Source organism: Durio zibethinus, chromosome 11 (assembly GCF_047325235.1).
Source record: "Durio zibethinus cultivar Kanyao isolate XHJ-2024 chromosome 11, ASM4732523v1, whole genome shotgun sequence".
NCBI classification, from domain to species: domain Eukaryota; kingdom Viridiplantae; phylum Streptophyta; class Magnoliopsida; order Malvales; family Malvaceae; genus Durio; species Durio zibethinus.
This window is the reverse complement of record NC_143172.1, coordinates 25,314,134-25,386,222: the sequence shown is the minus strand read 5'-3', so window position 1 is coordinate 25,386,222 and position 72,089 is coordinate 25,314,134. Positions and strand designations below refer to the sequence as shown.

At 30.8% G+C, this 72,089-nt stretch overlaps 4 protein-coding genes and 3 pseudogenes across 12 annotated transcripts; 4 read left to right on the top strand and 3 right to left on the bottom strand.

Moving 5' to 3' along the window:
• LOC111291233 (phosphatidylinositol 4-kinase gamma 7-like) overlaps positions 1–9,071 on the bottom strand; it is a 9,365-nt pseudogene extending 294 nt beyond the window's left edge.
• Positions 9,072–9,519: 448 nt separating this feature from the next.
• Positions 9,520–11,346, bottom strand: LOC111291232 (flavonol 3-O-glucosyltransferase UGT89B1 pseudogene; annotated as a pseudogene). The gene has a single exon (XR_016346564.1). The product of XR_016346564.1 is annotated as a flavonol 3-O-glucosyltransferase UGT89B1 pseudogene (transcript).
• A 4,296-nt stretch (positions 11,347–15,642) lies between these two features.
• Positions 15,643–19,653, top strand: LOC111290298 (respiratory burst oxidase homolog protein C-like; annotated as a pseudogene).
• A 9,440-nt stretch (positions 19,654–29,093) lies between these two features.
• Positions 29,094–37,870, top strand: LOC111290599 (transcription factor BIM1-like). Of its 3 annotated transcripts, none has more exons than XM_022881976.2 (13): positions 29,094–29,398; positions 29,565–30,061; positions 30,212–30,289; positions 32,040–32,411; positions 34,272–34,377; positions 34,470–34,606; positions 34,788–34,899; positions 35,373–35,442; positions 35,537–35,632; positions 35,759–36,219; positions 37,276–37,405; positions 37,549–37,649; positions 37,763–37,870. In XM_022881976.2, the coding sequence occupies exons 2-12, from the start codon at positions 30,025–30,027 to the stop codon at positions 37,642–37,644; spliced, it is 1,695 nt and encodes a 564-aa protein (XP_022737711.2). In that variant the 5' UTR covers positions 29,094–29,398; positions 29,565–30,024; the 3' UTR covers positions 37,645–37,649; positions 37,763–37,870. The 3 variants fall into 3 exon arrangements, with proteins under 3 accessions (XP_022737711.2, XP_089624581.1, XP_022737710.2); XM_089768455.1 differs by having other exon boundaries at positions 37,747–37,870; XM_022881975.2 differs by having other exon boundaries at positions 37,549–37,870.
• A 3,005-nt stretch (positions 37,871–40,875) lies between these two features.
• Positions 40,876–45,104, bottom strand: LOC111289998 (rhamnogalacturonan I rhamnosyltransferase 1-like). Its single transcript, XM_022881386.2, has 8 exons — positions 44,216–45,104; positions 43,679–43,746; positions 43,446–43,534; positions 43,126–43,291; positions 42,664–42,953; positions 42,368–42,572; positions 42,116–42,273; positions 40,876–41,708 (listed from the first exon to the last, which is right to left on the bottom strand). The coding sequence occupies exons 1-8, from the start codon at positions 44,517–44,519 to the stop codon at positions 41,462–41,464; spliced, it is 1,527 nt and encodes a 508-aa protein (XP_022737121.1). The 5' UTR covers positions 44,520–45,104; the 3' UTR covers positions 40,876–41,461.
• Positions 45,105–49,507: 4,403 nt separating this feature from the next.
• Positions 49,508–54,056, top strand: LOC111291340 (uncharacterized). Of its 6 annotated transcripts, none has more exons than XM_089768453.1 (3): positions 49,508–50,167; positions 50,286–51,402; positions 53,150–54,056. In XM_089768453.1, the coding sequence occupies exon 2, from the start codon at positions 50,432–50,434 to the stop codon at positions 51,383–51,385; it is 954 nt and encodes a 317-aa protein (XP_089624579.1). In that variant the 5' UTR covers positions 49,508–50,167; positions 50,286–50,431; the 3' UTR covers positions 51,386–51,402; positions 53,150–54,056. The 6 variants fall into 6 exon arrangements, with proteins under 6 accessions (XP_089624579.1, XP_089624580.1, XP_089624578.1 ...); XM_089768454.1 differs by having other exon boundaries at positions 53,132–54,056; XM_089768452.1 differs by lacking the exon at positions 53,150–54,056 and having other exon boundaries at positions 49,509–50,167; positions 50,286–50,319; positions 50,402–51,559.
• Positions 54,057–67,223: 13,167 nt separating this feature from the next.
• LOC111290674 (dof zinc finger protein DOF5.4-like) lies at positions 67,224–69,997 on the top strand. Its single transcript, XM_022882082.2, has one exon. It carries the CDS (start codon positions 67,445–67,447, stop codon positions 68,414–68,416), a length of 972 nt encoding a protein of 323 aa, XP_022737817.1. The 5' UTR covers positions 67,224–67,444; the 3' UTR covers positions 68,417–69,997.
• The last annotated feature ends 2,092 nt before the right edge of the window (positions 69,998–72,089 follow it).

Here is a 72,089-nt window from a genome sequence, read left to right as displayed (position 1 = left end):
AGTAATCTGATTAATGAAACTCCCTGATACCAAGTGTATTTACAACAGACTACGCTTAAAGTCTTAACAGCTATGATTTCGTCTTGCACGGCCATATATCGTGAAAGAAACCTCCCAACCCCAAAAATTTTATTCTTCAGACCTTCAATCTACATCAATAGAATACTTAAAACCCAAAACTGGCTTGAAGTTCCAAGCCTCCGTCTCTGTCCATTTGTTGGAGTCCTTCGCTTGGTACAAACAGGGTAAAGAAGCTCTTTGAACTTTACAATAAACAGATTCCATTCCTCCTCATTCATGTCAGCGAACTTCATAAAGCTTGTCCATGTGGGAAGCTGCTCATTTGCGCTTATTATCACCCGAGATGAGCAACCAATCATATAATTCCCTTCTGGTTTCCCACCATGGTAGTGAAAGCCTTTCTCACCCAAGTTAACTTTTTTCAAGGAGAGAGCCAAACTTGAACCAGTATGAAACCAATTCTTTTCACACTTACAGCAACTCCAGTCGTAACTGCTCCGTCATCCACCTGAATATCGGACTCTTCAACATTCTCATCTACTTGAGCTAGAAAGTTTTGGTCATTCACACTTTCAGACCCATAATGAAAGGATAGTTTCCCAGACAAATCTCCTGACATCTTTGGGGCAACATTAATCTCTGCTGCCTCGCAGTCCATGTCAAACTGAAAGTCATCATGTCTTTCATCAGCTTCAAAGAATAAGATGTCCATCTCCATTATGAGTTCTTTTGCCTCAAGGCACACAACCTCAAGTTCACTTAGCTCCTGCTCTTGGCCATGAAACGCCCTACACATCATCTCACCAATTTCAGCAAGACAGTCCAAAAGCAGCTGCTTCCTGGACGAATATTGAGCAGAGTTCCAAAACACGGAGACATGCTTCTCGAATCATGGGCAACTCTGCCCGCAGCATGTCAGAATCGAGATTCTTTATATACTCAAGTTCATCCTCAGTGAAAGGATCAGATGCCTGAGGCCAATGAATCCACGCAAAATATGGGTCCTCCAAGCTGTCAGGCGAGGAAAGACCACAACGTATTGGAATAACTTAGAAAAAATAAATAAGAAAAGTGAAATGGTACAAAAGAATTGACGTAAATAATATATTTTTAAAAGTAATTATATTTTTAGGATGAAATAAATTTTTAAAAATTTTTAAGTAGAAATAATAAAAATGATTATATTAAAAGATTTATATATAATTAATGAGATGACATAAATTTTTATTTAAGTAATTATGATCTACTGTATACTCATGATCTTTTTGTAAATGATGCTATATTTATATTTAAATAGTTATTATAATTTATCATATTATAATTATTTTTGTTCAAATATAATTATTTATATATGAATAAAATCAATATAAAAATAAATTTTATTCATTAATAATTAAATCTTTCTATCCAATGTGAGATGCATCACATTTTAAATTACCAACAATGCCCTAATTAGTTTGAAATATTATTGCTTAATTTTTAACCTTTCACACAAATAAATATTATAAATACAAAAAAGTATCTTTCAATTTAAACTTTCAATTAACCTGTATATCTTAGAATTCTAAAAAAATTGATGGTATTCGCGGATTAAACATCAATTCTTAATGTTAGAATTGAAGATATAACACATATAATACTTATTTATTTTTTTGTTAGAAGTTTTATAACTGTTTTTAATACTATTATAGCTATGTACCTATTTTATTTATAAACATTTACAAAAAAGACATCAATTCTTTTTGTTGAAGTGGTACCACTTATATGTTAATATAGGTAGAGTTATAATTATGTCTCATTTGTTTTAAACATTTAAAACTCCATTAAGAGTATAAAAACTCATCATCCTCACGTAATGAATCACACTAGTTTCTAAAATTTGAATGAATTTTACTGGTGTATAACAGACACATTACAATAACTTGTTTTTACCTATTAAACTTTGTAATTAGAGGTTACTGATTAAAAGTTGGTTATTACCTCTACTTGTGATTGAATCTTTAATATAATCACTTCAAACTAATATGTTTAAACTTTTCATTTTACATATCATTTATATGCTCCCGACATTATTGTCTCATTTTTATCATTTTAAGAAATAGTTGGTTTTAGTTGTGGCTACAACTTTATACTCATTAATTTTAACCATTCTATTTTCATACTTTTATACATCTTTAATATAATTATACTTATTGCTCAATTGGATAAATTCAATGAATAAACCAAACCATTTTAGTCATTTTAAGATTTTTAATAACCTTTCATGATTTTACTTTAATAAGTGTCTAAATTTATTAATTTGTATAATTTACTCATAAAATTATACTAAAATCTTACAACAATATAAGGGTAACTTTTATTTTTTTTGATTCTTATCACCCCTACAATGTGCAAATATGCATTCTTTTATTAAATAATGTCTCATTCGATTGTCAATATATTATATATACTTAATTAAATTACCATTTTATTTATCTTTTTACTATTTGGTGATTTTATTTTATTTTTTTAAATAAAAGGCCTCCAAATCCACCCTTAATAAAATAATATCTTAACATTTTCTATAAAAGTTTCAAAACTTTTACATTTTAACTAAATATAAAAGTTTACTTCAACAATTAGATTTCAAATATAATCATGTTTCTACAGTCTCGTTTTAAGTCTTTTTATGTCAATTCCTAAATATTTCTATAAATTTATTTCATCATTGAGACTATTAATAATTTTAATTACTATGAACAAAACCATTTTCATCACCTAAATGGATCAAATAGTTTTTCTTTGCTATTATAAAAGTTTTCATATTCATAAGATTTTTGAATCACTCATGGCTTATAAAATAAATATACTTTGAAATTTTCGTTATATAAAATCATAGATGATAAATTATTTGTACAATCCATGAATTAAACCATATACATAACAAAAAATTACCACAATATGATCAACGTTATGGCATCAATTTTGACTTATGATTATTCTAAGCTAACTATAATAATCTACAGCATACCTACAAATCATGCAAATTTGGCTATTGGAGTTATCAAATTTATAGTGATGGCTTTTAGTAAAAATCAACTATCTCAAATGTTATTACGAGTTTTCAATGCATATATTAATTGCCCAATTGCCAATTCAAATTTCATGACTATTGAAACCTTTAAACTTGATTTCAAAATTTTATGAAAACTTTATTTTTTCACCATTGAACAACCTATATATCTCTGTTATTTATCACTTTTAATTAGTCATAGCATTTTCGGATATATAATAAATGTTGTAACATATAAATTTGTAGACCTGTCGCTAGACATGGATTAAAGGAGTCATTACAAATATTTTTTATTTATGTGTGATTGGCCACCTGAAACATATTCTGATTCACAAAATCAGATGTTAAATTTAATAGTATGATTACGTATGAGGAAAGTTATAGCACCCTTACAACACCCTTACAACACCCATAGTACCAGTTTGACTTTCTATTATCTAAGCCTTGATTATATTTATGATTTATCAAATAATTTAATATGAAAAATTAGTCTTAAAATTGTACCAATAGTTTAGTAGTAATTTAAGATAATTTTTTCACCTTAGGAGTATTCATAGAAACTAGTGTCCCATTCTGAAAAGGGTTCATTGTCAGATTTATTAATTTATTTTATTTCAAAAAATTAGTAAGGTCTCATAATAGTTTGATATGACTTATTTTGAAGCAGATCTTCTAATAGTTTTAGTGAGATTTTATTACAAAAAGGTATTTATAAAAATCTTATTTTAAAAAATTCATTAAGTTTTCCAATAGTTTAGCAAGACTTAATTTAAAAATCAATCCTCTAATAATTTAGAGGATAAAAATTATTATATATTATATATTATTATTATTTTTAAAAAATGATTTATGAAATTTTTTAATGGTTTGGTGATTCAATTTTAAAAAATTAAATTCATAAAAATTCTCCAATAGTTTGATAAATTTTACGAATTTATTTTGTAATGATTTTTATTTGCAAAAGATTTTTTTGTTATTTATTGAAAGAATTTTTTTTTTTGTTTTTATAAATATGTTTTTGAAAACTTAAAAATATTTTTTTTTGTTTTTATTTTATTTTGAAAGCTTATTTGAAAAAAAAAATTTTACTTATTTGAAAGGTTTTTTTATATATAATCATTTTTTCTTTTTTTTTAAACCTATTTATTTTCAAAAATAAAATAACAAAAATAATTTTTACAAAATTTCTCAAAAATAAAACCATAATAAAAAAATCTAAAAATAAAATGAGCTAAAAAATAAAATCAAAAAATAAAAATAAAATGAGAAAAAGAAATCTTGCGATCGGGTCAGGTCGGAGCGCGAATCACTGGGTCAACACGCGGATCTTGAGTTGCTCAAAATGATATTGTGCTGGGATTGTTTATAAGCCAAATCTTAGCATTTTTCTTCAAAATTCCCTTTGCTCTATTTCTCTCTCTAAACCAATAAGCTCTGATTTCTTTTTAGAATTTCCTAAGAACCCACTAGAAACTTTAACTGAAAACTGAAAAACTTATCGATTTTTGAGGAAGTCATCAATAAATTCAACTGAAAATTAGAGAACCCACCGGTTTCTAAAAAATTGGTAAGAATTTGATAGGAAAATTCAACCGATCATCAGAAAACTCATTGAAAAATTCATATTTTTTCTGAAACCCCAGTTTTTTTAAAAATCCTAAAATTTCTAAATTTTTTCAAATTTTGCTCAAATTACTCCTAGTATCCTCCAAAATCTTAATCCAACCTCCAGAAACCTAAATCTAACCCATAATCTTTCAAACGAACCAAAATCAAAAATCAAAATCCTAAAACTTCTATTCTACCCATAACTATTTCCTAGACTTGCAACAACCAAAATTTTCTTAATTTTCCATCGTTCCCTTCTAAAATCACTCATTCTTTCATATTATAAGGATTATTCAATTTATGGGCATCCTATAAACAATTTTGGGAACAGACAGAATCAATCTCAGGGTTCTAACCTGGATTGGTAGAACCCTGAGATTGATTCTGTCCGAGCATGATTCCTAGCTAGATTTTGATAAAACGAAAAACCTTTGATTTGGGTTTTGATTTAAAATCCATTGACCAAAAGAATTAAATTCAATCGATTTCCTTAATCACCGACAATTAAGAAAAAAAAGGAAGAAAATAATAATAATAATAATAATAATAATAATAATAATAATAATAATAATAATAATAATAATAATATGATATAATACCATATACTATACTAATAATAATAATAATATGATAATGATACTATCATATAGTAATAATAATACTATAATATAATATAATAAAACATGGTCCAATTGATGCTGGACACTATCCAATTGACTTTAAACACATATGGGTGTCTACAATAAATTCAAACTTTATTCATAGGACACCAATATGCCTATGTACAATAAAAGCCCATAGTATATTTAACTTCAATTTCAAATACTTTAATAATCATTTTGTGACCAATATGCTTATATCTATATTACCATATCAACTTAAATCATGAAATATGAATCCAAAGAATCATTTTCATAAAATAATATAAACAATATTGTAATATGAGTTCAACTCATATATCATGCAAAATTTCATGATAAATTTGCATTAATTAAATTATTGATTGGCTAACTCCAAGGCTTACGGGTTTCACAAACCAATATTATTATCTAAGCTCATATGTTAATATAGTGTATAACCAACCATATCCTTGCCATTGTCATGAAACTATTGAAAACCTCAAAATTTTGTTTCCTTTTGATTTTAACAACCTGCAAAGGCCAATTTTTTTCAAGTATAAGAAGTAAAAATATCTTCATTGTCTTTAACCAATAATATATTAATTAGATAATGATATTTTATCTCCATAGTCCATATCTTTCTTATATGTATAAGAAAGAAAATTCCCTCCCATTTAGTTCATTTTGGTAATATATGGCAAATTGTATCAATGTTTTTCATGCCATCACAAAATGAAATTAAACACATGTATTAGTGCCTTTGAAACATTGATTTTGCATGTTCTTTTCTAATTTATAAATATATCTAATTAGACATTGATGAGCATCTTTCAAAATATTAGTAACCAACAAATGCTTCAATATTTTTAATGATATGCCTTTTCTTTTAATCAACATTCCATATGTGAAGGGCAACAATACTTTTGTGTAACCATTAATTAACTCTTTGACTACTATTTATGATTTTCACTTTGTGATTGTTCATAACAAAATTTTATTTTTATAAAATCACTTCTAGTGTAATACACTATTAGGCAAAGTACATATTACACTGCCTATTTTTTGGATAATAATAATTATTTGATTTATTATCTATCAATTAATCCATAAAACATCATATCTTAATAATAATTATTCACATACATCAATTTAATTTTAATTGAAAAATTGAACACTAGTTAAAATTTGAACCAATAATAAATTAAAAAAATATATCAACTTTTGATTTATAAACGATCAACAAAGATAGAACCATACAAATTGTTTGACTCAACTTATTATCTCAATTTTGATGTCATGATTTAAAAATAAAACTAGTATTGCAGTCAAATCTTATTTTTTGCATATATTCTTCACTTACATCTAATTTTTCTTAGTAAATACCTTAACTATTTTTTATTGTTTTTATAGAAACCATTGGACAATTTCCTATTCTATATATAACCAAGACATGGCAATTAAACAATCAGCTATTCCATTACTCAATTTAATTTGTTATTTTATAACAAGTAATCATTTTTTTGGTCGCAGATCAATTCATGTATTTCTTTTTTTTTTTTATGTTTTCAAGGTATTTCTCATATAGTCTTTATAAGCATCAATTTTTTAAATAGATATAATACAATTCATTAAACCTTACTGTGGAGCCAATTTCAATTTATGCATAAATTTATGCAATGTAATCAATATTTTGCATATTATTTTTTGACTTTATACATTAATGAAATTAATTTTTAACATGTTTATCTCATTCAGTCAATCTTTTTACCAGCAATTATGCAAAAAAAAAAAAAAAAAACTTATAATGAAGATCTTTTTAAAATTAACATTTTGATCCATGGAAATATTAATCTTTTAAGACCTTGAGCCTTCTTTAATATTGATCTCCAAATCATGCTAATTTCTTTTCTTTGTATTTTTCTTATGTGAAATATAAATTTTTTATAATTGCCTTTAAATTGTTAAAAAAAATAAAAGACGAGAAATAATACAAAAGAATTTTGGCTTTAAGGCGTGAAGAATACTTTTTTAAAGGTAATTATATCTTTAGGATACAACAAAACATCAAAACTTTCAAGTAGAAGTAGTGAAAATGATTATACTGAAAGATTTATTTATAATAAATGAACTGATATAAACTTTTATCCAAATGGTTATAACCTTCTGTATAATCATGAATTTTATTAATAATACTTTATTTATAGTCAAATAATTATGACAATTTGTCATATGATAATTGTTTCTATTTAAATATAATTATTTAAAATATAAATAAAATCAATACAAAAATTAATTTTATTCATCAATAATTAAATCTTTTTATCTAATGTGAGATATATCACATTCTAAACTATCAACATGAGTTCCACTTGACCGACCCCGCATCCTCACCAAGCTTCCAGACCAAAAGGTTTCCTGCATGCCTGTCCGTGTTAAGGATCCTAATATCCAATATTCCTATTCTATGTATAGCATCGACTGGAAAGCTTGAGGTTCCATGTTCGCTGGCATCAAAGTCACGCGGAATGAACTGCTGCAGTGATGCAATCTTGCTGACCTTCTTGTTCTGAAGCTTGTTTCCATTCACGCCATCATTGGCATTAGAGACTGAGTGAGTAACCTTTACAAGAACATTAGGAGGCACATTGGCAAAGTGACCATAATCTAAAAGGTAGGCAACTACTTCTCAGAATCCTTTTTCTCCAACTCTCCCTGAACGTTTCAGACCAGGTTGGCGAAGAGCTTTCCCTACAAAGCCTTTCGGGTTATTTGGTGCAAAAGGTTCCTCATCTGTTCGCTTCACTATTGCCACATTCTCACCTTCGATGTTTCTGAAGTAATAAGCACCACCAAGCCCACTATTTCCAGGGATCGGATCAACACCATTTTTGACTGCCGTAATAATGTCCTTCACAAGTTCAGTTGTTCCAGCGAAACTTGTTGTGCACCCTAATATCTCAATCAGACCACTTCAATCTCTCTTCTGAAGATTTTTCACAGTAGGTGAGAGGCATGGAGTGGATGAACTCCTATGCATGGTATTTCGAGTGAGAAGACGTGGGGAATCATAACGAATGGCACTGAGATCATTGTTTAAAGTAGGATCACCAAATGTTAAAGAGCACTCTTCTGTAGGGACATTACGGGCAAGCTGTAGCCTCTTTTTAGCCGTATGAGCATCGTCATTCTGGTCCAATTCTAGTCATCACGCCAGAAAAAGATGGTCTCACCATTACCAGTCTTGTGCTTCACTAAGACTAACTCAGTTCCTCATATTTAAAAGTTCCCTCCAAACCTTATCTATCTGGCTTCGATATTATAGTTTATAGGCAAGCCAAGCCTTTTGAAAGCTTAAAAACACGTCAACTCGGGTTCAAAATTAAGTGATTGAAGCCGCAGCACCAATGCGCATATTGCATCAAGCATTTATAAGTGAGTAAGATTCAAACTCAATTACGTGAGGAATAAAGGTTTTGACTACATATTATTATACATAGATTAATTGATCAGATTATAAGAAATAATTTCATAATTTGACCTATGAAATTAGGCGTAAGTAACCCAACATTGAAATATATTAGGATTAGGATTACGTGACATGAAAAGAAAAGTCATGTAATGTCAACGAGACTTGTGTCTTGCTGTTTAGACTCTGTTTTCTGTTCACCACAATCAAATATTGTTTAGTGATTGTCAGTTCACACTTGGCTGCTGTTCTAAAACCGTGGACAGCAAAAAAAACAACACAAATGCCTTCCAGCCAAAATCATATGGGTAAATTCAAGATTGTGACAAATGGTGTTTGTTTCTGCTCAAAATGATAACTTCCCTCGTGTATTTCTTTTTCAACTTCGTTCTTCTATTCCAAAAGGGTTGATGATAATAAAATGAGTTGCAACTTTCATGGGTTTTTCAAATTTACTTTAGGTTTTTTTTTTTTTTAATCTGGGAATATATTGTTCTTCTGTAACATTGAGTAAAAGAACAGCTGTTAAATTGAAGACAGCGCATGATCCCTTCCTCATTTGAACCAAGTCTATTCTGTAGATTAATTGATCATCATTGCATTGGACACGTTTCCAATTTCCATGGGCGAGGTTTGATGCATCTGTTTTTGCAAGAAGGCCTCTAACTATGCTGCTCCAGCTGCCTCTGCCTCATCCAAAGATTTTGAGCCATGAGATTACTAAGAAATGTGTCATTGTTCGCCAGTGTGTAGAAAACCAGAATGAGTCATGATTTGTCATTATAGGTGTTAAGATAGTAAGTGGTTTTCCTGCTTTTTACAATTAAATTACACATAAATTTGCAACCTTGATGATTATATTACGAAGGATATTCATTGCTACTAGTAATGGTTGCTAGTCTTTACACTTGCATGACACTGCCGCCCTTTTTCGGTTTTAGTTCGTTAAACGCTTTGACCAACGAATCCAAGTCTTTGTCCGAGCTTCCTCCTTTAACAGCACTCAAGGCTGCTTCACTCAGCCTCTTGGCTCCAACTCTCTCCGCTCTGCTCCCATCCAGTGACTCAACCAACACTCGAGCCAACTTGCTCGACTCCGGAATATTCACAGTCGACTCACCCACTCGGATTCCAACTCCACATTCATCGACCAATAACTTGGTATTGGCAAATTGGTCTGCACCCATTGGCCATGTCAGCATGACCACCCCCGCAGCGATCCCTTCCAGTGTGGAATTCCAACCACAGTGAGTCAAAAACGCGCCCACGGCTGGATGCCTAAGAATCGCAACTTGCGGCGCCCACCCTTTGATTATAAAACCCTTGCCCGCTACGCGATCCTCAAATCCCTCCGGAATCACGCCGTGGTCGCCCGACACCTGCCAGTCCTTGGGTTCCCTCACGCACCAAACGAAGTTAACCCCGCTTTCCTCGAGCCCCGCCGCCAGCTCATTCATTTGCTTCCGTGTCAGTACCTGGCGACTCCCAAAGCACACGTAGACCACCGAATGGTCTCCGCGTGCATCCAGCCACGCCATCAACTCATGAAATGGCACCGAGCTGGACCCACCGCGATTCGTTGGGTCCAATGCATCATCTTCGACTGGCATCATTACGGGCCCAACAGCCCAAACCCGATCATGACCCATTTCTTTCTTCATGTGCTCAATGTAAATGCTTTCTAAGTCAGCGAAGGTGTTGAAGACGACTCCCCAACTCTCATGATTCTCAATCCAGTTGTTTATATAGAATTCCTTGTCTGGGTCTCCATCTTTGTAGAATCTGTAAATAGGGGTGATTTGATAACAGTGGTATTGTGGAGAATTAGGGATTCTTGGGAACGACAACGAGTGATTTACGTCATTGGGATCATCTATCCTTGGTGGTTCGCGGCACATTGAAATGTTCATGCAGTAGCTGAAAGAACCGGAGGGCGAGAAGACGACACGTCGCACGTTTAACTTGGAAGCGAGACCCTGAGTCCAACCAAGGAAGAAATCGGAGAAAATAGCGACAGGGGGCGAAGCTTGGGACTGAAACCACTGGAGCAGCGCAGGATAGTGAAGCTCACGCAAGTGGCGTATTCTAGAGACGAGGCCGGGTGTTGTTGAAGGGACGGGGTCGGGGAGAACCAGGGGCTGGAGAAGAGAGTAGACATGGCGGGACAGCAGCGGGTCGAGGAGATGGAGGTTGTTGGTGGTGACCAATACGGTGACTTTTAGGCCACGGGTGAGTAATTGGTGAGTAAGGTCAAGGAAAGGGATGATGTGGCCTGCGGTTGGAAACGGGTAGACCAGGATTTGTGCACCGGTGTTCGACATGACTTCACTCTTAGACTTTGGTTTGGAGAAGAGAACCCGACAATAGTTTAGATGTGCCTGCGAATTAGGACCCAATTTATTAGATTTACGAACAAGGTCTTCATGAAGTGTGTGGCTTTGGCAAGCTCTTCATACGTCATGTCTTACGTACGAGGCCTTTTCTGAAGTGTACTGTTCGCAATTAGCTTTATACGATAAGATTGCTTAAAGCCTTAAATATATGTCTAGTGCTCCATAATTAAATTTCTATCACTTTTTTTATTCTAACTTGTTTGGGATATCACTTCGAATAGATATTTCTATTTTTAGTTAGATCTGTTAGGTGTTAATTTAAAATATAAAATATTAAAAAAAATAAAGGCTTAAGTAATTCTTGAAAAACAATCATAATTATTTAAGTTTTTAATATTTTATTATAATTAATAAATTTATATAAATTTTATTTTAAATGAGTTAAATTTTTAAATATTTATTTTTATCTATTTGAATTTTTAAATATTTATTTTTATTCAAATTAAATCTTTGTTTAAATAAAAATAGGTATTGATGATTAATCAAATTTTATCTAATAATAATTTAATTAATAAAATAAATATTTAAAAAATTAATTGATTGTAATAAAATTATAAGTGTTTAGATGGTTATTAAATTATTTAAATTTAATATAAATTATATATAAATTTTTAAAAATAAAATATATATTTAAAAATTTTATATTAATACGAATTATAATATATAATTTTTATATAAATTATGATAAAAATAAATAACTTATTAATATTTTATACAATATTAATATACAAATTATAATAAAAAAAAAGTAGACTTATGATTTGAACAATGAATAGTTTTACACGGCTAAGGAAAAGAGGGAAGTTGAATAGATTTTCTGCCCATTTTTCTCTTACAAATTTCTGCCTAAGAAAAGGAATCCTGAAAATTATTTGGCTAAAATTCCTTCTAAAAAGCTACTAGACTCTGTGTTCGTTCAACTGGTTTGGTAGATTTTGTGGAAATGCTGTTGTTCGTATTATAGAGGTAATAAATGCATGCAACAATGTAGTTATGGGCCCAATGACCCTATGTTTTACATCGGGCCATCTCTCACCCTTTTATCCAGGGTGGTTCATTGATGCTCGAAAATCAACTGCCCCTGCTTGTACTTGAGGGCTTGTTTGGTCTCATTAAATACAGGCATACGCAACATTGTTAATGACTCAAATCATATGGCGCTCCTCTTGTTGAATTCGATCATCCCCAGGCTAGAATGGAAATTTGAGGAACAGGGCAGTAGCCCCTGTAAAGCCACTTCATCTCCTATACATATCTTGCTTTTCTCTACTCCTCCTTGACTCACCTTCTCAAATCAAGATTATCTGAAGCCAAAAGCTGGAATTCAAAATGGCTATGCACTGATGCAGGTAACAATAGCAAAAGCTTATGGGTTAGTGTTTTTAAATTCCATCTGCTGCCAATATAGTCTCCAAAACTGAAAAATTAATCAAGAAATTAACACTAATTAAGCTTTATCCATGGCATGAATATTGAATGGTCTCCTTCCAAGCAGGTTTAAAGGAAAAACAAAAAAAAAAAAGCTCGAGGGAAGAAGAAATATGATTATACATACGTAGACTGTGTGAACTTGACTCTCCTATCCTATGCACCCAAAGCTAACATGGACCGGCCACAATAGAAAACTTTGATCTCAATCAAAGGCCTGTCAAGTGTCTGGCGTCACCGAGTGGTCCATCTCCATGTCATATAGTGACCTCAAAATTTGGGTACACCACATAAGATGGAGTTTATTTTCTCCGAGAAAGGAATAGGTGGGTTGATATTCAAATATTGGGAACAGTAGATGAGACACTTTTCCTAGAAAGAGTGGGGCCACGTTTCTAGGGTTAATACCAGCCAAAAAAGGGGGGCACGCGAGCACATCACGTGAGAGAGACACGTCAGCAAGGAGAAGACCCATAAACGACAGGTGAGTTGGGAAAGAAGTCGAGCAGAGCACATGCCCCCACTAAGTGGGTTTTCTTCTTTTTTTTTTTTTAAAGAGATTGATTTGGGGGGGGGGGGGGGGGTTGGTAGGGGTAAATTGTGGGGTCCAGCTTTCCTCCCGACTCCACGTGACACCGTCACGAGAAAGACGAAAGCGAAAGGGTGACGCACCGCCTCTTCTTCCCACCACGTGCTCCCACGTAACCCTCCTTTTTGGATCCTATAAAAATCACCATTCCTTCATTGCCCATACTCCTCCTCCATTTTCTTTCTTTCTTCCCCATTTGTCCCCACTAGCTCTTCCTAATTACCATTACGACTAGTTTTTTCCAAATTTCCAATTATTAATTTTATTATTATTAAGAACTTTTTGAAATTAAAAAAAGCAAACCAAAACTATAGGAAAATAAGTACTAGCTACTACATGAAAATGAAAGGGTTCTCAATTTGTAAAATAACGCACCATAACACTTTTATACTCAAAATATGATCATTATATAGGATTAAATATTATTTAGATACGATAAAATTTTAAGAAAATTATAAATATGTTTAGATGCATAAAATACATCATCTTATTTTGGTCATAAAGAAGAAGTTTTAGAATCTTTATATTTTAAAATTTAATTTCATCAAATGTGAGTTTCATCTAATTATATATTATTTTTATTTGTTTATTTTTTATATATTAAAAATTATTTAATTATGATTATAATTTTTATTGATACACGTAATTTAATAAAAAAAATTTAATTTATATTTATAAAATATATTTAATATATCTAAATTTGTTCAAGGAACATAAATTTTAAGTATCTATTACATAATATAAAAATTGTTCCCAATTAATTTTAATGAGAACAGCTTAACAATATATTATATGATGATAGGAAATATAATTTTGGTAAAAACTCTTTCAATTGTTTCTTTGATATTCTCGATTATTCCATTATTTTTCAAACTTTCCTTTTCATTTTCAGTTTCTCTTCTTTCTTTTTTTCTTTTGTGAGTAAAGATATATGTATTTTTTTATTTTTTTAAATATGAAAGAAAAAATCAAATAAAAGTAGTGCACAGGTGAAATAAAAGGTCATGATTTTTTTTCATGTGAATATTTGTTTGTTTCTTTGTAAATTTTTTTGGTTTTGATTTTGCATGTTCTTTGCAAATACAAGATTGTTTTGATTTTCTCAAAGGTTTTATTTTGCATGTTCTTTGTAAAATTTTTTGGTTTAACCCTCTTAACTCATTAAAATTTTCAGTATTAAGTTTCATTGAAATTGTTATCACGAGTGTGAGTTGGTTAATTTGATTTTGTCTCATGCAGTTTTCACTAACAACTTTTGATTAAGTATTTCGGCGCATGATTGATTACATTAATAGATTGTTCTCAAAAGCTTTTATATATGACTATTGGTGAGTAGTATTTCTCTTAAATCGAATGATTTGTTGATATTTTTGACATGCAGATGAAATGTATTTATACTTATTTGATGATACTAACTTTTTATCTGGAAACATACGATAGATGGCATTACCCCTGGCTAAAATGAATCAACAATGATGTAAGTATTTTATAGCAACAAAAGATGCTACTGAAGTGGTATGTTATCTTATCATTGCTTGGGTTTTTTTTTTTTCTATGCTAATTTGTGAACTGGATAAAAAGGTAAGTCTTAAGGATTTTGTTGGTATTGGTATTTCATATCTCCCACACTTTAATGAAAGAAATTAACACAACAAAAGAAGCTAACTTGGTAATAATTTTATTTCTTGCATCTATCCTACAAATGCCAATTTACCTTATTTGGTATGTTCTCTACAAATCTCAGTTCTCTTTTGCTCTTTTTTTCATTAAATAAATAGTATTATTATTTTACTTGTTAAGAATTCTCAAAATTCAAGTTTTGGGCTTTTTTTTTATCTTTCATGTAAAAAAAGTAAGCAAAAATCAAAATTCAATTGGGATTTCTACAATGGCCTATCTAAGATTGAATTTTCTCTAAATGAGTAATTTTCCTTTCCTATTTTTATTTTCTTTGCATGTTTAATATACTCTTTTTATTTTGCTTTGCATGTAATTTTTTTAGAAAAAAATTCATATTTGTAAATATGATTGTAAATTTCTAATAAAATCAGAATCTATAACAATCTGTAACTTAATATAAAAATTGTCAAGATAATATAACTTAATACAATAATTTATAACTTTAAGCATATAAATGTCAAGAATAACCATCTATATATTCAATATAGTTATAAACCCTTACTATAATGGCCAAAACATTGACAGAATAGTTTACAGGAACTTCAAATTTTTTAGAAGATTAATTTTTTTTATTATGACCATTTTGATGATGGGTTTTCTTTATTATGGCCATTTTAATGTGATTTTGGAGGTTGGTGTTGTTAGATCTTAATGGTTAGGTAAGTAATTGCAAAAAAACAAAAATGAGAGAGAAATATGTGCAATCAAAGGTACCTATGGGAGTAGGAAAATGAGTAAATAACTGTAGATGTTTTAATTAAATGAGAATTGTATGAATCGATGTAATGACAAAAATGGAGCCAAAGGAGTTTGCTTAGCTGTTGTTTGATGCGCTTGCTCAAAAATGAAACATTCAAGGTGATTCAATTGATAAGGCTCACTCAAAAGAGTTTTGGGATCAGATCTCAAATCAAAGCTTCAACGCCAGGCTTCAAACTTTCTTTGACATGTAAATTTGCTCATGTTTTCCTTTCTTTTTAAAACTTTTCATAGATTTAATTATTTATCAATAAGCTGTACAACTTGTATAGCCTTCAGAGCTTGGTCTTAAATCCAATGGTTAACAAAATGTAGGGTGGATAAAGATACAAAGAAAAACTGAAGATAAAGTAAAAAAGGTATGATCAAGCATGTGCTTTGTGTTAGATTTTTTTGATAATTTTTTAGTTATAATTTATCTCACTATTGATGCATTTTTACAATTATCTCACTGTTGATGTACTTTTACAAATTACCAGCCTCAATGCCTCTGTAAACAAACTTTCCAATATTCAAAAACAAGATGAGGAATATGCAACCTTGATTATGGAAGAATTAGACCTGTACTATCGAGGATACATCATGGTAAATTGAAGCATTTCTTTCACTATTGTTGTTGGCTGTATGTTTGCATTTTGGCTTTAATTCAATGACTAGAATTCTTATGTTTTAAATAGATAAACAATCTGAAAATGCTTTTGCTACAAGCACTAAACCAATATGTAAAAGAAGAAAGTTGAGACCTGATTAAATGGTAAGCTAGAAGCTTAAGCCTACATATAACAACAACCTAATGAGGAGATTCTGTCGCAACACCACGTATTTCTTGTAGAATAACTATTAAAGAGCCTAGGTAATGGCTTTGTAGATTTGGGTTATGTGTGGCCTATGTACATACAAATATGTGGAATATCAAATAAGAGAAGACGTACTTGAAATGATGGGGCATTATGTTTGCTTTGCTAAAGATACAACTAAAACACTTAAATTGATATGGCTTTGATGTTGCTACCATTCTGCCATAACACCATCACCTAGTTAAGGAATAAAACAAAATTACGTATTGTCATTCCTTTTGATGATAACCTTAATTTCCAAAAGGTAACAAAGAACATGTGTTCATATATGTTAAGAACTATAAGCTTTTAAATTCATTAATGAGGTTTATTTGATTACTTGATTATAGGTGATAGTAGTTGGAATTTCAGTTAAGGTTGACATACATGCAATTTCCCATTTGGCATGTGATTTTCCCTACTTACTTCATGTCACTCCTGATAAGTATGAACCAATGGTAAAATATTTTGGAGAACCCCAGAGTCATTAACATTTTGTAAAGCACGCAGAATGAGTAACTGGGATTGTAATGGTGGTGTTAATGGTCATAGCTTTCACATTAGCTGCACCTTGCTTCAAGCGGGGTACGATGAACCTCCCTAAGCCTTTTAAAAAGCTAACTGGCTTTAATGCCTTTTGGTACTCTCACCATCTATTTGTCATTGTTTACATTCTACTCATTGTGCATGGAACTAGGTTCTTTTTGACCCATAAATGGTGATAAAAACAATAAGTGATGATCACGAAATCAAATTCCAACAATTCAATGCTATATATATTAAACATCCCTGTTAACTTGATTCTTTTGAAAATGACAAACATGGATGTACTTGGTAGTTCCAATTATCCTCTATTTATGGGAAAAATTGATCAGGTTGCTTAGACTAGCATTAAGGCTATCACAATATAGAAGGTAAGCAATTTTTTACTTTACATATTCCAATGCAATATTTAACTTCTTCGGTTAGAAAAATAAAATTCATTAGGATTTTTATTTCTATCCTTGAAATCTTTAGGTGGCATTTTATCCTAGAAATGTACTAGTACTTCACATGTCAAAGCCCCATAGATTCAGATACAAGAGTGGACAATACATGTTTGTCAATTGTGCTACGATGTTTCCATTCAAATGGTAAGCCTTAGCCTTTAAATTCAAAATATGGGTCCAACATATACTGTAATTGGTTTTTTTTTTTTTTTTTAACCCTAAACAAACATTGTCGAAGGGACATTTTTATTTTTAACATGACAATAATTGTTAATCACATGGGAACCAACAGGCATCCATTTTTTATTACTTCTGCCCCCATAGATGACTATCTTAGTGTTTGTGTTAGGACTCTTGATGATTTGACACAACTTAGGATCATATTATCAGAGGTGCATATTAATATAATTTTTATTTTTTCTTTTTAACTATTATAATGTCAAACTTATAGGATAGCTTAAAATTTGACTTTAATTTGATACAATTATCTTTACTATTATCTTTTATTTTAATAGTTAACAATTTTATTAATATAAGTAAAATAAACCCATAGCATCGCGTGAGTCTTCTCCCTAGTACAAGATAATAAAGATTCGATCCAATAGTTGTCATATTTTTAATGTCTATATATATATATATATATATAAATTACATGCATCTATTTAACCAATATCAATAAATATAAAAATAATAGTAAAGAATTATTTTGCAAATTATTGATTAATTGCATTATTATAACGTGTAAAATAATTTTCTTCATAAGCATCCAATCCCTGCAAGCATATCCACTAGCAAGCTAAGAAGGAAAAAAATAAAAATTTAGCATCAAAATTAAAAAACACAAGAAGAAATTTGAAAAAGAAAAAAGGAAAAGAAAAGCAAACTATATATATTACAGAAGCACCCAAGCTGGCATTTGCTTCAGTCGAGTGTTGAATAAATCTCCGGGGAAGTCAGGAAGAGAGATTGAATTTTTCTTAATTCAAATAAGAAATAAATAGTTAAAGCAAATAGATATAAAAATGTACTTTTTTATGAATACCTTTCCAAGTTCCAATTGCACCGGGCAACAAATTTATGCTGGTCATGCTTCAATTGGTTTCAGTAAATAACAAGTGGTAGTAGTAACAATCAAAGGGGGAAAGTGGGAATCTTACAGCCACAATTATGAAGACAGATTTTGTAGTATTTATCACCACCGCTAGCTTCCATTTTTTATGGACAAGGACAATTGAAGACTTGTGTCTACATAATTTGTTATTCTTTCAGATCAACAACTTATATAACAAATCACACATCTTACCCAGGGTCATCAGGGGCGGACTTACGTGGGATCTGGTAAAAGCTTTAGCTTTTAAAACTTTTAAAATAGATATAATAATTTATATATTTATATCATATAAAATATTAATAATTTATATATTTATATTATATTTTATAAAAAAAATTATATATCACAATTTATTTTGATATAAAAATATAAAATATATTTTTTTAATTTATTAAATTTGTTTATGATTTCGTTAAAATTTTAGTTCATTTTATTTTTATATTTATATTATATTATATTATATTATATTATTATATTTTAAATTATTAAATTTACTTTAAATAAATAAAAAATATTGAAATGATTTGTTTTAGATAATTCAAATATTTTTATTGGTTCAATTTATTTATTGTTGAAATTAATATTAATTTTATCAATTATTATTATCGTAATAAGTATTTTCAGTAATGAACCTCTTAAAAAGTTGTTTGCGTGATCAAATGAAAGACCAATATTTAAATTATATTTTAATTGAATATAATCAAATATATATTCACGAGTATTAATAACGAAATTATTAAATAATATTTTTAAAATATGAAACCATGACAATGACAGTTATAAACCTTTTAACAATTATAATTCTTTACTATTATTATTCTTATTATTATTTTTATAATTTAATATATTTCAATTTAATCCCTACAAAATAAAATTTCTAACAGCATATGAAGGTCATCAAATATTTTCGCATAATTTTTTTGTTACAAAGAAAGTCTCAATATCAAGAGAGTGAAAACAATTGTATGTATTACAATTTAAATTTTAAAATGTTTTAAAAAATTATATAAATTAATTAAACTAAATTATGGTTCACATTATTAGTTTGTTTCTTATAAATTTGCTACAAAATTTTTTTTTTTCCAGTTGAATACAAGTTAGAACTTTTTTAATGAAAAAAATGCTGAATTTTTTTCCAACCAATTTAGAAACTTTAACTGATTAAGCTTTTATATTTTAATAACTAACAATATATAAAGTTGTGTGTTAAAAAAAAAAAAAAGAAGGAAGGAAAAGTTAATGAACGAACGACCCATGACCACGTGCCACGAGGAGGAGCCTTTCATAGTTGTCACCCACCGTTACTGACAGACCACGACGTCTTCTAACGGCGACTGACGGCACGAAAAAATATATATTATTTAATATAAACGGGGAAAGCAGGAAGGGAGAGAAAGAAGGGGTACCCCACCGCACGCGAGGAGACAGGCAGTGTGGCAGATGAACGGCAGGGGATGGGCGCACGTGAGTGGTTGCCCCCCCCCCCCCCTTACCTTTATCACCCCTCCGCCTCACTAGCTATACGTACTACTACGCATGTAATAAATTTGCCAGTTTTACCAAATTTTACTACAAAACACCAAAAACACAAAACCCCAACTTATATCCACGTCTGTTTGGTCTCTGCGGCTCTCATCATCCAAGTATTTATGTTAGGGTGGTGTCACGTCATTGTATGTCACACCATACGTGTAAACGTCACATGCCTTAACCCTACCATCGCCCCACTTTCCCTCAAATGAATCTGTTAATTTAAAATGTGATAAAATAATATAATATTAGTATGATATAAAAACTAAATATAAAAATAATATAATTTAAAATTTTAATAATTATTATATATAAATTAAATAAAATTAAAAAATATTTTATATTTTTATATTAATATAAATTATAATATAATTTAAAATATTATAAAATAATATGATATTAATACGATATAAAATTAAATAAAAAAATAATATGATTTAAAATTTTAATAATAATTATATATAAGTTAAAAAATTAAAAATATATATTTTATATTTTATGTCAACACGAATTATGATACATAATTTTTATATAAATATGATATTAATATATAAATTTTAATATTTTATATGATATAAATATTCGAATCGTTAAATTTATCTCAATTTTTTTTATTTTTTAATTATAAAATTTTTTGTAATAAAAAATAATTATATAATATTAAATTACAAAATAAATTGAGCTAAGCAAAGCTCGAAGAGTTTTAGCCTATCTGGTATAGTATTTTATGAACAGTAATCATCTTTGTTGATTGTAAAACTTTGCATGTTAAAAGCTTTTGAATTATAAATTTAAGGAAAAAAATTATACTTCAAATATTTTTAGACAAAAGTGATAAAAGAATTTTATTATGAATTGAATTTATATAGCTTTAAATAAAAAAAAAATCCATGCGCCATAATGGTTGGTAGAAGCACCTAACAAATTGGACGGAAAAGAAAAAGAATAAAAGAGAAATATTATTTATCGTTTTTTAATTAGAAAAACCAGAGAAAAACGGGATGGCGTAATATAGTGGGTTGGGCCCCACAATTATGGTAGCGTGAGTTGGCCACGTGATTTGGGAGGCTGAGGATGTGGTAGGCAGACATTTTTAATCACGTGATGGGTTACGGATACAACAAGGCAACTGACATCTGTCCGAAATTAAAATTCCAATTGTTAATGTAAATTTAGTTATTAATTTAATTAATTAATAAGTAAGTGTTATCCTAAGACACAGTTATTATTTAAAAAGAAGATGAAAAAAACCATTGTTAACTGATCCCTAAACGGATTCCTTAGCAAAGGAATGTCCATGTTACAGGGAAAACTGTCACTAAAAACAAAGCTTTTCGTCGTTAAAAATATGTATTTGAAGACAACTAAGTATGTCGGGTTGCGTTATTTGCGCCCTTACTTTTGCTTCTTCCTTAACTCCGTTTTCTTGTCCTCTATAAAGACTTATCTCATTGTCTTTATAATCCGTTCAAGGGTATTCATGAAATCCTTATGTAAATGAAGGATCATATACACTTTTTGCCTAGGTATATTTTAGTGATAAAATATGCCATATTTTGATTATCATATAATCAATGCTTATACATGATTTTAAGATATACAAACTCTTGCTTGACAAATTTAAATATCGAAGTTTGCCTCGAAATTTTATCTCGGACATCCTTTGACTTTCTTAAAGTCAAACACATTCTCCAACTCAGCTTCTGACAACCTTCTTTCTCACCAAATCAATAATTACATTAAGCTATATCCATTCCTTGAAATAAATAACAATTAAAGGAAAGGAAAGCAAAAGTATTTGTGTACATAAACCTTGTGTGCTGGCTCTTGTAATGGGAATCTGAAATTACTTTATTTTCAAGTTGTTTAATTTAATGCAAGGTAGGGTTAGAGAAGTTATGGACTTATTTAGTAGTATTAATCCCCTATTCTCATACAAGTTATAGATTATAAGAATTTTATTTTAAATTTATTTAGTTTTATAATATTATTATGATCTTTATTTTATGCTTTAATTTCCTTCAATAATATTATATTAAGATCCAAATGGAGGGATATGTGCATAGTGAAAGTAATTTTTTTTCTTTCATTTATGAGTATGAAAAAATAAAAGAAATCTTACTCATTCTGGTTGTGATTTTTTTTTTTTTTGGGTTAAAAGAATAAAAAAAAAAGGAAAGAAAAGATGAAATGTCGTTTAGGAAAAATGCACGTGAGTATGGGGGGTCAACTCACGCGGCCCACCCTGTTTCATCTGTGACGACAACCATGAAAATGACCGCACATTACTTTTTTAACACGTATCTCCTCCTCGGGCCGGCCAATGCCCATACGCCAAAGCCAGCTCCCACTTTCCCTCGTTTATTAGTGTTGTTGCAGGATTGTTATTTTTTTTCACTGCATTTGCCTTGTCCAAACACAACAAAAATCCCCTCCTCACGTGCCTTTGCTCCCCATTACCAATAACTCAGTCACTCGTTCATCCTTTCTCTCGCCCCTTTGCGTTACTTTCGCCTTTTAATATATCTTATAATTTTAAATAAGATATAATAATATAATTTAAAAATAATATAATTTAAAATTTTAATAAAAATTATAAATTAATTTAATAAAATAAAATTTTATATTTTTATATTAACAGAAATTATAATAAATAATTTTTATATAAAATTTTAATATTTTATATGACATAAATATTAAATTATCAAAATTACATTTTAATTATATTTCGTTTTCTAAATTAGTTAATATCTTCCCTCTCAACTTATATGCCATTAAATTTTAATTTGACCGATGATCTAGCTATTTGAACAGTTTGTCAAGGAATATGAAAATATAATTTTTTATTAATTCAAGGGTATTTGAGAAAAACAATTTTTAACTGGCTTAAACAAATTAGAGCTGGTTCCCCATTTTACATTTTATAGTATTTATTATATAATATATATATATATATCCTCCTTAATTATATTTAAAAGTATGAAAGAAGATGCATGCATCTTTTAATTTTTTGATAATAATAATAATAATAAGATTGTGACATGAAATTCCAAAATTTGTTTGGCTGAGATTGCTCTACTAAAATCAAACATACATATCTACAATTTTTGCCAAAAAAAAAATGTGCTTAATTTGATCATTAAAGTACTTATTCTCTGGTTTCGGTCTAACTTTCTCTTTCTGACCAGTAGTGTATGGTAATCCATCAAAATCATTCAGTTGGAATTGATTAGAAAGTGAAGGAGAGGGGAAAGAAAAATGGTAGCAAAGAAAATGAGATGTCGAAAACGATATTGAAAGTGAAAAGACGAAGAACCAATGGAATGGTGACGAGCAAGCAAAATCTTTCTACTGTTAAAGATAATTACACTTCATTAGACGTACTAACGACTCTCCAAAACAAGTGCATTGCATGTGGGGTTTCGTTTCTCCGTTATATAACTCGACATTACCCTTTTTTTTTTTTAATAAAGCAAATCACAATCCAAAGATAAGAGTATGAATTATAAATCTATTAAATATTATTTTTTAAAATTATTATATAAATAATTTAATTAAATCTTCAATTATAAGTGCACATTAATTTACTCCATGATTTAAACGTTGGTATTGTCTTTAATTATCTTTTATCCTTACTTTGATAAGATTGTACTATTAAATTTCAAGAGGAAGATTTAATTAAAAATTAATTAATCATAGATAAAGATATTTTATTATATTTATGAATGTACCCGAGAGAGATAAATAGAAAACGGATTTAGCCCGTAGCATTTATGGATGATAGGTCTATCTCAAAATAGGAAAATCGGTTTTGATATATATAGTAAAGCTCTTGATTTTTTTTATATATATTTTAAAATTATTTTTATGATTTTTTTTTACTTTTTAATATAAAAAGTATAAACTTTAATTTTAATATTAAATATATTAAAATCAAAACCCTTTTTTAAAATTTCATAAAAATCAAAATAAAATAAAGACCGAGGTTATAACTTTTGGGTAGCATGATTTTGAAATTTTTATGCACTTTTGATGTTTTGTATTTCACCGGCTAGGTTTTGTCATAAAGTTTTTTCAACTTTACCAAACACAAACCTCATGCAATGAATTCCAAACACCTTTAGTGAAACACAGGCCATGTATATTTTTCACGTGCATGACCCAAAACAAAGAAAAACTGACAGCATAATGACAAAATATTGCACCTAATTTCAACATTTGCTAATAGAAAAACATAAGTCTATACCCTATTAATTAAACATCTAATAATTATGTTTTCAAGTTGAAAAATTAGTGTAGGGATCCTATATTCATCATGTTAGCTTCCATTGTCCTTTGACATGTAAAATTTTGTTAATCTCAATAATAAATGGTGTAAATGACATTACTGATACATAGAAACAGAAACATTTTCTAGAAAGCTCTTGGATTAATTGGCTCTCCAATTGAGTAGTTCTTTCCCAATCTGTTACCAAATTCATACATTAAACTTTTAGGTTGTGTTTATTCCTATATGGTTTTTTTCGCCTTAAATTTACATCATGAGAAAAAAAAGTTGTGGCTTTCATAGGATTTGAGCCCAAAATTGTTCAACCAAACTTTTTTTGCCACAAGGAAGGTCATAGCTTAAGGATAAACACGATTTAGATACGGAGATTTCGACCCATATCCTATTGGTTATCACTTTTTAAAAGCGATATAAATCAATTAAGTTAAACTCGATAAAAAATCACTATTATCTTGACTTTAAACTATTTATATGTTAAAATTCTCATATCATTATAAGTAAGGATTAATGTATCAATATTATACTATAATTCACTTCAAGACATAACATTATAATATTCCATATAGTTAAAAGACTATAAATATGTTTATTGAATCATAATGGAAACATGCATGTTTATATTTTTTTTTTATCCCTTTTGGCGTTTTCTTTGGCGTCGAGTGATGATGGAGGAGTGGAAGATCAATGGATGTTGGTTGAAGTTGAAAGAAAGTTTGGTTTTTCTTGGTTGTCTCAAGTTCTATTGGGAGGTCATTAAAAGATAATTTTTCATGAAATCGTTACACTCGACATATATAAATCTGCTTATACCAATTAGAAGAAAAGATACACTAGATGAAGCCTGAAAACTTCTTATCATTAAAAAAAAGTAGAACATGTGGGATTGTTCTTAAGGATGTTTGAGGCAAACAATTTAATTAAAATTCTAAGGTTTTTAAGTTCAGATCTCACTGTATGTGGGTTTAATTTAATTTAATTATAATTTATTAGTTAATTATTTAATTGATTGTACGAAATATAATAATTACAAGATTGTGACATTGAATGATAAAATAGTCAAGCCAAGCTGTTCTATTGTTTTGTACCTATGTTATGCACCAATGTTTGAATATTGCTCGCCATGATTGTCGGAGTTTAAACAATAATTAACTATACTTTTCTAATGCTAAGGTTCATTTTATATCAGAAAAGATGGTTCAGCTTGGCACAACTACAATCTCAAAGGTTTCCAAAGAGACAGCCGGAAGTTAAGACTATGAGATTCCAACTTAAAAATTTTGAGTTTGAAACATTCAACAAAAATAATGGTTAATTATTATCAATCATTTCTTAGATTAACTCGCATATCATTAAAGTTGATATTTGAAAATTATAAATTCAAAGGAGTTTACACGTGTAATATCATTTTCAGTCGAATAAACAGTGGGATAGAGGATTTAAGGGTAAATCAAAATTTTAAAAAATAATGATTAATTATTTAACAACTTTTCATAATATATATGTAAGACATAATCATAATTGTACACTGAGACGTAATTAAAGATCCAAACTTTCACTGTCCCTCCAATCTTCAATAGGAAGAAGAAAGATATTTTTCACTGTCCCTCAAATCTTCATTGAATCACTTTTTTAATAAATTATGAATATAAGATATTTTTCAATTACAAGAATCAAAAACCATCCAATTTTATTGCTTTTATATGTTTTTAAATATATATTCACGTAACTGATTTTAAATTCATATTATTTAATTTTATTATCATTGCTATTTTTAATTTTTCAAATCAATACCATCAATAAAAATGTCGATAAATAAAGTATGAGAAAAGTAAATAATTATTCATTTTAATTTGTAAATTTTTATATTATACTTAATTTTATAGTCATATTAAATGATATTTTAAATTTATTATTATTTTTATTTTTGTGATTATTTAACGAATATGAGTAATACTTATACTGTAATTTTTTAAAAAATAAAAATTAATTTTTTTTATTTTATATTTTTATCATATATTTAAGTGATTTTTTATAAACATATATTAATATATATTTTTAATAAAAATATATTAATTTTAATTAATTTAAAATAATAATTTATATTATTTAATAAAAAATTATTTATTATATATAAATATCTACACAAGATACAATGCGAAATGAATATTATATTGTTTATCTTTATTTTATATCTTATAATTATTTAAAATTATATTAATCTTTATTCTTATATTTATAATATAATTTTTATTTAGATAAAAAATTAAAAATTTTTATTAAATATGAATAAAATTAACATTCATACGGGCTAAAAACCAAAACGAAATAAAGAAGGAAAAAGACTTGGTACATAGAGCGTAGGGTTAAAAGTAGGGAGTAGAGGGAGAGAATCTAAAAAAGCACATGGGGTGGGGGACCAGCCTGAAATAAAGTCCCGCGTTTCCCGGCGCACAGAAAAAGAGTTAGCACACTACAGAGTCACAGAGCAGAAACAAGAGGCGCTGCACGTGACTTCGGCTCCATTACCACTACAACTACAACCACAGCCACGGCCACAGCAGTTATTAAATATAATTGGGATCCGTGCCTCTAATCATCACCTCTTAACCTTCCTCTGCTCTGCTTAATTTGCATTATCTTTGTTTTTCTCTTGTGTCAACTGTAGCTGTGCTTTGTCAACTTTCAAGTTTTACCCTCACGTGACTCATTTTCTCATCTTTAATGTCTTCTTTATCCACATGAGTCGATTGTTTTAACTCTTCACTATCTCTGCCATTGAATATAAACTTTAACTAAAAAAATCTCTTTATTTAATTTAACTTTTAATTTTTTAAATATTTTTTTTAAAATAATAACTATATGAATTAATTTGATTATTTATTTAATTTTAAAAATCAATATTACATCAAATTCAAAATTATCCAATTTTTTAAAAAAAGAAAACCAGCGATGAACAGTCTTTTCTGCTGCGGAGAGCCTGCACGGTTGTTAATCACGTGAGTCTTTTTCTTTTCTTTTTTTTTTTTTTTAAATTGGGAGGTTGGCAAAATGTACCGGGGGGGGGGGGGGGGGCTTAGCCTAAATGGCCTAAGTGGGGGAGCTGGCTACCTTCATCACATGCTGTGCAGATGTCCTCGAGAATTGTACAAAAATCTGATCTGATCTAACCCAACCATATACAATATAAGCTTGGAGCTTTATTCGCTGTACTGTAACTTTTATCCACAGATATCGTTCATTTCCGGTGTTTCGTAATTGTGACTCGTCACAAACAGCCATTCATTGTTATCTTTATTTGTTTTTCACTGGAAAGTGTTGTATCATGTGTTTCCGAATTCATAACAAAATCCAAGCTCAATACATTATTTAAGCACAAGTTTGTGTCCATTGAGTTTTTATGGGTCTTAGTTTTTTTTTTTTTTTTTTGTAATGTATATATTAGTACAATTATATATATATATATACTACAATAAACTTTTGTATAAAAAATTTTATAATAATCAGTTTATAAATTTTAATTTCTCCATAATTCATCTTAAATTCACAATAAAAAAATTATGTTTGAATTACAATTTCTTGAACTTTATGTTAATTAAGCCATCAACATTTTTTGTGGTACTTATTTTTATCTTTTGAATAATTGGTTTTTGTTTAAAATTATAATCATAATCAATTATTATTACATTCATATAATTAAGTTATAATTATTAAATAGTTAATTGACAAGTTAAAATATAATTAAATAAACAAACTTACATAATAAAATTTAAACATATTACCTTTTCCTTACTATTAAGTCAAGACTTTATTTGTAGGATAATTGAAATTTTTATTTCAAATATAAAAACAGAAACAAAGTCTATATAATTTATGATACTATCTAATTATTTCTATATTTTGAAAATATTATTCATAGTTAAGTGGTTTCAATTATCAAAATTGAATCCAAAGGAGATTAATGAAAAAAAAAATCAAAATTTAATATTTAATTCAATTGATTTATACACAAAAATTAATTCAAATAGTGAATTAGAGTATTCGAGGACATCCCAAAAAAAATTAAAAAACAAAAATAATTTTTAAAAAATTTTTTTACGCATTTTATCCATTGATAAATTTAATAAATTCATCATAATTATGCATATATATTATAATAAATATTTTTTAAAAATAAATTAAATCTATCATTATTTATATAATCTTTTAAAGAATAATATCCAATAACAAATTTAAAAATTAAATATCATTATTATAAACTGTGCCCTCGATTATACCAGCATAAAAAGAATTAGTCAAGTAAATAAAATAAATCCTAATTAAGCCGGTGAAAGCGGCTGTTAAAATGCTTGAATTTAAGCCATTTTAGCCATGTTACCTTTTCGGCTAAAAAAAAATAAGAAGACAGCAGTATAACATTAATCGGGATCGCCAAAAACATAACAAAATTCCCTCATTTAAAAAAACAAAAAGGCACAAAATTTTAAAATCCTTGAGTTCGTGGTCCATAGAATGTCACACCTAAATTAAACTAATAAAAAAAAAAAAAGAAAGCCGTTAACTTTGGCCCTTACGTCGTCAACGCCGCCGCAACGTCGTTACTTCAAAGCCGTTAATGAAGCAAGTCTTAAAAAAAAAAAAAACAATTACAATTAAAAATGACAAAAAAAAAAAAGAGGAAATGCAAAAAGAAAGTGTATAAAAAGGATCTTTGAAGCAACCAAGCGGACGCTTAAGAAAACAAGAGAGAAAAAAGAAAGAGAAAGAGAGAATCCATTTTCTCCGACCGGAGCCTCGTCTTTCGCCGAACTGCTTCTTCTCCACAAAGGAACAAAAATATAAAAGAAAAAAGGGTGTTTTTATTGTGTGTGTGGTTTGGTGGCCGAATTTCGAAGGTGATACTCGGTCGCTGCATTATTGCACGTTTTACTTTACGAGTTTACTTCAATTTTTCGAATTCGGTATTTCGTTGGTTCAATCATTCCTTCGCCAAAATTCCACGTTAAAATTGTTTCAATTCAGATCAAGAAGGTAGGTACTCTTTTTAAAAAAAAAATTTCTTGAATTATTGTTTGAATTTTGACTTTGAATTATGATTAATTCAATTTCATTTAGCTTTGATTCCGTTGAAGGTGTTGAATTTTCGTATGAGCATAGTCTTTTTTTTTCTTTAAGTTGTGATATTTTATGGTTGTAGATTCGGTGACAAGAAATACAATTCCGATTCCGTCAGTTAAACGAGTGGAGAAGATCTCTCGGAGCTGAAGTTGTCGAATTTTCTCAAGAAAAAAAAAGTAGAAGAAAATTTCTTTTCAGGCGTCCAAGTTAATTACGGTTCAGAATTTTCGAATCCGAAGTTAACTGCTTGAAAGCTTTATATTTTAAAAGCGTCAGTGATTGCGCCTCCGATCTCAGGTGGGGGCGTATTTTTTTCCCGACGAAATCCACTTTCTCGACGTGAAAGGGATCTGATAAAGCAACCGGAAAGAAGAATTATCCATTTTTCAAATCCTCCTGTTCAAGCTCTTCGAATTCTATTGAATTGCGGTGGAAGTTTGAATTTCTCTCATTAAAAATTATTTCAAATATTATATTATCTGATCCAAAAGTTTTATTAAAAAAAAAAAAAAACTGAAGTCTGAAGGCTGAAGCCATAGATGGAGCTCCCTCAATCCCGGCCTTTAGGAGCAGAAGGTAATTTATATTATTACTGCGTCGTTTTTATTTTTCAAAATGATTTACTTCCATTTTACGATATTTTAATTGAGAAAAGAAAAGAAAAGAAAAAGAATTAGAATTAGAATTTTTTTTTTATTGATAATAATTTTGGTTTTGGAACAACAGGAAGGAAACCAACGCATGACTTTCTGTCACTGTATAGTCATTCGAGCGTCCAACAAGATCCAAACAGATCTTCTCAAGGTAATTTTCTCTTTCTTATTTCTAACTTTTAAGATAAAAAAAAGAACAAAAAACTTTTTTTACTTTTTTTTCTTGCCTAAAATATTCTTTTCTTTTCTTTTATTATTATAAAATTTAAATTATAATATATTATGGCTAACATTACATTACATGACGTTGAGAGAGAAAAAGAGAATAAATAAATATCTTTAGAGTTTGTTTTATTTTTATTTTTAAAATTTTTTTACCATCCTTAGAGAGTTCAATTCTTTTTATAAAAAATATTAAAGTTTTAAAAATTAAAAAAATTACATATTTTGGAGTAGGATTAAATTTTGGATTAGTGAAAGTAACTGCAAATTTTGTTTGAATGAATGGATCATGGGCCAATTGAAACTTTGGATGGGCCCATTCTAAGAAATTAAATTTTTGTAAAAGAAATACAAGGAATGAAAGGAAAACAGTGTGAGATAGATGTGGATGAGGAAATCTGAAAAAGCAAAGGATTAACATTTAGCAGTTTGGCAACTAGGAAATGAAGTAGATTAGCAGAGGCACAGAGCGAGAGAGAGGGGATTGAAGGGAAATGAAATGGGAATGGGACCCATGATTGGAGTCTGGAGATGGAGATGATTTGACTAGTCACATGATTCACATCACCACCTCATTTCCCCTGTACACTTGCACGCGTTTCTTTCTCTCTTCCATTTCTTCTTCCTTTCCCTTATTCCCATCTCGTGATAAATAAATAAATAATTTTATATATGAAGCCCTAAGCCAAAATAAATTCACGGTGCTTTTTTTTTTAAAATTACTTTACGGTTTTTGTACATGGATCCGTTAAACATATGTTATTTAATTATAATTTTTGAAATATATTATATTTAATATATTGTTTTTATTAAATTCAAGAAAAATCAATTCATTAAAAGAATATATAAATCTATTTATACTGGTATAAAATTAATTTAGTTTTATGTAATTTTATAATTTTTATATAATTTATATCTATTTAATTTGATAATTTCATTTAATGCTATTTATTTGTTAATTAAAAATTGGATCATTAATTTTTTGATATAAAAATTTTAATTGTTAACTGTATATTAAAAAAGATAATATTCTTATCAATATCAAATTGATTTAAAATTTTAGGTACATAATAAATATAATTATATTGTTAAATTTAACTATTGGTTTATTAAAATATTGACATTAAGCAAATTTTATAGAAGGAAATTTGATTCTAATTCAACAGCACACCAACCCAAACTGTCACGTGAAACTAATGGAGATGGACTGGGTCAACATTTAAGTGAGCTGTTTTTGAGCTTTAATTTGAACGTGCTGTTTTCAATTCTCAATAACTTAATATATTTGTAGCATGCCGCATTACCGCTTCTAGGAGACAAAAAAATCAATAAAATTTAATTCGAATTATTGCTAGTATTTATTTTCCTTTGCTCCTTTTTTAAGCATGAATTTTAATAATCATCAAGTTATTCAGCTCAAACAACAACTCTCATCATGGTTTTACTGTGTTTTACGTTAATCATCTTTCTATTGTAATCTTCTTCATTTTATTCAAGTTTGAGATCGATAGTAAAATAACACATAAACAAAGTTTTATTCAACTCAAACAAAAAAAAAAATTATCATACAATCATATATATATATATATATACATATACATATTTATATATGACTTCCGTGAAATGCATGTTAGTTCTTATCCCAAATTTGATTTCTTTGGTGGGGTCTAAATGAGCAGGTGGATATCTTAAAACTCATGATTTCCTACAAATTGAACGGCTAGGGAAGACAAGTGCCAAGGAGGAAATCCCAGTGGAGGTAGCAACTTCTGAAAAGCCGCCACCGCAGGCACCTCCTTCTTCTGTGGAACATATTCTCCCTGGCGGAATTGGAACTTACAGTATAAGCCACATTTCCTATTTCAATCCTAGGGTTCCGAAAGCAGAGGGGGCTGTATTCAGTGTAGCTCAAGGGATTAGTACCGAGAGAAATGAGGAAAACTCCAACTGCAGTTCTTACACTGGAAGTGGTTTCACTTTATGGGAAGAATCTGCAGGAAAGAAGGGAAAGACAGGGAAGGAGAATGGCGGAGAAACACCCGTTGTAAGAGGTAAAACTTTTCTTGCCATATGCAACGCACCTTCTCTACTAGTATTTCATTTTTGAATTAGTGTCATGCATGATTAACCTCTCCTCGCATCTACTTCCCGTCTGCATTAGTCCTTACTGACTTTAGGCATTTAGTATCACCATTATTAACATCTATGAGATTGACATTTATGATTAGGTTTCAGACCGTAAATGTTAATATATGTACAATGAGTACTATTGTTGCCAAAATATCTCGCACATAGTGAATTTGGAAATGCAAAACGCAGCTGTTAAACGTATGCAACTGTTAAATTTGTTTCCCATTTCATTTGCATGCGCACGCAAAGTCACCGCAGTAATTTCAGATTGGTAGCATACAAAGCTGGCCGGATATTTTAATTATTGATGAATTTATGCATGGATTTGAAAATACAATGATGATCATGTACTGAAGATAATTAGTTAATCAGTATAGTGAGTTAGGAAGAGCAGCAAAATATCCTCTGAATGAGAATAGTTTCCCTTTTTCTGACAGGTTAGGTTGTCAGAAAAACTGGATCAGCCGTGATTTTTTAATCTTGAGCAATTATTATTATTATTATTAATTTTTTGTCTATGTTTTGACGAAATATATGAATTTAAAATGTCTAAAAATGTATGTATTTAAATATCATATTTTAAAGATCACGGATAAAAATAAAATATTATACAAAAATCTTAAATGATTGATCCATATACTCTAAACACTAGCCACGTAATCTCAAATTACATGTTATTTAATTTACGATTAATTCACGACTGCAACATCTTTTGTATTAAACCTTTTACAGCCTTCCACATTTTTTATTGGCATCATAAATAATTTGTTAAATACAAAAGAAGATGAAACTAGTTAAGAACTTTTTCTTAGTGCTTTCAATAGTTAAAAACTTTTCTATTGCATCTCCTTTTAACAGCGAAATTTCTTACTACTATTTTTCACATTTCATTTTCTCTTTTATAATTTTGTTTAATTTATTGACATATCATATTTATTATAACAAATATTATATAGTCAAGTCAAAAGTTTTTTTCAATATGTGCCAAATCAAAATTAATATTTCACACTTGATTTTTCTTTTCATTTTCAAACTGTATTATATTTTCTTAATGTTTTGGTCTGGCAATGCATGTTTATCCTTCATAGGTAACACTTGATTCCTATAGAATCTTAATATAAATATTGAATATAATATTTAAATTTTTTATATTTGAGTGATAATTTAATCAAATTAAAGTATAATTATATCCTCCCAATTAATCAAATTAAAGTATAATTAAATAATAATTTAGATAACTTACATGTTGGTCGGATTTTTTAAGATTGCAAATTCAAAAGGACTTAGATGCGTAACATCCTATAGGTTAAGTAGATAATGATTGGAGTTTAAGAGTATATTATAAATTAAAAAAATACAATTAAACCCTTATTATTATTAGTCCAACAAAAGAGGCTTGAAGGATGATTTTTTTTTTCTTCGTATATCAAGGCCGAAGGAGAGTGAATATTTGAGCCTTTATTCTTAGTTCTCTATTAGAGGAAAACGTTAGAAAATTTTAAGTTTAATTTATTTTTTAGGATGCAATCATAGTTCATTCATTCAAATAAGTCGTTTATATTTATTTTTTTTAAAAAGAAAAGATAATTTTGATAATTTAAACCAAATTACAAATAAAACTGTGGTGTTATTGTTATGGGATTATTTTTCATATGCTTAAGCCGCTGGAATATTTTTATGGGCTGGGGCTAATGTCCAAACGTTTATCCAGTCCAACCCATTTAGTACAAAATGCTGTTATCTTGTCAACTGAATGTACTTTTGGCGGCTACTTTTGACAGAAGCGGCAGGGAAGGTGGGGCAATGGGCCATGTCGTCGTTGGAGGGGGCGTCGCAGTTGTCGACCAACAACCATCGGAACACTTTCAGCTCTTTCTCTTCCTCTCAGTCGGTCACTTTCTGTTTTCGTTTCTTTTGTCGCTCTTTTATTTTTGGGTTAAAAATTTAACTAAAGGGTATCATTGGGATCTCATTAACAGGCCATCATCAAAGCAGAAAAGCCAAAGCTTCATGGAAATGATAAAATCAGCAAAGGGTAGCTCACAAGATGATGATTTTGAAGAAGATGACGATTTTGTTCTCAAGAAAGAGAGTCCTACTACTACCAATAGTAAAGGTAATCATTTTTCTTTCATTACACTACACTGTTGCTGTATATTAATGTAAATACTAGTGAATTTAGATAAGAATGATTCTTGGCTTCTTTAAGGGTATTAGGATTTGGGGACAGTAATTTTTGAGGGTGATACTAAAATTATTGATGAATTACGTTCGCCTAATGTTTGTTCTTTTTACAGGAGAATTGAGAGTAAAAGTGGATGGAAAGAGTGCACCTGATCAGAAGGCAAACACCTCAAGGTCAAAACATTCTGCTACTGAGCAGCGGAGGAGGTGTAAAATTAATGACAGGTAATTTTAACAATAACCTGCTTCACATTTAATACTCGTTAACCTCTTTCTTTTAAATTTGGATGAGTTTTATATCTTATCTCGTGAAAACATGTTTGGTTAAGTTTCTATTGTATTTGATTTTTCATGTTCAATGTGTTCTTTTCTCTCACTAGGAAACCCTTCAAAAAAATTTGAAGAGTAATGAACCCTTTTGATTACTTCTTAGCTTGAGATGGAGACCTCTTGAGAAAGTACTGGATAGAATACTAGTATATTTACCATCAGATCCAGATTGTTTGGTTTTAAGAATATAGCGGGGGACTCTATTAATAGGGATATATGTAATGCTTGGGGGATGAGTTACAATATGTTTGCATCTGTCACTGAAAAGTGGAAATTTGAAATTAAAAACGCTGTTTAGTGACTGAAAAGTGGAAATGTAGTGATACAAAATCATCATTAGATACTAAAATCTAGCAATTCTTTTGCAGATTTCAGATGTTGAGAAGTCTCATTCCTCATAGTGAACAGAAGCGAGATAAGGCCTCATTCTTATTAGAGGTACATAGCTTTCTTGTACTAAGAGTTATGGTTTATTCTTTCTCTATCTACGTTTTCAAATTTTTGAACAATGATATGTTCAATCTTCTTGTAGGTTGTCGAGTACATTCAGTTTTTACAAGAGAAGGTACAAAAGTATGAGGGAACGTATCAAGGATGGAGCCAAGATCCATCAACATTGATGCCATGGGTAAATTCTATACTTGGCTCTATTATTTAAGAATTGCACACCCGATAATGAATTTTTTTGGCATTGTGCATGGTTTTTAAATATCAACAAATTTTCAAGAACTGATCATTACCTTCTCTGAAACAGAGAAACAACCACAGACTCACAGAAAATTATGCTGATCAATCTCGAGCCATAAATGGTGTCTCTGCTCCTGCCTTAGCTTTTTCTGGAAAGTTTGATGAGAAAAACATCAGCATCACCCCAACCATTCCTGGAAGTCCACAGAATCCTATTGAATCTGATATGAGCATAGCTACTACCTTCAGAGCAATAGACCCTCGTTCTGGCATGATGAATAAGACAATGCCCTTTCCTGTGTCAATACAGCCAAACCCCCTCACCTCTGCCCACGGTACTGGTGCGGCAGCTCAACTTCCATCTGGATTGCCATCTGATTCAGAAAACAGTGCATCTCAGCCTCAATCTGTACCATATCATACTGGATCCTGTACCACCAATGGTGCTCTTCCTACTGAAAAGCTGAAAGAAAAAGAGCTGACGATTGAAGGTGGAACTATTAGCATCTCGAGTGTATATTCGCAAGGGTGAGTTTTTACTTTTTATTTTGTAATTTGATGAATAATCTAAAATTTATAAATGATTTGGTCTGCATGTTTTTCTTTTTGGACCATCTTTGCTTCTTTCATACATTTTTATTGTTAAATGATTTGGCAAAATATCATAGTTTCTTGTCCCACGAGTGCCAATATACACAGAATGGAGATCCTCAACTGAAATGACCACATTTAGCTCCTATTCAGATAAAACACTTCCTCCTTGATTTTTAAGGCACTAGCATGCTCTTACCTTTCTGGTCTACTCTCTTTACAGTGGGAGCCATATTTCTCAGTAACTATTTGATTGGACTCATCTTTTGTTGATCTTTCTCTTTAGGTTTTAACTATCTTATCTATGCAGATTTAGCAGCTCTGCATTCTCCCTACAAGAATATAGTGCGCAAGACTAAGTCTCTGTTATGACCTTGGAAAATAAATTTCCATGTAGTATTAGATAACACATGTAGTTATAATGCTCTTATTGAGATGGTTGCATGATATTGGTTTGTCCCTGTTTGAAAAGCACTATCACAGCATTTATTTCAGAACATTTTGAAGTTAATATGCTTTGTATTGACAACTCTAGACTTTGTGAGCATAAAATTGAGGCTTACTTTTGTATCAAGTTCCCGTTTATGCATTCTTTGTCTCCCTTCGCCTTGGTTTCTGAATGTAGGATGAACATATTGTTTTGAATCTCCTTTAGTGCTGTTTCTTAAATTGTGGATGCTACTGGGTTAAACTACTAGATAACCCTCTCCCATCCCTTTATCCACCCCAGCTTAGTACCCTAAACTCAAATCCAAGTTCTCAAACTTTCTTCAAGGAGGAACCACCAGGCTATGATGTGATTGTCTTAATTGTTCTTATTGTTCCTTTACTCGGGCTATCAGCATCTCCCTTAATTTTATTATATGACCAGGAAGATTGGTGATTGGTGTGAATCTTTGCACCGACCATGAGAGAAGAGAAAATGACAGGAAAGGTTTATACTCTTTTATTTAAGGAATACGTGATTTGTTAATTGATCGTGATATTTGACAGGTTGTTGAATACTCTGACACAAGTGCTGCAGACTTCCGGAGTGGATTTGTCAAATGCCAGCATCTCAGTGCAAATTGAGCTCGGGAAGCAATCAAGTAGTAGGTCTGCTGCTCCAACATCCACACTTAAGGTTGTTTGGCACTGCTACTTGCCTTTACATGTCTCTTTAATTATTATTAGAATTTTAACATGAACTTTTAGAATCTTATTTGATTTTCATCTCTTCAAACCAAGGAAGCCAAACTGATTCTTTATTTCCTGTGTGCACTCTAGGATAGAGAGGCTCTCTCAACACATCAAGGGGCAATGCGATCTAGAGTTGGATGCAATGAGGATTCTGATCAACCCCTAAAGAAACTCAAGACATGAAAAAGGTAGCTTGATAATTTCACAATATTCTTTTTATTTATTTAATTAATTCATTTTTTGGAGCACCGTGCCCTTCCTTGAGACTTATGGTACTCATTCTAGTTTTTAAACTACCTAGTCAAAGACAAGGATCCATGAACATCTAGTTGGCAAGCTTTCAGCTTTTGTTGGGAAAGACATGCACAGAATTATTCCCAGAAAACAAATATATATTATTCATCTTTCATTTTGTGTAATTCTTCACCATTTTGATGTTGAGAAGCTGCTTTTCATTGAAGGCTTCCATCATCATCTGAAGTTTCGTTCATTATTGTCATTATTTTTTAACATATATATATATATATATATCTATATATTTGTTGTTGAGATTCAGCTCTCTTGTTGGAACAAAAGGAAATTGTTAACTTCATATACATGAAATGCCTGAATGCAAAATTTTCTATTTTTGTCAGAAGATTTTATCATTATTTACCTGGAAAAAAAAATTAAATTCTTAAATGTAATTTATTTCTCCTTATTCATTTCATTGTTTGGTTGTCTTTTTTGGATCATTGAGATGCCAAGCTGTCTCAGTAAAAAAGACAATGAACTCCATTTATTCATTTATTTCAAAAATGAAAAGAAAATTCAATTGATTCTAACCCTTTACTATATATTGGGATAAGCATGATATTTTAGTAAGAAATGTAGAGCAAAGAATATTTACATATAAAATTCATTTATTTTTTTAATATTCCAAAACTAAAATAATTTTAGATTTGAATACTATTAATTAAATTCAGAATTCGTTTTGAATACTAATTCAATTTCCATTAAGGATCCAACTTTAAAAGGAAAAAAAAAACTTTTAAATTAATGTGATTAGGAACAGGATCGACGTCAAACGGACAGACCACATTGGATCGACCAAACGAGAGTTGATGTAATAAAGTAAATATCATGACAAGATGTTGTCGTGTCTTTTTGCACTTGTGTTATGCTGATCCAAGATTAAATATAATAATCAATAATAATTGAAACTAAAACTCTTCAATTTAAGTTGGGAAGTTAGGTGAGAAAGCTTAGTAGCGAATTACCAAACATCACCATCATTGTAGGTCAAGCTGTCCTCCTCCTTGATGATAACAAAATGTTACTATCCTCTACTATAATATAATATATATTTTTTATAAAGCATTTAGTTGAAGGTTGGCAATTATTTTTTTAATGGTCGGAAGCCGTTTTTTAAAGGGTGGCTTTGGCAAAAAACATTCTCTCAAAGTTTTCCTTTGCGCTGTTTCGGTGAGTAAAATTTTATTTGAATGAATTGTGAGATTTGAAATCAATAATAAAAATTATTATAATTATAATTAAAAATAATAATAAAAATTTTGTATAAAATAAATTTTATTAAAATTAATATTAAGATTATATAATGAATTTAATTTTATTATATTAAAAATATGATAAAATTTATGCGAACATTGAATTTCCTCTTTCAACAATTAATTGCTTTAGGGGATGGGGCCATTTGAAGACTATCAACACTCCCTTTAGCTCTTCCATCTATGCTAGCTTAATGGATCATTCAACAATGCAAATAATAATAATAATAATAATAATAATAATAATAATAATAATAATAATAATAGAGCATAAGCATTGTGCTTGGAAGACCCAAAGCCAACAATAAACAAAAAAAAAATCATTCTTTGGGATCTCCAAGAACTTTTTTTTTAAAGAAAAATTTTCTATTGATTTGAATAAAAAATATATGTATTTATTATTGACTTAAATAGCCATATTCGTCGGCTTCCTAATCAGTGAATTTTCTCATTTTCCAAAACCAATCTGCCATTCATGAACTTCCAATTATTCTTGTTTGAAATTTTCCTTTTTGGGGTTGGTGAGGGGCAGGGGGAATATGTTTAGGTCATGTTTTTGTTAACTTGTTTAGGTCATTTTGTACCTTTGCAAGTTGACCTAAAGCCTAAATCAAACAGCTTAAAATACTTTGTATTATTTGTTATTGGATACTTACTAAAAATATGTATAGTACATTTTTGTAGCTTTCCAAGTTGATGTGATTCTAATCTAAAGCCTAACACACAACGGATGACAAGTGTTGTCCTTTCACGTCTCAACCAATCACTATCCTTTTGGACCTACGATGTAAGAACCAATGTTGTATTTGTTCATTGTTTACCAAATTATTAACATGTACTATCCATTAGTGGGGCTGTCGCCTCTTTTGTTGGGGCCTTACCTGTCAAATTTTCTTTAATCTTTTCTTTTTCTTGCCTCCATGGACATCAAAATCTTTGTCACCCTTCTTTCAAAAGCATCTATTTAATGCTTTATCAAAACCAAGTTTAAAGTTAATGCCCTTGCTTTGCCGATCCAATAACTCAGGCTGAACTGTCCAAAACAAAATCAGCCTCGTATTTCCTTGTCTCTCAAAACAACAAAATACGACTAAAACAGAACAAAAATGTAGAGCTGAAGGACAACATCTATTTAATGCATTATCAAAACCTAGTTTAAAGTTAACGCCCTTGCTTTGCTTATCCAGTAACTTAGGCGGAACTGTTTGAAACAAAATCGGCCTCTTATTTCCTTCGCCCTCAAAACGACAAAATACTACTAAAACAGGACAAAACGTAGAGGTGAAGGACCAGGGTATTGAGAGAGCTGAGCCTAAGACAACATTTGGGGTACAAAACATTCACATGCCAACTAGTAATAATGAAAAGGAAGAAAGGCAATTGCAATTTGCAATCATTTGACAACATCTCCTAAAATAGGAATAATATCTTGAATAACACACTTTAATTATTAAAAAATATTTAATCTGATCCCTGAATTAAAAAATGTTTAACCTGATATCTTAAGTTACAATCCCAAAATAAAGTTATCCTAACCTCTAACAAAATGATTACGGCGCATGAACCACGATTTGCTTATGGTCAGACAGAAAGCAAATAATAAGTCCAATATCGAATGGACCGTCGTATCTCTGATTTCTCAATAGCAAGCCTAATTTAATTAAGTTAATTCACAAATGTATCATGGTAAATGGAAAGAACCAAAACTCCCATGATGCTGGGGAAAATGTTTGACCAGCTTGATTGGTTAGGCTGTCACTATCAAATGTAAGCAACCACCTCAGCAATGAACAAATGCAAAACTGACAAATAGCCTCTTTGATAAGGGGCACCATACTGTCCCATGTTAAAGGCAAGACCAAGTCACTCAACCCGAAATGTCTTCCGTATAGGGCATTTAATTTACAAGATTAGTGCAGTAAAGTTAATATTCAATGCTTTCAACCATTCCCTGCATTGATGGGGCCATGCTAAAAGAAATACAATGATCTGTGTTCGGTGTGACAAGATGAATTCTAGAATGTGATGTATGCTTAGAAACTAGCTAGATCGTAAAGCGTTCAAAAAGAAACAAAAAACAAGAAAAAAAATTTGCAAGAGGGAAGGGCGAGGTATTAACCTTCCATGAATCCAGTCTCGATAATCCAAATTTATACTTGCATCCCTGGTGTACTAACACATTTTGATCTGACATTACCCTATAACAGCAGGGCAGCTCTTCTATACATTCTTCTGATTATTTGCATATATTAAAATTTTGTATCATCCAGCTGCTTCTCAAGATCCTCTCAGGCTTTCTTCTACTGTCCCCAATCATCTCCACAAATGCCTCCTTGAAGAAAACCCTTCATTGTCGTCATACTTGTGTAGAGAAACTACATTTTGGTTTCAGGTGTGGTGCCTAGCGCTATAGAAAAAGCATTGATAAATGTCAAAATCCGCAGATAGAATGATCACGTGCTACTCAGTTGACCATATGATGGTTGCAAGCATTCTTCTGGGTTGGCATAGAAGTAATCCTCTTCTTTAGGCCTGTCAGGAATCACCAACCTTTGTGTTGGTTGCCCCTTGCGACTTTCATGAGATTCCTTAACAGCATCTGAGAACTCATTCCAGCTTAGAGATCCACTGTTGTACTGGTCTATCAGATCAACCAAAAGCCTTCTGTCCAATAAAATTGTCTGCTTGAACCCCAGACATCTGAAGGAGCATTCAACAGTCCAAGTTAGGTTTATGACAAATGACAAATACCTTTAACTAGAAAAACAAGAAAATACAGCAGAACTATTAAACATCATAAAAAGAACCCTCAAAAAAGTGGTTATAACATTCCTTAGTTCATTTTGCAACCATTTTAAACACAAATAATATCAGACTCCTGAATCTAAGAAAAGGTGGAAAAAGAAAGGAAAAGTTTTGCAATGATTTCTCAGAGAGAAATAAACAAACTATTGTCCTATTAATGGTAATGGGGATGCTAAAATGCAGTTGAAGTTGAATTTCCAAAATTATTCTTCTCATCTGAAGAAAGGACCATTGAATAATTTAATAATTGCAAGAAAACCTTTCTAAACGTATTAAAAGCCAAAGTATCTGCAAAACAGTACCTACGATGGCCTTCAACAACTTTAGCCATGTTTCCATCATACGTAGGAATAAAAATATCACTCTCCAATGAAACAAGATAATCTAATGCTGCCATCTGGGATGAATGATTTTGAAAAAATCTAAGGTCTGATGGCTCCAACAGAGTCTCCTTTCTAACCTGTTTTAACAAACATAAGGCCAATTATAGATACAGGAGAAAAAAAAAATCTAAACATTTTAAAATTGATTTTGCAGAACTTCTACCTACTTACCAATTTTGGATAAGCTGCAGCAAGACTTGCCATTCTCCTCTCTCCACCATATATTTCACCAGCTGCGATATAGATTTGGTAACTGTTATCAATATCCAGTGCCCTCAAAATAAGCGCAGTTTCCTCAGGCGTCAAAGGGCACAAACCATCTTTCCTTTTCAAATCAGAATTTATTATTTTTTCTTTCCACCAGGGATAAGCATATCTGCCAAAATATTGTGCAAGAAGAGTGAGATTAAAATTTAAAATTTCGGCCTGCTGGTCAATAAATTGTTGAAGATGCATGTAAGGCTCACCTCATTCTTGTCAACTCCTCCACTTCCTCATTGTTGCAACCTTGGGTACAGCCAGAAAATGCTAACATGTCCATTTCGTATCTAAGATGAAGTACTATAAAAGGACCATTTTGCCTCAGAAGCTTAATAACTCGTTTACCCAACTCCTCAATCTGAGACGTGAATCTCAAAGCACTAAAATTTACACGACATCGCAGCTTCTGAATATCTAAAGGCTGCCCATTGTTGGCAAGTCGTGTATCAGTTCTATTCAAATGTACAACTTTATGCTTTTGTATTAGAGGAAGAATCTGCATGACATAGAGAAGAAAACATACTACTTTACGAGGAGTCTTGGAGGAAGGAAAAGAACTAGGAAAGTATAAAAACATTTAAAAAAGAGAAGAAAGAACAAAGCTAAATTGCAGTAAAGTCTAAATAGCTCTAGGTGCATAAAAGACCTGGCAATGACAAAGAATTGACCTTGTTATGATAGTAGGATATATCAGACCAGCTAATCGGTGGCATGGAATATACCATCCCCATTTCCACTCTCCTCTTAAGCCTAGGAGGCAACTCCTTCAATATACGAACCTCATCTCTCAGCGATGTAATGAAATGATCCACATCAAATATATCTTGAAATTCACTGCCACATCAATTAAAAGTATATATAGAGATATGTAAGAAAAAAATCCCAGTTCAAAAACTATCAGGACCATATTTTAGACCACCCTCTCCAAATCTATATGCATGTAATATCCAGTAGCTTCAATCATGCGAGTAATGCTTAGTTAACACACCTTGGATCAGCCCAAAAGGATGTTTTATCCAGCTCCGGGACAATAAGTGTGACATTCAAATATCTTGCAATTGTAACCATGTCACAAATCTGTCAAGCAAACCCCAAAATGAGAGAACATGGCATCATTTTCCTCATATATTTATACTATAAACAACTCATGAACTTACATAATCTAGAAAGTTAAAAAAAGAAAAAAAAATTATATTTAGTGTCCATTGCTAAAGCACTCACAGCTGCTCGCATTTGATTGAGACCTCCATTGCATGAAACCATCAAGTAACCATTGTTCTTATATACCCCTAATGTCAACAAACAAAACATCAAATCAATTTAGAAACATTAAATCAATTTAGAATCTAAGTTCCATAACCAGGAAAATATATTCAAGTACCAATGATCGCCAAACTTAAATTAAAAAAAAAAAATGAAAGTAAATGTAACAATATATTCGCATAAAAGAAAATCCCATACGAAATATTCAAGGGATACATTATACACCAAGGAACTTATCCCATAACAAGAAGAAGAAATAATCTGATAAAACTAAGACATATGATATCAATTCAATCCCCATGAAAATCTGTCCTTTTCTATTGCTTTCTTCTCCTCAAATAAGAAATTAGATGAATCTAAAAGGTTTTCCTTGTTTCCAGTAAAGACTAGTTCAATTTCTTCCCGTAATTCAATCAAAGAATTGCATAATAAAAAAAAAAGTTCCAAAATTAACAGAAATTTAATTAATTTTAAAAATCGAGAGGCAAGACTTACTTTTGGGAGGAAGGACACGGGCGGGAACGGAGGGGGCTTGGTCTTCAATAACGGAAACAGAGGAATCCTGGTGAGAAAAACAGGAAGGCCAACCTTTAAGAACACGGGGTCCCCACGTCTCTCCCATGGCCGTTAACTGTACGATGCAAGTCCAAAGCAACACCGATGTGGTGGCGCGTATCATCCACAGCTTCATTCTCGAGCCCTTCAACTTCTCCACTCTCTCCCCTTCGCCGCCTCCTCCCCCTTTGACTACCCCCATTCTTATCCCTACTTTTTTACCTTTCCCTTCAACACTGCACATTTCCAGCAATAACCTCAATCTCCACCCTGTTCATCATCCCCCCAATACGCCGCCGTTTTGTTCCTTTGAAATTCGATCAATGTAGGTCGATTTTCAGAAAATTTGCATCAAATTTAGTATCCACCTCAAAAAAAAAAAAATCCCTTTCTTTTCTAAAAAATGACACCTAACAGAATCTTTGAGATCCGAAAACTTCCAAAAATACAACAAAATAATTCAAGATCAATCAAAGAGATCAATTTTTTCCTCAAACGAAACTCTTAACGACTTAAGTACTTAACCAATTCAAACGAATAATAAACTAATTTTCCCAAAAAAAAAAGAACCCAAAAAACTCCTTCTCTACCCCGGCGATCTAATAACTTTTCCGGCAAGAAATTGCCGTGGACTGGGTGTTGACACCCGCGCCTGCCTTCAAGTATAAGCCAATCAAAAGAATGAAAGAGAAAGAGAAAGAGAAAGAGAAAGAGAAAATTTAGAGACAAAACAGATTTACAAAGGAGAATTTAACGCCGCGTAGTTGGCTATGCTTTTTTCAACGTGAGCAAGCGAGAGAGACAACGCGAGCCGTACACCGCTGGGTGCACCTTTTAACCATAGTTCACGAATCTAAAAGGATTTGTTGACTAGGGTTAGTTATTGACTGCACTCTATGGTTAACTCAATTTCTACCAATAAATGCCAGCCAACTCAGTTAATGTCTGACCGGGCCCAACTTTTCCCCCACGTGGCGGCTATCTTGCGGTGGTAAAAGCTCTCGTGGCGACGTCTTAGGATTGGGAGTTCATCGGTCGCAGTTACATTTCGGTGGCATCAGTTGTCTATACACCGACAATATATCGCGAGAATTTCAGGACAAGGTGTGATCTACTGGGTTGAAATTTTCTTCGTGGTTGGGCTGCCTATTACAAAATTTTGTGATATCAAATTTATAGAGAAAAAATTAAAAGCAAAAGGTATGTATTATAAAAAAACAAAGGAATCTTTTATGTTTCAACAATAATGAAATTTTATTTAATTATACCAATGAATTTGCTTTGACGCAATGCATTAGCGCTTCAATCGAATTCATTGTTATTTTTTTTAGTAAATAAATGCCTAAGTTTTTATAAATTTATCTATGAATTGAATCTAGTCGAATGTATTGATTTGATTGTTCAAGGCTTCATTCTATGAACATATGTTTCACAATTTTAAAATATATAATAAAATATTAAATATTTTTAAATACATTAAAAAATTAAAATTAAATAACAAAATAAAATTTTAAGTTAAACGAAGTCAAATTCCAAAAACTTATATTCAAATATGATATGAATAAACTCAATATAAATGAAAATGGTTTGATTTGAATTGAATTCATTTTTATTTTTTTGAATATTGTATAATATTTTAAATATTTTAAATTATATTAAATTCAAATCAAAATTTTAATTAATCTAAATTAAATTTTACCGATTTGTTTTGATTTATCAATTTTTAATTTTTAAAATTTTTATGTATTAATTAATATAAAATTATAATATATTTAAATAATTTTTAATATAAAATTATTATTTTTATTTTATAAAAATTTAAAATATATATAAAAACTAAAATATATATATATAATTTGATTCGGTTTAATCTTTTTGGATTTGTTACCTCTTAATCTGAAATTAAATCTAAACCTAATATATATTTAATATTTAAATTCAATTTAAATCAAATAAAAAAAATGATTCAAATCAAATCGAATGTATTGAATCTGACTTTTAAATTTTTTGAATTTTTTCTTATTTTTACAAGTAAAGCCTGTAGCCTACAGGCTGGTCAGTCAACTCAAATTGTGAACAAGTTTTGTGCATTTTTTTTTAAATAATTTAATCTAAATTGAAATGGTAGGTTTATTAGGTAAGGACATGGTTGTTGCAAGCAAATGTGTTATCTCAGATTGTCAAGACTTCATGAATTGTATGTTTCAACCAACTGTTTCAAATTATAGTAACAATAAGAGGTAAAAAAGGATGACTAACCATTTAGACCTTTCAAAGAGTAATTACTTAAGTATATTATTTAAAATAATTTTGTAATATTATGAAATCCAATAATTCTCAACATAGTAATTTATCTATAAACGATTTTTATTATATTTCTTTTGAAATTAGCATAAATTTATTACATTATGATTTGATCTCAGTTCTATAAAAAGTTATATTTATACCACTAAGCTGAATGTGTACATATTAAACAAAACATTTGTAAAATTAACCTTTTCTTATTAACATTTTTTTTTTATTTGAAGATGGAATTGTACGAAAAATTTCTTTTTAAATAAAGAATTATAAATCACTCAATAATAAAATTTCGAGTAATAAAAAAAATTAGAGAAATAATATCTTTTGCTAATCTTTTGTTATCTTTTTTTTTTTTTTATGTATCAACAAAACAAATTCTATTATCGTATAATATATTAACCTGTAATATGTAGTTTAAATTTATTTAAACCTAATTAGTTGAGCAAAGAAGCATGGATCAATCATCTCCATTTTACTTCTGTTTAAGCAAAGGTAAAATATTGGCAAGAACACTATTGACAAAGATTTTTTTTTTTAGAATAAATTTAATAATTCGTATATTTATATATATATTTTATCAGATATGTATAAAATATGAAAAATTAAAATAATAATTTTTTTAAAAAATTTTATCGCTATACTTAAATAAATTTTTATGTTTTTATTACATTCAAATATGTTTTAAATCTTAATTTACATCCAAATAAATATTTAACTTTTAATTTATATCCAAATAAATCTTTAAATCTTAATCTTTAATTTGTATATAAATAAATTTTTAATATTAAATAATTTTTTATTTGAAATAGTAATTTGTTTGAATACAAATCAAAAAATAAAAATTTATTTATGGACAATTAAATTTATTTAAATATTTTTTAATAATTTAATTAATATAAAAATTATCATATCATAATTTATATCAATATATTAAAAAATATTATTAATTTTTTAAAATTTAAATATAATTTTATCAATTTTAAATCAACCACTTATTTTTTCGTATAATATGTATGAATTATATTGTGTAGGGTCTAAAATTTTCATTTATTTGAAACATTTTTATTATGGCATTACCTTCGTCAGAGTGTCGGTTGCGCCGTTAAGACGGCGTTTGAGTTTCGAAGGACTCACTGATCGGAGCTGCCAGGCCCAGGTTTCAAAATCTTTAAGTTTCTTCAAGCCCATCAGTTGCATGATAGAGGTCAGTGGGCTCCATCGACAACGTGATTAAGATGGTCGTACCCACAAAAAGGAGATGTCTTTTATTACGCGCTCAGCGCAGTAGAGCCCTGATAGAAACGAAAAGAGTAAAAATATTTGGACCGTGAAATTCACCCTGTTGGATGGCGAAGGTTTAATTATTGTACTTGTGGTTGATGGAGGTTGCGTACGTGGCGATTTCCCTGCACGGTTGCAAATGATCCCGATGGATCTGGATGGGCTTAAGAATGGGCCAGGATCCCCTGCGACAACTGTGGACAGCATCATCATCCTTCTTTTTGGACATCCCATCTGCTGTGTCTAAAGTGGGGTCCTCTTGATTTAGAACCGGTATCTTTGAATACTTTCCCTTTTTCATATATTTTTGTTGGGATTTCTTGTCCCACAAATTCAATTCTTGTTAAGTAGAAAATCTGAGATTGTGGATTGATCGTAATTTGAATTTAACTACAATTGTATGCCAAACAATTTTTTTTTAATATGTATTTTGTGGTTAAAATTTTCAAATTATAAAAAATTTCTCTTAATAAAAAAATAAAGTTAAGAATAAAGCATATCCTTTTAGAAAAGATAAAAATCAAATTATATATACTTGAAGTAACTATAAATTAAAATATGAAATTTAATTCAAATAATTTTACTTACAAGATTCAATTAAATTATGCAACCAAAAAAAAAAAACCTATTTTGACTATCATTAGAATTCAATTGACCCAAGAAAGAAAAAAAAAAAAGAAGAATACTACTAAGTATTCCACCATAAAATCATTCATATTTTTTTGTCGTGCCATTATTTTTGTTTTAAATTTTATACTTTGCGATATAATATATAATTATTAGTTTAAAATATCTAATTTATGATTTAATTAATTTATTTATAAATTAATATATTTCACATTTAAATTTTTTGAATAATCATATATCATATCATGGAATGCAAAAGTTTAGGATAAAATTGGTGAGATAAATAGAATGACAAAAATATTAGAAAATTAATTAATGCTTGAAAGTTGAAACTGTCTTTGTTTATTTATTTATATATCAATAAATTTCAAGAAATTAAAGATGTAATTATGTTTAAAAAAAAAGTAAGGTAACTAGCTAATTATAACTTTCATGCAAGAAAAAAAATTTGACAAGAGGAAAATTATATAATTTTATTATTATTTTAATTGCAGGCAATAATCTTACCTTTTTTTTTTTTTTTTGTTATATTGTTGAGGGGAGAGAGACAATTCAAAAGCAAGCAATTAGGAATACCAAAATTAATAAATATATATATTGCAAAAGCAAAGATAGTTGTTGGGAACATGGTTCATAAATTAAATCCATGATTAATTTTGATTAAAATAATAATTTTAATCCTAATCATTGTGATTCAACTAAAAAAATATAAGACTTATATTAATATAATTAAATCTTTTTTTATTATTTAAATAATTTTTTAAAATCAATTCAATCATGATAATTAACATATTCAAGTTCCTGCCTAAGTTGACACCAACAGCAAAAGGGCCACTTTGGGCCAACCCCATCCCTTTTCCACCTGAAGCCATATTCCGAGCTCCTGACCCAAGTGAGATTGAACACTTGCTTACTACATTTTAACGTATTATTTATATATATTTTTTAATATTTTCATATAGTATATTTTAAATTACCATATTATTTCCCAAAACCTGTTGGCTAAATGCCAATGTCTATCCTCAGCATCATTGGCCCCATCCTGTCTTAAAACCTAGTTCTTCCAAGAATCTTCTTTTACCTTTTTAGATTTTTATTTCATCACTTAAACAACAACTTGAATCCCCAATTTTTAATTGCCTTATATCTTTTTCATCATTAAATTCAGGCCGCAGTTTCCAAGAAAATAAAAAACACATTTTTAAGGTTTCAAAAGTTTACCGGCTTCTTTCTCTTCCACATATCTGATGACATGTAGGGTACAACATCCACGTATCAAAGATAAAGACAAGCACTCATGGAACACCTAATCATATCCTCTTGTTCTTCCCTCACCTTGGTTTGGTTTAGAAGGATAATTCGCAATTCGTCTTCCTTTTATTACATGTCACCATCTATGTCTGAAAATCTAATTTGTTTGGCACGCAGAATAGTTTAACAAAACTCACCACTAGTTTTTCATTTTCTTTTTCCTTTTTTTTTTTTTTTCAAGTTTTGCTCTTTGTTTTGCTTGCCCATAAAAAGAAACCAAAACTAACGTACTTTCACTTTCCTTTTTAAAATATGCCAATAAATAGATTGTAATTTGTTGTTTTGAGCTGCCCACCCAGCAAACTGCAACTATTCCAATTCTGGAAACATGCAAAAATTCAAACTCTTCTGCCACTTTTACTTTCTTTCCAGGTTCACTTCTTCACTTTCCCCTTATCTACTTCTGCTTTGCATGAGTATTTCTAGTGTTTTTGTTTACTGAATATTGATGTAAATTGTACTTGTTGTAATGATTTTTACATTATTTCAGGGAGATTAATGGTTGTTTTTGGGTGATATTTTAGGTGGGTTTTGTTTGTTTGCTGCAATTTTTTTTTGGGCTGATTTTGAGGTTTCATTTTGTGGGGTTTTTTGGTGTGTTGTTAGGGTTGGATAGAAAGTAGGGTTTGGTGCAAAATGCTGGTTTTAAGCATGAATTCGAAAAGACAAAGGCGGCCAAATGTTAGGTTAGGGGAAATTGGAGATGTATCTGCTGCTTTTGCATGTGGGTTTTCTCAGAAGACTAAGGAAAGTTTGGTACATAAAAGATGGAAACCTGATTTTCTCAACTCTCAAGAAAATGAACTTCCTACTGCTGTTGAGTTTTCTAAAGGAAATTCTCCATATTTCCTGATTTCCGACCCTGGTGTTTCCCCAAGGATATCAGCTGATTTGCAACAGAACAGAGAGAATAAGAACCCAAATTCTTCCAAATTGGGTTTTGATTTGGTCAGTGTTGATGAAATTGACATGATGAAGTCTAGTTTAAACTTCGGTACCATAACCAGGAAGAGTAGGGTCATGAAGAGGCGAGGGCGGAGCAGGGAAGGCAATAATTGTGCGTTTGACGGTGCTTGGACTTGGAGTTCTAAACTTAGCTCTCAATTTAGCGGTGCAGATAGAAAGGAGCGTGGTGAGAAGGAGTACATGGGAATTGGATCAAATGCTTGCACAGATTATTACCCTGTCAATGTTTTTCGGGACATATCAGATCATGAAACACTGGCTACCAGCAAAGATGCTTGTGAATATGATGTGGATGAACCTGGTTATGATAGTTGGCAACAAAGAAATGCCGATGATTGTTGGAAAGATGCTTGTTATGAAGGAAATAATGTGTTTCTTAAATCTGGTGATGTATGGGACCAAACGAGATACACATGTAACGATGTAACTAGTGTCAGAAGATGGTTGGAGGACCTGGGATTTGGCAGGTATGCTGGTATTTTTGAAATGCATGAGGTTGATGAGGAAAGTTTGCCTTTGCTTACTCTAGATGATCTCAAGGAGATGGGTGTATTTGCTGTTGGGCATCGACGGAAATTGTACACTGCAATAAAGCAATTAAGAGGAGGCGATGTTTCTTCTTGAAAACTCTTCCAATAAATGTAGGTAATCCTTCTCCTTTTGTGCTTCACTGCCCTTTTGTGCAGGAAAAAATGTGGTAGACGTGTATGTAACCTTTGGAGTTTCTAGCTTGTTTTTTTCCTCCATGTTTCTTGACTGCTTTGTCAATGAGATAAGCTTAAGTGGTTCATACTTTTATATTTTTGATGCATTTCTTATCAGTGGCCTCTTGAATTATTAAATCTCAACATTATTTGAACTATGTGGTTGCTTTTGCTACTGTTAAGTAACATTATTTTTGGGTCTAGATTAAAATGCAAGTTACATGAAAATTTTCATGATAATACTTGATTTTGTCATAAGTGAGAGCTATATCGAGAACCTCCCTTTCTATAATTATCGGTGCATGTGTTTTCTGTAGAAATGGCAACTTGCTTCTTATTTAGGCATATAATTCAGAATTAAGTATAATGCACACGTTTCCTCATCTATCAGTTTGAAAGTGTCATAAGCGATGTTGCATTGCTGACTGTTATAATTCAGAGACAAGGAAAAATTACAACACATGTTCCTCTTTAGAACTTACAGGTCAACATTGCTTAGCATCAATTCTTGTAAAGCTTAGGTATGAATTTTGTGTTTAATGCTAGCCTTGTTGTCATGAGCTTTGCATCAAAGATTAAACAAAACATCATATTTTCATTCCAAATCTTAATTGATAAGTACTTGAGAAATACCATTTTCTTAGAATTGTGGATAAAAACTATGTTTACGTGTCACTCTGTGTGTGTGAGTAAGCATGGTATGCCTCTTTTTCCATTCTTTTTAGTGTTTGGAAATATATTCTGATAAAAATAAGTAATAAAATACTAAAGTATGCCTATGAATTGTCTTAATCACTAACTTTTTAGTTAACTCTGTAATTTAATTTATATGGATAGGTTTCCACGACTAAGAAGTAAATTCTTATTGTTAGCTGTTGTTTTAGCACTTAAACAAGCTTCTTTTCTTAAAAGAAAAACGAGTTCTTTTCTGTACTATATTACTGCAAATATGGAAATTATTTAAGGTGTCTGATCTGGGAAGAAAAACTATGGATCTTGGCATGTAATCTGAAATGTAATTACTAATCCTCAAGCTGCTTAATTATAGTGTTTATTGCACAAAAAAAAATGTACATGAAAATGTTGAATCTCTTTGGTGGTGCATTTCCTCTATTTATCAAAGTTAACTGCTGTATACCTCTCCTGGGTTTTGGTTTAGAATAAGGAGGCAGTAAATGATGCTGTACCTCTTTAACCCTCTGTTTTCTCCATCAGGTGCCCCTTAATTTGTTTCTTTACTATGCTATTGGTCCTGCTTTTTTATTCTTTCCATATGTTTAAGCAGAGTTTGATAAGGACAAATGCTATACTTTTAATAGGTATTACCAATTTATTTCTTTGCAAAGATCCCTTATCTTTTTCTTGGAGGGGCTTTTGAAAATGCAAGATGCTGATTATAGTGCAATTTTGAGAATTAAATGATCATTTAGCTGTAGGTGATAGACTTGTATTTTTCATGCATACAATTTTTTTATGTTGTTTAAATGGCACCATAAAATGATTTGTAGATGTGTTTGAAAATTGCTGGACTTGGACTCTTGTTGCTCATCTTTCTGATTCATTTATAAGCAAAATGCGTAGTTTTCTGTTGTTTCGTTGTATGCATCTATTGGAACTTGAAAGTCTAAATGCCAGCAAAATGTAAGCGCTTGCTTAATTACTCCAGCCCCGGCTACCTTAACAGGACTTTCAGCGGTTAGCTTCGGAATGCATCAGATGTTACTTTTAGAGTCATGCTAAAGACAGCCTAATCGATGAAACATGTTACTTGATGTTTTTGCTCTCTATGAATGGTTCATGAACATTCCACCTTAGGTGGGGTTTCTGTTGATTTGCAATGCAATGAGATGACCTTACGCGTATTACAGGTTTTTTCCATTTCCCATAGCCTTTTGAGGTAGATGGGGGATGCATCTGTTTTATTCTTATTAGTTTGGTGAGATCAATTTTTAATCTGATTTTTAAGCTGTGAAGCCAGCCTAAGCTACAGTGGACATACGTGGGCTATGAATTTTTGCAAATGGGCGAAATCAGAGGTCACTTCACTGCCTGCTTGCGGTTGTTGCATTGCTCTCAGGCGAAGAAATGGAAAATTTTATTCGAATTGAAGTAAAAAAATAAATAAATAAACAAATAGAGAGAGTGAGTGATCAAACCACTATAACAGTTCAAATTGACTTATTTTTCTCGTCTGCAATTATAAAAAAAAAAAAAAATTGAATGAAGCTGCAATGATGTTCTGTCTCAATCTTGGTCATGGGGCAGAGCTGTGGACTATGGAACATCCAAAAATAATTTCTTAGATTTACCATGGAACACACCCTAAGGCCAAAGTCGAAACAAACCTTGTATGAGCCATGAGGTCGAAAAGCACAAGTCTACGAGTCTGATCAAGGAATTGCGCCCTTTTCTGTATAAATTGTGGAAGCTTGTCTCATCATTAATCTGCTTTTCGCAATGCTTTCTTAGCCAGAATGTGTTACGGTAGTCTTGCGTCAGGGTATCTGTCCCAAAAAAAAAAAAAAGAACTATAGAAATATTCTATTAGTGGATTGTCGTCTTGTACATCCACATCCGTCACATAATGTAAATTTTTCATAAATAGATTTTATAACATGAATGATCTTTGAATTACAAAAAATATTTTATATATTATTTGAATTTAAAATTTTTTAAAATGTTAAATAACATTTTAAATAACACATTAAATAATATATTTATAATTTAGATATCTAATTAAAAAATTTTCATTATAATTCAAGATAAATTTGTGACATTATCTCTCAATTATAACAACTTGTTCCTGGCTTTTCAATATAAAAAAATAAAATTCGAGAAGACTTGTCTTATAGTGGAAATTCATCATCCATGCAGTTTATAGCGATTTCCTAGTCACCATGCAGGTTTCTTTAGTGGCAATTAGAAAGTGTAAATATAATGGATTTCTAATGCAGTGCTGCTGAAGTGCTGACACGATCAGATCACTTTTGTCTTCAGTCTTGCTGCCATGAGACTAACAAGTGACCAGGACTGGTCGCCTACAAATTTATTGTTAACTAAAAATTTTAGCTACAACAATGTTCAGAGCACTATCCAAGGAATGGCAAGTTTCATAGGATTGATTGACACTGCTACTACTTGTCTCCCACTGATTCTATCTCTTTAATTACCATGGCCTTTTGCTTTTCATATTCTTTTTTTTGTACATGTTGAAGATGATGATGATGACTGGAAATACCATCAAAGTTTTTAGTTATCGCCTTCTCCTTTGCTAAAATATTCCTCAATCTATCATCATCATTGGTGCAAATTGTTTTGGAGGAATGATAGATCAGAGATTCACTCAATTTCCTGATATATCTAGTTTTCTTGATTTATCTTCCTTTTTTAAAATGATAGTTTTAGCTGACAATAAAAATTTTAATGGTCTTAGATTCCAACCTGAGTGTAGGAGGATCTCATTTTTACATCAGAGGCTAAAGGGAAAAAGCCCAAATGGTCATTGGGTTGTGCCTCTTTAATTTCCTCCTCAAACCAAGGTCTCGGCCATCTCCTTCCCCTTTGTCTGTGAACTTACAGTATTATTATCATTATCATTATTATTTAATTATTTAACCTGTGAATATACATGTGAAACAATAAATTATATAACCTCACTTCACATCCTGGAATTTGAGTTTCTTTGATTTGATAGATTTGGATTTCATATTGAATTGAGTGGTGGTGAAATATTGTTGTTGACATGTGCTATCCATAGGTGCATTATCACACTTATCCATTTAAGTTTCATTTTAATGGTCGGCGAATAAAGGAGAAGAAATCTTTAAAAGATTTAATGTCAAAATGATGTGATAATATAATAGAAATTTTTTTATCGGCAATCCAAATGAAAAATTATTAGTGTTGGAGGCTTTGGTGCATGATGACCATTACCTTAATCATCTTGATAGTCAAATTTAGGTCTTCTATGTATCAATACCAAGTGATAGGTATTATTTGTCAATACTTGTCCATTTGCAGTGCAGTATAATTGGGAAATCTTGAAGAATCTTGCACGTGATTCATTAACCTAAGTCAATGAAATGGGATATATTCTGTGGTTTTATTTTTTTTAGCAGTGTCTTGTTTTCATGGTATTCGTACTTAATATATAATTCAATCTAAATTTGAATTTTATTGTATTAAAATTTATCATATCATTAGTTAAATTTAAATATTAATTTTATTAATATTTATTTAATATAAAAAATTTTTAATCATAATTATAATATTTATTATTATTTTTTAATTTTATCAAAATCAATTTCATCACTTAATTAAATGAAACCTCAATCTTGGTTCATGGATCGGGAATTACTTGGGTTAATAAGCGTCATGAATCTAGCTGTTTTAAATGTCTGATGGTTTCTCAGGATTCATCTTCATAAAATTTTGGCAGGGATCGAATTAGAGCTTCCATGATGATCGTCAGTTACCAGCTCACACCTTGTACGTAGGCATATGTTATTGCAAAAGTACAATAATCAGACAATATTTCATGTAAATGCAAAAAAAAATAAAAATAAAAATAAAATTCAATGACTTTTATATATATATATATATATACACACGCATACATATATATTCATAATTAAAAAAAAAAAAAAAAGGACATTATCCCTTTTTGCCGCCCCTCTATTTTCCTTAATAAACTTGGTTTGGGATGGAATTAAATTAACTCAAAAGTCAAGTCCTATGGCAGACCAACTGCTGTGTGTAAGCCTGGACCTTTTCAAGTCTCTTAATATGACAACGTGATGGGGATGGACACTTTTGAAAAGGTTGCTGACCAGTTGGAGAGATGGTGGGGGTTGGAGAAGTGGTAATCATTATGTAATTAATATGACTATCCAAAATAGGGATTTAATTAATTTTAAAAAAGTTTTGAATTTTGTTCCACACATATATTTATATTGATTTAAAAAATTTTATTTACATTAAATTTTATAAATTTATAAAAAACTATTTTTTGGTAATTTTAAAAAAAATTCACTTGAAATTACTTTTAAAATATAATATTTATAACTTTTTTTTAATCTTCCTATTATAAAAAAATCCATCACTAAAACCTTAATTCATGATAATGTTTTAAAATCTAAAATGCATAATAAATAAAGTCTTCTACTAAAAATTAATCTAGGTAGTAGGATAGGAGGTATCTAAAATGTAATTGCCATACAATGTGAAAAGATGGCCACATGCTTGGACCAACCACTCTTGCAAAAACGCTAATGGCAATCATCTGCGCAACTGATCGATCATCAGGCCACTTTCATTGCTACCCTTCCTGCAATTATTTAGGGTTTGCCAAGTGGTTGGTCATCCCATCCATTAATTCAACCATAGACACAGTACTCCATTTATATATCAACTGTTACTGTATAGTGCGATCTATAGTCAAATGTAATTAGTAAACATTGATAGCCACTACCGCTCAGCAGGGCGTGAATGTAACTTGGGATGGCAATTAACTTCGTTAATACTAGAACTTCGGCTAACCCACGTGATTCACATGTCACGCCAAACACTTCACTGGAGTAATTAGGATGCTTTAATCCCATATCAAATACAAAGAGAAAGTTCGTCGTAGGGTAGTAATCATGATAAAGATATTATGGGATTATAGGGAAGAAAATGTCATGTGAAGCATTCAAAAAAGGTAAATGTGATACGTCAATCCAACATCAGATTAAAACAGAAGATTACTGGGCATGAAAAATATTGACATTATGTGACACAGCACTCTACTTAAGAGGTGAAATTTTCCCTGAAATTCTAACCTCAATCTTTGGATTTCAGAAACTGCATTCAAAATTTTCTCCTAAGTAGAACGTCATTGGTGACATCATGTATGCACGGTTCTGATTAATGTCACTGCTAGATTTAAGACAGCATACCCTAACATATATTCTCATAAAAAACATTAAATAAAAATTCAAAATTTAATGTAATTAATTTATACAACCACTTTTTAAAAATAACATTAAATAAGTTTAAATTTTTAATATCTTAATTTTTTTATTTTAAAATTTAATAAAATAAATTTTAAAAAATATATATTTAAATAGGATGGTCCCATGAAAAAAAATACTATTAAATATATTAAAAGATAGCTTGAAGGAAAGCCATTACATCAGGCCATGTTACCGCACGGGGCCAATAAATATAGGAATAGTATATACATTTAATTTTTAAATGTAAGGCTCTATACATTTTAGCTTGGCCTGATAATGTAAGTAGAATTTCCTTTTCTAAACTCTCTTTCCGGGCCCTCAACCAATTAAAACTAGATATGGACAACCCAAGTTTTAATAGGATCCAATAGAAGAATTAGACAACCCACAATTAATTGATCAATGTACTATTTGAGCATATATGATTGATTATGTGTTCTAATCACAACTTTTTACATGAAATTTTAATTAATTCTGCACACCATTATTCATTTACTTAAAAAAGTTAATCTAATGATATAAATTATAGTTTATATTCGATGCACGATTAATATATTATTTTTATATAATTAATTATACATTGATATTTCATTAATAAATAAAATTTAAAACTTAAAATTCTTAATTGTAAATAAAGATACATTAATTTCTTTATTTTTCTATTGTGTCATTCCTTTGTTTTAACTTTTAACACAACATTCACTCACCCTAATTACCATTGTTGATGAGATATTAACATAGTGTTTGAAAGTGATACATAAACAGTCATTAAATATAACCCTATATTATATTGATGACAAAGACATTATATCAAGGAAAAGAAGTTGTTGGGATGTATTGTTGGGAAACATCACTGCTCTGATATCATTTGTTGGGTTAAAAGCCTCCAATCTAATCACACCAGTGAAAACGAAATCAAATAATAAATCAAACACACAAGAAATAATAACTTAACGTGATTCGGTCCAACTGACCTACATCCACAGATGAGAAACAAGATCCACTAATTGTAAAAAATTACAAACTTACATCAAATCATCAACTTCACTCAACAATTAATACTCATAAGACACTCTTAATCTTTTCTACAATTATGAAGTATTATCAACCCAAATAAACACAAATCCAAACCCTTGTATACCTTTTTAACATAACCAAACACATACACACATATACATATGCTCCCATACATCATACATATGTGGACCCTCTCAATCTCCTCTAGTTCACTCACAAATAAACATACACACCCATAAGATATAGAGTCCTGATACTCCTATGGGGTATTTATCCCACAAAATCATACAACTTTCTTATATCTTTTTCTCATATCTAACTTTGTAGAGACTTCCTATTTATAACCATACAAACTTGCTAATTAAAAATCCCTCTCCTCTTAGAATTCTTATCCTGTAAGTCAAATTTGCCTATTAAAAATCTCTTTTCTTTTAGAAATCTTCTCTTACAAGTCAAACTTACCTATTAAGAATCCCTTCTTTTAAAATTTTTTTTGTAAGTATTCTTGTCCATCAAACAATATCTAACAAATTTCAAACAAATCTCAAATAAATCTCTTATGAGATTTGAGTCAATATTTTCAACATGTATTAGTATATAATTTATGATATCAAGGAATATGTGATCAAGAAATCCTAAAAGTTCCTATCTTCCATTAACATCGAGAAAGGGTTTTGTATGAACAAAGGGAAAAATAACGAAATGTCACTTACATTTTGTTGTCATTTGGGATACGTGAGGGACCTAATAACTGGTTAATTTGCTCTCCACAAGGCAGGCAGATGTATTTGCATCACCTCATGTAAAAACCTATCGATCTGAGTGATTCATGTTTTGTATTCTTCAACTCTTTTGTGACGATTTGTGTATTTGTATTATGTAAAATATTAAAATTCATATATTCGTATCGTATTTTAATTACGTGTCATAATTTATGTTGATACGAAAATATAAAATATATATTTTTTATTTTGTTAAAGCCATATATAATTAATACTATAATTTTAATATGTCATTTTTATATTTTATTTTTATATTATATCCATATCATACCATTATATCGTATTTTAGATGCTTAGATCTCATCTTCCTTTCACGCTCACAACATTATTCAAAACATTGAACATGCAATAGGTATGAAATTCAAAATCCTTGTGTTTTGGATAAACAATATTTGTGCCACCACCATATGTTTTGTAAGGAAGGAGAAGTGAACCGGAGCAATTGAGGATGCATCGTTGGTAACAAAGGTGTGATGTGTGATGATGTAGCCAGGGGAAATGCATGCAAAGGTAGAAGACAGTTTATCCAGCAGCTGTAGGGTAATCCTTAAACATGCAACCAAGACAGAAAATCAAGCTGCGGATTTCATGGCAAAAGAGGCGGTCAGCTCAAACTGTTTCGTACAAGACTAAGTGACAGATTTAGATATTAATATTATTATGGGTACTGTCGCTTTAACATGGTGAAAAAAATATCTTCGTACCTATGCTACTCGACGTTTCACACTGTAAGAAGAACGATATAAGAGATATTGGATTTAGCAACTATCTAAGAAAAATTGATCGATAAATTGATGAAATCTCGAGTTGAAGTTATTAGTTTTTTTTTTTTTTTAAATGAAAAAAATCTAACTAATCAAATTCGTTCTTGCCACTCGCTTAAGTCTTGGATTAAATTATTAGGTTTGATCTTTATTTGTTATCGTTTGATTTTAAATTAAATATTTAATATTTGAACTTAAAATATTTATGGGTACCTAATTGCACGCATGATAATCACTTTCATATTGCTCTCAATCGAACTTCTTTGTTCATGACTGAGAAAGAATGCTATGAATAATATTCATTGATGAAGAGAATTTTGCAGGGAAAAGTTATTTGTATTCCCATTGTTATTTGGTCAAGCTTGACAGTGGAGCAAATTGGTACAGTTGGGGACAAGAAAAGAAACAGGGACGACAACAACTGCAATTTCAATAATGGAAACAATATCAGACCCAAATTACTGAATTCCAAAAGCGTTCGATCGGACCCATCAGAGCAGCTGCTCGTTGGACGATCGCTATCCAACAGAGTATTGCAGGACTACTTCACTTTCAATATCACATCCAATTCATAAAAATCACAATAACAACGTTCTCAATCATTTTGTCATTTTTTTAATTTTAATTAATTGTTGTCCAAAAAATCATTTAATTAATCAAAACTTAGATTTTTTTTTTCTTTCTTGGACATGTAATGGTATAATCTTAAACTTTGCATCTAATTCATTTGCTCATGTGCTTGTTTTCTTAGTTTCCACTAAATGTCTTTGGGGAACTTGATCCTATGTAGATTGTTATGACTATTATTATTAATATTAAAAGAAGAGACCCTTATGATTGTTATTATTTTATGTCTTTTTTTTTTTCACTTACAAGTGACTATCCATTGTTATTTTATTTAGCAATGGATTAGATTTTTTTTTCTAATTATAAAAGAAAACATGATTTGAGAATAAAAAATAATTAAACATCAGACTTGACAAATATCATTTTTTAAAAATTATTGTATAAATCAATTAAATTATACTTGAGTTGATTATTCTATTAATGGAGTTGGATTGTTTAGTATATATATTGGGGTCCATATGGACCCATTTAAATGATCATATGTCAATAGGATTTGTTGAATGGTCTAAATTAGCTAGAAAGATCATAAATATCCAACTTGTTAACGTTTTTTGGTTCAATAATCCATGAAGCAAGTCAAAATTTTCTAGTCAAATAATTTGACAGCTTGATGAACTTTGAATTTTTCAAACTAAATTGGTCATGTATTTTCACCAACATATGATTCATTGTTTTTAAATTGACAGACTACAATCTAGATAGCCCATACTTTTTTATTCAATTTTTTTTTTTTATTTGAGTTATTCCTTAGTGAAAGCACATGATGATTGATGAGTATGAAGGTTCCTAAATTTTATTCGGGTAAAGTTCTTCCTTTTACTAAATATAAATAATAAAATAACAATAGGGCAGGGGGATGTGGATGGATGGCTAGTTAGATGAAGGATAGATGATGGGGTTGGATTGGGGCCAATGAGCCATGTAAAATAGGTGGGGTCAAAGGGTGGGGCCTAAGGTAACAGCTGTACTCACTCCAACCGACTGGGCCTCAAGGACTGAGCCCAAATTTGATGGCTTAGGATAATGACACCCATTAGAACTTAGAGGGGTACAAATCAACGAGACTCAACAAAAAAACACCCGTATCTTTTCCAATCTTAGAGATGTGAAAGCCACCCATTTCTCACTTGGAGAGAGTGTTCTGAACCCTGCTAACTCATTTGTTTATATTATAATTTTTATGTATCAATTATATATAAAATATAAAAATTATTATACAATGATTCAGATAACACGTTTAATATAAAATATTTTTTAATTTTTTCTAAATTAATATATAAATTTTAAATTTTTTTATCATTTTCAGATCATATATTAAAAAAAAACCCTCAAAACCTTCTTTTCTCAAACCCCTTTGAATTTTGAAAAATATATAAATAAGTGGATAGCAATGCCATTACTACTGCAACTGTTACTAATATTTTATATAATAATAAATGTAGACTTATTTATAAGTTTTTAAAATTACAAATTTGAAAAAGAGAAAGAAAGAGAAAGAAAAACAGAGGTTGATGTGGACGAGTAACAGACGCGCTAACGTGGGGGGAGACTGAAGAGCCCCCCTCTACTGTCCCATGTGCATGTGATCATGTTTCCCCGTCAAATTACCTGTTCACTCAACCAATTAATTCAAGATAAATAGATCAAATTTTGAAATATTTTCACTTTGATTTTTGTAATTGGAATTGAATTCATCATTCAACCTTTAGTATTTGAATTGACATTTCTTCAGCCATTTTTTGAAAGTTTTATTAGTCTAATTCTTTTAGTTAAAAATGTCAATGTTATCATAATTCAAAACTAAATATTAATTTTTTATTTAAATTTAATGATTCATATATTTATATTATATAAAATATTAAATTATATATATTTATATAAAAATTATATATCAAATTTATGTTGATATAAAAATATAAAATATATATTTTTTAGTTTTGTTAAATTTATATATAATTATTATAAAAAGTTTAAATTATATCATTTTTATATTTTATATTTTATTATATTCATATTATATCACTGTTTTATATTTTAAATTATCAAATTTATTTTTTAAATAAAAAATTAACTTGAGATTTCAAAATATATAATTTACTCAAAAAAAAAAAAAAGAAGACCCTTAGTTTTCAACATTCATGGTTAATATATTGAGTTAAAAATTTTGAAAATGAAGAACAATTTGTGTCTCAATTATACGAAATCGACCTTTGCTTTCATAAACAAACACATGGAACGAACAATTTTATTATTGTTGAGTAGATAGAAACAAGAAATAAAGCATAATTACTAATGAACCATTTTAGGGCAGGCAATTTCGACGTGGAAAATGTCCTTGTGCACTACAGTACTCCAACACCTAACCAATTTTCCCACTCTCAAATGTGCTATCGATAGCCAAATTTGAGCATCAAAGCTGGTATGATAACAATCATCCCTTCAAACGAGATTCAATAGATGGGTGTGAAAAGGGGTTAGGATTTTGGGCCCCACACCTTCCCAAAAATATTGCACTGATTATCACATCTTGGAACTGTTTGATGGAAGGAAATTTAGGGTTTGTCTCCGTGGAGGGGCCGAAAACCTCTCGTCTCTTTGTGCGAACTTGACAATAAGTATTATGCTTTGATGCTGCAGTGGTTGAAGAAGATGAAGATTAAATGGAAGTAGACATTTGGGGCTGACATATCTAGCCAATCGCGGTCGCGTTTTGAAGGGTTGAGTTCGAATTCCATCATTCTCTATTTGATGAATTATTGATCAAGATATATATTGATAAGACTTCAATGGATGTGTTTTTTTTTCTGTTGCATTACATTATGTCTTAGACAAAGGTCTCCCATTAGGAAAATTTGTGTTGTTTTTTTGAATTTGATTGTTTGTTCTCAAATATAATTTGAGTAATTTGCTACAACATGAGTGAGCATTTACTTCATACTTTGTAAGTGTGTCTTAGCTAAGCTTGATGTCATCTTAATTTATTGAGTGATCTTTATAATTAAAAACATGATATGATAATACGATATAAAAATTATATAGGTTAAAATTTTAAAAAATTATATATATATTTAATAAAAATATATATATTTTTATATAAATACAAATTATGACATGTAATTTTCATATAAAATATAATACGAATACACAAATATCAATATTTTACATGATATAAATACATGAATTTTTATTATATTTTTACATATTTTGAAGGGAAATTTTAAGATATGTTCATTATATTATTTATGCATATTTTAGTCTTATATGATGAATGGACACATATATTAAAAGACAATGGATTAGGTAAATTTTTGCAATTAATGTTGAAAATATAAAGGACCAAAATTTACAAAATATACTATTTCGTGAACGTACAATAAAATTAATTAATTTGAGAAATATCTCAATTATTGATTTCTTATAACACCAAATGTTATTAAATTGATGTAATAAAAAAGCTCAAATTTTGATTTAGTAGGGTGGGCGATTGCGTCCTCTCGGGGATGCTTACGTGCTTTTATTGGCTTGATTTGGCCTGTTAATGGGCAGTTGACATGATTCCCATAAAAACAATGCTTAATAAACAATGATGACATTAATGCTTTTGATTGTATTGCCAACCAAAGCAAAACTTAAAGTTGCGCAATGCATACAATGATTAATTACTACCACTATTTTATAACTCAACATATCTATCTCATTAGTATGCTATTGTTTTTCTCCATTTTAACAAATTAAAAGTACAACTGTTCGACCTTAATTAAGATCTTTATTCAATTCCCTTTTTATCACTTGATTTAAGCTCCGAATGAGTTTATCAATTCATACTAAGCAGATCATACCCAAATCCAATATTATCACTTTTAACTAAGAAATCGTAAATGACTTATATGTGTTTTGCTAAAAAAATTTATACATAAATATATGATTTAATTAAGTTATTTCATGTAATTATCTTTAACATATGATATTTAATAATTTTAAAATTCAAATTTTATTACTTGTAATCTTTTTTATTATTTTTAAAATATGAATTTATTTGTAAAAGAAACTCTTTCTAAATGGGATAAAATATACAATAAAATTTTAGGTGAAATTTATGAAATTATTTTTTAAAAATGATTTAATAAAAATTTTAATAAAAAATCTAAATTGATAGATTAATAAAATTCAATGTAAAAATTGATAGTTTTCAAACTGATAAATTAATAAAGTTTAATGTTAAAATCAACAATATATAAAAAAATTATAAAAAATATTTTTTATAATTTAACTTTGATCCATACTTTTTCAATTGTAAAATTCAATTAACATTTTTACTAAACACTCTATTTAAAAATATATATCAAAATTTATTGTAATTTTCAAAAATTTTGAGCACTTAATTTATATAACAAAAATTTTTAATTTTGATTATTAATTTTAATAAAAAACTTTTTATAAAAAATTTTATCTAAATCTTCCCCTAAATGATTAACTCAAAGAGACTTAAGTTACATTTACATGGAACACAAAGTTATGTTGGAAAGCATTTTTCTTGTGCGTTAATAAGTCGAGCTACAGCATTGTGCCACTTGTCATGGCAATGAAGCACCACGTCAAGGCTTAATCGTTTGCTCTTAATTTTGTTACAAGGATGTCACTAAATGACTAATATTACCTTGACCACATGTGCAGATTTGTTTGACTAAATTGAAATTAATTACCGGAAGTAGGTTTCAGGTCGATGACAAAGGCCAAAAATCGAACGGCATCAGATGGTTTGGTTTGGCATCCAAGTTTTTAATTAAGGACGGTTGGATTTCATACTCTCAAAAGATGATTTTTTTTTTTTTTTGGGTCTATTAATATTGCTATGATTAAATTCTTCATGAACTTCGAAGTCACTATTTCGAAACAACAATGCTTATGATACGTCTTTAATGTCTTGATTTAATGACTAAAAATATCTTTAAAAAATATAAAATTAGGGTTCGATTCAAACCTTTTCTTCTCTTTCTTGTCGTAGGATTTTACTCTCTTTAAACAAAAAAAATAAAATAAAATATGCTTGTGATACCTATATATGCTGTCCATGCCTCTCATGCTATTGTTTTTTTAACAAGCAGGCACCTTTAATAACGGATCAAATATAAAAATAATCTCAAAGAATTAAAAAATTAAATTAATTAATTTATTTAAATAGTTTAAAAAATAATATTCAATATATTTAAAATTCAAAATCTTACAAATACGAATTTTTTTATCTTAAATTACAATTTTATTTGTAAAAATAAAAAATAAATCAAATGTCTAAATATTTAAATGGCCTAATTATCAGGATGTTGATGTAAAAAGTGACATAGGACCGAAAATAAGTGGTGCAATGCAGAGCCAGATCATGGCATCCTTGTCGCATTCATTAGTGTTAGGACTCTCAAGGATTGTGACCCAAAGTGGGGTTGGAGCAATATCAACATAGCCTTCACTCTGACCTAACTCCATGGTGTCTTGTGAAATTGTTCTTAAATTAAATTAAATGCGATGTCAATAAAAAATAATTAATTAGTAATAATTACTTTTATATATAATGCGTTGCAACCAAAATTTCAAAAAAATTTGAATACATTTTATAATTATGAAACACATGTGAGAAAAATGTACAGCCAACAGCGTCCGAAATAGCCTAGGATGGGGATTTTCTTGGGTTTGCTTTTTTAACTCTTCATGGGAAAGCAGTTAACTGCTTGACTACTATAAATTTTAATTTTACATTAAAAACAATTAAATGTCTTAAATAAAAAAAATTCAATTACCATAAAGGACAGTGAGATTAGAATAGTTCAACAACATTGTCCATGCTTATCCAAATGCTCCATAAAATAGAATTGAGATTTAAAAAAAAAAATTAATCCAAATGCACCTTTAATCAATTAATTACTTAATTAAAAGCAAAAAAAAATTTCTTAAAATTTTGAAATTTCTAAGTTGAAATCTCATAAAGGAGTCGTTGGTCGGATTGATTTAATTCCGTAATTTTTTATAACAATATAATATTTGAATACCGATATAATTTATCCTGAACTGATAACTTATAACATATATTAGTATAAATTTCCAAGCTCTCTTTTTACGGCGTTTCGCAATCTCAGGAGATTGATTGACTAGATGCGAACGTACAGTAAACCTGGTACTATAAATTTATTTTAATTTTGGGGCATGGTAGTATAATTTTAAATAACCCACCAATAACAGTTGCAACGGGGCAGTCCCTAGACCAGTTGGACGAACAACAGGATAGTCCCAGCAGATAAACTAGGGTGGCCGACAACTCGACAACCTGATTTTGTGGACATCAATACTCTCCCTTTCTTTACCATCCACGTGTCTAATATCAACGGTCTCGATCTCTCTTTCCGTACACCTACTCGATTTCCAAATCCCCCATCAGTCCTATTACTCTCTCTCGCATCAAACTCATTTTGCTCAAGCCCAATTTTGTACTTTCGCAACCTATAACACAATTTACGTAATTTCGTTTTCAAAGGGGTAATTTCGTAATTGGAATATAATTTTGTTCCTGGAAGATATGAAGAGGGATATTTGGCAGACAAGTTCAAAAACTCTTCTGTGCTTTTTTCTTCCTCTCGTCAACTAAACTCTTCAGTGACGTGAATTTTTTGGCTTGCAAAAAGTTCACTGGAATCTTTGTATGTATATATAAACTAATATAAAAATCAATCGGATTTGGTTCCGAGTTTCTGAAAATTTCGCTTTCATTTGTTTATTTAAAATTTTGGAGCGAAAATTGTTGTGAGTAATGCAAGACATCCGCTCGATCGGAGGTGACCGCATATTCAGCGGCGGCGGCGGAGGAGGAGGAGGAGACAGAAGGTTACGACCGCATCACCACCAAAACCATCAAGCACTCAAGTGTCCACGCTGCGACTCTCACAACACAAAATTCTGTTACTACAACAACTACAACCTCTGTCAGCCACGTCATTTCTGCAAGAGCTGCCGGCGTTACTGGACAAAAGGCGGCGTCCTCCGTAACGTACCCGTCGGTGGTGGTTGCCGCAAAGCCAAGCGCTCCAAAACCAGACCTTCATCTGAAACCACCACAGCCGTTGCCGCCTCTGCACCACCACAGCCACAGCAACCACAGCAGCAACAACATGATCAACGTAAATCGAATTCTCATTCTAGCAGCGAGAGTTCAAGTCTTACTGCAGCTAATTCTAACGCTGCAGTGACCAATAATAATACCAATAACAACAACAATAATAGTTCCACCGGTGGCGCAGCGGAGGCGGTGTCGGCTGTAACATCTCATTCTAACTTGATAAATGTAAGCGAGTCGAAGTTTTATGGAAACGCTAATAATTTAGAGTTCGAGCCAGGATTGCTAGAACAAGGATCAGACTGCGGCTTATTTTCGGAGATTGGGAGTTTTACGAGCTTGATTACTTCATCGAACAATGAAACGTTGTCGTTTGGTTTCGGGACGGTATTAACTGAGCAAGGACTTGAGCAAGGACAGTGGCAGCAGCAACAGCAGCAAAAGATGATGAGTATGGGAGGAGAGGAAATTACCGGCGGATTGCTTGATCAGACGGTTCAAGTTGAGCTTTCAAATTTGCATAGTAGATCCGAGAGTGGATTTGGAGCCTTGGATTGGCAAGGGAGTGGAGATCAAGGGTTGTTTGATCTTCCTAACGTTGTTGATCAGACATATTGGAGTCAGAGTCAATGGACTGATCAAGATCATCCTACCCTTTATCTCCCGTAAATTATCTCTCACCTTTTCTTTTCCGTAAATTATTTATTAACTATTAAAAAGAAAAAAAACTCTCATAAAAAAAAAATCAAAGAAAGCCTCAAGGCTTAAGGTAAAAGAAACTGAAGAGAGTTATATGGATATATGAATGTGACTATTTCTTATTGTGTAAAATTTTTAATATATTTTTCTAATATTTAAGTTTTATTTTGGTGATTTTGGAAGGTGTTTCTCGTTTGATCTTCTTGGTGTTTTTGTGCAACTAAGTTTTTTCTTTTTCTTTTTTTTTTCTTATAATTTTTATTATACTACTTTTTTTTTCGGAAGGTTTTTGTTTCTGATATAACCGGAATTAAATTAATCGATATAATAGAGAAAAATGGTGGTGAAAATTATAACCCCGGTGTCGTTGATCTCGACGAAGCGGAGGGATGGGAAATGTACGGACAAGAAAGAGGTAGTGTTGAGCGTACCACTACTCCTGTAGTCCTAGAGAGAAGTCGGTTGGGAGGTTGTTGTGTTTGGTGGGTCCGGGAAAGGTAGTGACTATTCCCATGCGCGATTATGTTCCACGTGGCGGTGGTGAGAGACTGGAGATGGTCTTAATGCGTAAGGCCACGTGGGTTAACCTGGTAGGGTGACTCTTTCGACTCTGGGCGGTTTGTCCTTCCTTCTCTCCTTCAGTCACTTGGGGAGAAAATTTTTAGTGCTCACCATGGTGGATTGACGAGGATGTGAAAATTGGAATGTAAAATGGCTATGGTGATGTGGCAATTTAGGTGGGTCGTGGTGGTGGGTACTGGTGAACTGGTGATGGGTGGGTCGCATGTGCAGAAGCAGACGTGGTCTCAAGTCTCATACCCCCGTATGAGTACGTATCAGTTTGGGTTCAGAAGTGTGATGAGTGATCCCACCATTTTCCAAAGACCTTTGATTTTGATTACAGATTTTTCTGGGAACTGAGTTTGCCATACTACGTTGCCACATTTTATTGTTTCTGGATGGACATGAATGGTGATGATTGACGATGGGATGGACTTTAGTGCTTTTGCATCATTTGCTTGAATGTTTGTGCACGTTCAATGTGGGTTTTGGGACCTTGGACTTTTAGGGTGGGGGCGTGGCAGTAGGGGGGGGGGGGGATGGGGTTAAAATGGGTGAGGGATTTGATGTGGTTATTTTGGGGATATTGATCTTTGCAATGCTAAGGGTTGAGCTTTGGAGTCTGAGAAGTTTGGCTGAAATAATGGTATAGTAATAGTTCTGGTACAACCTCGAAGGAGATTGCCTTTGCTACAGAGTCTAAATTTAGGGGGGTTATCATATCGTTCATCAACTTGGCTATTAGGAGGGGTCAAGGCATGTGGCTGGACCACCACTGATCCTGCTACTCTGCTGTCCTTCTAGTTTGGCCAAATGCTGCCGCTGATTGCTGATAGCGCCATCGGTCAGTCAAAGTTTCCAGCTGAAAACTACCGATGCTTAATCGAAACATGTAATTATACTCATGAATAATCCTTCATTAGATGTTCTTCTTATCTGTTATTGTACTGCAAGTATACAACAAATTAAAAGTGCCCTTTTTCGCTTGAAGGTTCTGTAAATTTATTTTAAGAAAACGCCAATAAATTAAAACGCTGGCTATCGCTACGCGACATCCTGATTGAGAAACCTGGCATTGGCTTGACAGGTTATAATCATCTGAGCTGCCAGTGCCATTTACCTTAACCAAATGACCCATCCAGCAGGGTCTTATCTCATAGCTGAAAAGAACAGATCGAAGCTTTATGCTGAAAAGAATGAATATATAATATAAAATCCAATCTCTTAGTTGAAAAGAACAGAGTGAAGCTTTATGCTGGCTGCTGGGCTGCTGTTTGTAACAATAAAGAGCAAAAGAAAGAGGAAAAAGATCTTTTTCTTGTGAACGGTTGTCCTTGTTTGGAGTCTCTGCCGCCCTGTTAAACATTATCTTCTTTCTCTCTCTCTCTCTCTCTCTCTCTCTCTCAATCACTGTCTGTGAGACTGTGAGTGTCAGTGTGATATGATGTGTGTTGGATTAACCCAGAGACTACAGAAACTAAAAAGCCTGATCAATCAAAGTTCCAGTCCATGTGGTGACAGAGACTCTGGCAAAATTCTCCAAACAAGGTCTAGACTCAAGCAGGTAACCGCAGGACATCACAGGGAACTATGTAAAAGTAAAATCATCGAGGTCTTTACCAATGGAAAGAGTTGAAATAGCATATAACAGTTAAAAAAAAATAGAAAATGTTCCTCTTAGTTGGCACGCCAATAGTTCTTAAAAAGCATTGTAGCAATGAAAGTGAGACAATAATCAGAAAGCCTAAACCCCGTTTCTAGAAGAGCACAGTTAAACGGTTTTACTGATTCGCCCTTTGTTTTCATCGGGATTTCGTTGATTATTTCTAAGGCAAAGAAGCAAGTTCTCCATTTCAGTTAATTTTTTTCTTTGAATTTGCTATTATTGGGTGTACTGAAAGTGAATTATTGGCTAATTCATTGCCCAAATATCTCACTAATCTGCCAATTGAAGACTAACAGTGATGGTTGGCCTTTGGCCATGGAATGGTCCAAGACATCAAAGCGTGGGCACGGCTAGCGAACGTCACCTTAGTCCATATGTGACCTATGATGCTTCTGCTTTGCCCATCTTATTGCCTTGATAGCCATTGGAAGGATCAATTAAAGATTCACTGGCAATGGACCATGCTGTGTCCAAGATTGCCTTGGCATGGCCAAAGGGACACCGTGGCATGGATTGCGACAGAAAATTAGCATCTCGAAGTTTGGCACATGTAGGTGGTCCTTGACTCAATGCTGTGTGGTCTTGGCCATTGGTCCTCAAGTTTGTAGCACTGATTTTGATGTGTGCAATTGGTGAGCCAATTATGGTTTGCCAAATTGGGGCCTTCTTTTTGGGTTTCCACCAAACGTTTGGGAACGCATAGGGTTGAGCAACTAAGAATTTCTCGATCTATAAGGTCCCAGCAATTAGGATGGATTATGCGACACGTCCAATAATGGTTCATAATGAACTTACTCTTGATGCAAATGATCCCATGTCTCAGGTTTGATTTCTTGCGCAGATGGCCTAAACTTGAAATGGCATTTGTGTCGATGCAAAATTTGCGCCAAGATGGATTTCTTGTCATCAGACAGGGAAATGACCTCAAATTTTGTAGAATTTGATCATGGATATGATGATGTTACAGATTTGCAGCTGGGCAGGGTGAAAATTCTGGCAACCTGGTTTGGATTAGGAGGGCCATATAAGAGAAGGTCAAGTGGTCTTTTAAGGAAACAATCATTGACAACGAATTACTTGTGCCCAGTTGCGGTTAATCCATCGCAGATTTGATTGTATGTCTGTGTCAAGGATCCTTGATTTTGCATGTTTCAAGAACCGTACCATTTGCTCAATGTGAAATCACAAGATCTCCACCTAAATTATGTCTGCAATAATCCAATTTGTGTAAAGTCAGAAAGTGAAGAGCCGGCATTGATTTGCTTGTCAAAGGCGACAAGATTACTGTATATTAGCTGGACATGTTAGAGGAAAGCAGTTATGGCATGAAAGTGAAAGAAGCAAATGGAATTCGGGTCCGTCAACTGCACGAGGAACGCCGCAACCACCAAGCGACTTTCGGCCCTTGCTATGCAC

What these genes read in the sequence shown, in the direction of transcription:
- LOC111289998 (XM_022881386.2), bottom strand. Translation starts at nt 44,519, where the DNA reads ATGTGCAGTGTTGAAGGGAAAGGTAAAAAAGTAGGGATAAGAATGGGG. An exon ending in CCGTGTCCTTCCTCCCAAAA is followed by an intron (nt 43,747 to 44,215) that starts GTAAGTCTTGCC and finishes TGTTGACATTAG; the next exon opens with GGGTATATAAGAACAATGGT. An exon ending in GTTGTTGAAGGCCATCGTAG is followed by an intron (nt 41,709 to 42,115) that starts GTACTGTTTTGC and finishes ATGCTCCTTCAG; the next exon opens with ATGTCTGGGGTTCAAGCAGA.
- LOC111290674 (XM_022882082.2), top strand. Translation starts at nt 67,445, where the DNA reads ATGCAAGACATCCGCTCGATCGGAGGTGACCGCATATTCAGCGGCGGC.
- LOC111290599 (XM_022881976.2), top strand. Translation starts at nt 30,025, where the DNA reads ATGGAGCTCCCTCAATCCCGGCCTTTAGGAGCAGAAG. An exon ending in AGCTCTTTCTCTTCCTCTCA is followed by an intron (nt 34,378 to 34,469) that starts GTCGGTCACTTT and finishes TCTCATTAACAG; the next exon opens with GCCATCATCAAAGCAGAAAA. An exon ending in TCGAGTGTATATTCGCAAGG is followed by an intron (nt 36,220 to 37,275) that starts GTGAGTTTTTAC and finishes GATATTTGACAG; the next exon opens with GTTGTTGAATACTCTGACAC.
- LOC111291340 (XM_089768453.1), top strand. Translation starts at nt 50,432, where the DNA reads ATGCTGGTTTTAAGCATGAATTCGAAAAGACAAAGGCGGCCAAATGTT.